The sequence below is a fragment of the Magnolia sinica genome, chromosome 4, assembly GCF_029962835.1.
Source record: "Magnolia sinica isolate HGM2019 chromosome 4, MsV1, whole genome shotgun sequence".
NCBI lineage: Eukaryota > Viridiplantae > Streptophyta > Magnoliopsida > Magnoliales > Magnoliaceae > Magnolia > Magnolia sinica.
This window is the reverse complement of record NC_080576.1, coordinates 114,562,659-114,634,747: the sequence shown is the minus strand read 5'-3', so window position 1 is coordinate 114,634,747 and position 72,089 is coordinate 114,562,659. Positions and strand designations below refer to the sequence as shown.

General features: G+C 38.7%; 5 protein-coding genes across 5 annotated transcripts; 3 read left to right on the top strand and 2 right to left on the bottom strand.

Moving 5' to 3' along the window:
* The first annotated feature begins 11,834 nt into the window (after positions 1 to 11,834).
* Positions 11,835 to 12,827, top strand: LOC131244657 (WUSCHEL-related homeobox 5-like). Its single transcript, XM_058244155.1, has 2 exons — positions 11,835 to 12,209; positions 12,288 to 12,827. Exons 1-2 carry the CDS (start codon positions 11,921 to 11,923, stop codon positions 12,470 to 12,472), a joined length of 474 nt encoding a protein of 157 aa, XP_058100138.1. The 5' UTR covers positions 11,835 to 11,920; the 3' UTR covers positions 12,473 to 12,827.
* A 12,251-nt stretch (positions 12,828 to 25,078) lies between these two features.
* On the top strand, positions 25,079 to 25,762 carry LOC131244656 (uncharacterized). The gene has a single exon (XM_058244154.1). It carries the CDS (start codon positions 25,226 to 25,228, stop codon positions 25,589 to 25,591), a length of 366 nt encoding a protein of 121 aa, XP_058100137.1. The 5' UTR covers positions 25,079 to 25,225; the 3' UTR covers positions 25,592 to 25,762.
* Positions 25,763 to 28,124: 2,362 nt separating this feature from the next.
* On the bottom strand, positions 28,125 to 34,364 carry LOC131243965 (uncharacterized). Its single transcript, XM_058243627.1, has 5 exons — positions 34,225 to 34,364; positions 32,208 to 32,293; positions 31,616 to 31,921; positions 30,463 to 30,545; positions 28,125 to 28,613 (listed from the first exon to the last, which is right to left on the bottom strand). The coding sequence occupies exons 2-5, from the start codon at positions 32,260 to 32,262 to the stop codon at positions 28,404 to 28,406; spliced, it is 654 nt and encodes a 217-aa protein (XP_058099610.1). The 5' UTR covers positions 32,263 to 32,293; positions 34,225 to 34,364; the 3' UTR covers positions 28,125 to 28,403.
* A 1,289-nt stretch (positions 34,365 to 35,653) lies between these two features.
* On the top strand, positions 35,654 to 47,338 carry LOC131243964 (26S proteasome non-ATPase regulatory subunit 7 homolog A). Its single transcript, XM_058243626.1, has 10 exons — positions 35,654 to 35,904; positions 41,411 to 41,503; positions 41,608 to 41,689; positions 42,470 to 42,566; positions 43,521 to 43,596; positions 43,819 to 43,877; positions 44,018 to 44,140; positions 46,645 to 46,702; positions 46,781 to 46,866; positions 47,024 to 47,338. Exons 1-10 carry the CDS (start codon positions 35,718 to 35,720, stop codon positions 47,093 to 47,095), a joined length of 933 nt encoding a protein of 310 aa, XP_058099609.1. The 5' UTR covers positions 35,654 to 35,717; the 3' UTR covers positions 47,096 to 47,338.
* A 5,049-nt stretch (positions 47,339 to 52,387) lies between these two features.
* LOC131244655 (josephin-like protein) lies at positions 52,388 to 53,663 on the bottom strand. The gene has a single exon (XM_058244153.1). The coding sequence runs from the start codon at positions 53,582 to 53,584 to the stop codon at positions 53,204 to 53,206; it is 381 nt and encodes a 126-aa protein (XP_058100136.1). The 5' UTR covers positions 53,585 to 53,663; the 3' UTR covers positions 52,388 to 53,203.
* Positions 53,664 to 72,089: the final 18,426 nt, after the last annotated feature.

Here is a 72,089-nt window from a genome sequence, read left to right as displayed (position 1 = left end):
GACTCCAAATCAACAAAACTCAACTGATACCTGCTATAGGAAAAAGGGCCCCGAAACCTTCTTAAACCTTGACCTAATTTTTACATGCCATCCAACCTGTTCATAAGATGATTCTCACGAGACATGGGGAGAACACAATTATCATCATGAACCAAATTTTGATGGGTCCAACAAATTTTAGTGGTGGACGTTTAACCCTAACATTTTCTTGTTACGTGGCATGTGAGTTTTATATTTATCTCATTATTTGACTTCATATTTTAATAATCCAAGGAAACTAATAAATGGAGTGAATGTATGCCTAACATAATAGGACAAAACTGATGCAAGGAGTGTACAGGCACTGCAGCAAGGGCAGCGGATTAGGTGAGACCCAGATCCACCTAGGTGGGTGGGACCGACGACTGTGGGGCTCATGGTGACTATGTGCCTTAAATTGACACTCTCCAGCCATGTCTAACCATTTTCATAGCTTATTTTAGGACATATATGATCTGAAAAATGAAGCATACCCAATCTTAAGTGGACCACACTGCAGAAAACAGCTGCTATTGAATCCCCACCCTTAAAAATTCCTCGAGTCCAACGGAGTATTTATTTGCCATCCAACCTGTTGATAAGACGTTAATGGGGACTTATCAGAAGAGACCACACAAATATCATCTTTTTTTTTCTTTCTTTCTTTCTTGTTTTTTTTTTTTTTTTTTTGTTAACACAGGCCGGCCTCCCCCCGAAAGGGAATCAAAAGAGAGCCACAATCACGGTGAGGCCCACCGATGAATAGCCCAGATCTCAACATATGTGACACAGTAATTTGTCGGCTGCTTGTGATTTGGGTCTGTGAAGTGCACGTGAAAATATCAAGCGTGCCACTCGGCTAGGCCGTTTATCCAGAAGGCCCAACCGTCCATAGACGACATTAGACCACGTGGCACAAACTTCATTAATCCAAGATCAGGGTCGTCCATGCAGAGGGGATTTTGAAACCGCGTTTATAAACCGTTGAGTGTAACCATATTTAAATGTCGAGCTGAGATTTCAAACTGGCAAGAGCCAATCTACGGTGGATCATATGGATGAACGGTGTAGATTATAACCACGTGGTGAGTCAGCCCTGGAAGCATCCGAGTCAGGCTTCCTGATGGGGTACGTGCGCAAGAATCGAGATGGAAAGAGGTGGGATGACGACAAGAGAGAAAGACAGAAAGCTGAGTCGCCTTGAATTCACGCGTGCCATTTTTCTATCCAAAGAAAAGGCCCGCAAAAACTCAGTCTCCGCGATTCTCACTGAAAAACATTTCACTCCCTTTGAATTTCGTTCCACGCCCCGAAATCCTTCCTTTTTATATCGCGCCCAAAAGAAGCTGTTATTAGTACAGAGGTTTGAAAGGTGCAACAGAATACATCTGATCATAGCCGTTAAATTTGGGTTTATTCCAATGATCCAAACCGTATATGTCATAGAGAAACTATTGGATGACGTATTACGATATAAAAATCTTGAAAATACAAACATAAAGATGACCGTCCGTATTTAAGAAATGTTTTAACTTATCAAATGGTTGAAATGATCCAATTTAAAGCTCTTATTAGCTGTAAGTCCACCGTACGAAGTGAGACTCATTGTATAAACAGTTCGGATTGTTGGAATATGATCGTACTGAAAGGCTAATGTCTGACGTATCTTATTGCAATGTGTGAGGATGTATTGTAGCAAACCTCTTTCGGACAATGCAGAGCTTTGTTTAGCCCATGCGCGTATTCAGGCCCGCTCAAGTACTGGCTACCACAAGTGCCTGTGTGGCACCTGGGTGAAAAATCCATGCCATCCATTAGTTGATCTGACCGTGTGAATGTTAGACACAGATAGGTGGGCTTGAGATTTTTGGCCAAGATTTTTACAGTTTTTTTTTTTAATTATTTTTTATATGGTTTGTCCAACCGGACCAGTGGACCGATGTGATTCTCCTGACTGGTCATCTATATAATGATACCACTACGATGGATGGATTGGATCTTACATCCATGTGAGATGCTGTCACATGTATTGCATGGAGATCAGCAGCCTTAGTTGCGACTATGGGCTCCCCAAAGCGCTTGAAAGTGTACTCGCGCTCCCGTGAGATGGACGGGAGCTATGAAACACATGTAGCACATGTGTGAGATCCATGCGATCCATCAGGTTGGGCCAATGTGAAGTGGCCCTGACAAAGAAAACAGATTACTCCGGTAATTCACTGTTCATGCATGCATGAGAGAAAAAAAATGGTTAGCAGAAATGATCAACCGTTCATATTCAACATACATGGGTTGCTTACCTAACTAGCGGACAGACTTGATTTTAGGGTTTCTGTATATTTACAGTACACCCTACTTGTTTAATGGACCCGATTTGGAACACGTGTGCGGCAAGCATGCACGTCCATCACACGTATAGCAATTTTCCAACCGAAATTCCAAGATAGTACCAGGCGAGCCAACACGTCACAAGCGTGAGAGATCCAAGCCATTCATCAGCTGTACGCAACGGTGAACATTCCATAGCCCAAAATCAGGCCGACCAACATCATCAGGTGGGCCACAAGTTTAAAAGGGAAATAGAACATAAAAGAAAAGGAAAGGAAAAAAAAAACAAATATCTATGTTCAATGGTACTTGTGTATTCCACCTGATGAGTGGACCTTGATTTCCGGGCCAGTGCATGTTCACTGTCTGGTGGGCCCCACCTCATCCTTAACACAGGATCCATGTCGGTACGTGTGAAGTCAATAGTAATCTGTCCAGTCAGCATTTCTCAATTACCAAACAATGAAAAGGACATAAGAGCCGACAGCATACGCTTTAACCGATTGCACTATTGCACTCTTATCTACCTCTAGTCTTTTATTGTCTTTTATATGCCTCTTTAATAATTTCAGCTTGTTACGATTACATTTATCTAAGCCTTTTTCGTCCTATTCTCTGTCCTCATTGCCATCCTTCTCTATATTAATATATGAAGAGAATGCTTTGCCAGTTCAGTGGTTGACATTGCCTAACTCCAATTTCCCCTCAATGGTTATTTATTTGGGCTACATTTGTAGTTGAATGGGGCCCATTTGATTACATGGTACATGTTTCGATCCATCATTCTAGTGGGTCCTATTCATGGTGAAAATAGTTACGTAATGTTTTGCTCCCACAAATGGAAATTCATCCGTTGATGCATGTGGCACATTTTCTCATGCATTTATCAACTATTCATTTGAATGCAAGTCATTGGATGGTTAATGGTCCCAAATGCCCGAATTTTGGATTCTAACCCATTTACTCTGGTTCCAAAAATCTGCTTCTCTACCTAAGGATTTGTTTGTTTGCAAAAGTGAATTAGATAATGGGCATTCGATTTAATAAAAAAGAAGTAACCCTTAAATTGCAAGTACGCTTCTTTCTTGTCTAACTTCAGTTATTACGTGATTGGAGATTATCATGGTAATTAATGAAAAAGTGTCATCCTTATAATTTTACTCTTGTGAAACCAATCATGCAGGGTAATTGTTAATTAAATGCAGATATTTTCAAGATATAGGTAAAAAAATTTATACTTTTTTATTTTTCTATATATTTCTTTTAAATTTCTTAAAAATTTTAAATTCTTTTAGTAGATTCGTTGTCAGATACTCATACTAATGGAGGCCTACTCACGAAGTAGATATGTAAATTATCGATATGTACTTACGGTGAATGTCTGATGGATACAAATTGTTCATGCCTTCCTACAGTAGATGCCTGAATGGTACATAATTGGGTTGACGGATATCTAATCCAAGCAAGTGGATGATCATCCCACTTGACATGTATCTCATGATATCTCAACATTCATTTTTATACTTGTATACATACCATTTTATTTTTATTGTACTACCTTATATTGTACTATGTATGAACCATGCTGAGTTCATTCACTCGCCTAGCTAGCTTCCATTATGGAATGACAACTTCACAGATACAAACGAGATAGGGAAACTGCATCAAGTGTCGGAGAATAAGGTAGGATTAGCAGATGAAACTCAGGACCAATGATTGTATCTGACGAAAGATGAACTTGCTATGCTGGATGGATGATCTGTTTATGCAACTCATTTATAAAAGATTTAGTTTCCATTCATTGTAGTTACTGATGATTTAATTAAATCTAAATTATTTATGACTATGCTTTATTGAATGGTATTTGATATGTTAGTTGAATAAAGTCCCAAATGGATGGGCGTAGTTAAATTTCAGAATTAGTGATATGATTTGAGAATAAAATGGTTGTGATAATGAAAATATGTGATTTCGTATAACTTAAGTGAATGTTTGAACGTTAAATGTCGGTGAAAACTTGGAATAAATTAAATTATGCATCTTATCAACTATATGATAAGTGAAATTATGAACACCTGGTGTATAAGTCATAGACTATAACTCAAGTCTAAGGGGTTATTTGACACCATGGATTTCAGGAGATTGGAGGGGATTTCAAATCCCCTGGTTGTTTGGAGCATAAAGTAACTAGGGGTTTCAAATCCAGGGCATTTTAAATCCCCTTAAAGAGCGGGTTTGAAATCCATGATGAGAGCTTGGATTACAACCTAAAATCCTTTCAATAGTTGAATGTATAGCATGTGTGTCACCATACTATTATTCTATTGGATACATGGCCCATTAATGAAATTAAAAAATAATTAGATTATCAATTGCATCACTATAATTACTTTAATATGATGATCAGCACCGTCCAAACATTGTCTATGTAAATCAATGGCTAAAAATGGTTGGTTAGTCACTCAAACATGATCTTGTGCTTGTGGCCCATCAGAGACTTGGAATTTCATCATTTTCGGGCAAAGCATATATTTTAGTGGGCTTATTACAACCATTGTGTCAAACATTACATATGTCACTAATTAGAGATATTAATATTGACGTAGTAATTAATTTCAAACACCCACAAATATACCATGCATAGCTACTTTTGGATTAAAGTCGATTCCCAATCCAAGGTGCCAAACACAATTGGAGGATTTCAAATCCAGGGGGTTCCAAATCCATGCTCCCAAACAGGCCCTAAGGGTACATACTCTGTATTGAATTTTCAGGGCATGACAATTGTGGTAATCCCGAGTTCAAATAGTACCCCAGAGGGAATCCAATTGCAATATGAACGCTATGTCATGTTTGGGTCATTGCTGCTGTATGTATGGATGGTATAAAAATAAAATAAAATAAAATTTAAAAAAATAATAATAAATTCTTTTTTAAAAAATAATAAAAGAAAAGAAAAGAAAAAAGAAGCTGAATATGCTTCTGAAATCCATGTGATAAGTGGTTGTTGATTACCCTGCAAGTGGCTCTAGTACTAAAAGAAATTTGAGAGGTCACAGACATGATTATCAACAAGTGGGTCGAGTAGGATCTATTGGAACTCTTTCGCCCTATGGGCTGAAAATAGATATTGAGAAATACCTCAAGACTAGAAAAACACAATCAATTTATTAACTATCTAAAAATTTTCATATTTCATTTATTTATTGAGGTTTTCCTTATTACCTCAATAAAGCTCCAAGCTAAACCTAACTCTACTGCTAGCTAATTTCCAACTCGGTGTCTAGCTTATTTAACAACTAGCAGACAGAGCATGTATTAAATATACATGATGATGGTCACACAGTTCATTCTTGGCCCTCTCTCTCTCTCTCTCTCTCTCTCTCTCTCTCTCTCTCTCTCTCTCTCTCTCTCTCTCTCTCTCTCTCTCTCTCTCTCTCTCTCTCTCTCTCTCTCTCTCTGAAGACATAAGTACATAGATGTGTACATATGCCCATGTATTATATATGGAGTTTGGACAGTGCTTGGGCAAACACACTTCTCTCTCTCTCAACGCAAAAGTACTACATACATATGTATATGTACAAAATATTATATTTGAGTATGGACATTGCATGGACAAAGCAAAAGTATATATGCCTTGGGAATTGTAGAAGCACGCAAAACGGATTTTCCGTGCGTGGAATTAAATTAATTGGACCGACCAACATGACTATGTTAATACCTTTTAATAATTTATTAACATATCCTTGTATAATATCTCTCTTGACTAAGACTAACTTAAAAAGGCATCGTCCTACCATTAAACAATTATCAACTCGTTGAAAGAAGAAAAGGATAGCTTTTGCCAAAGCAAGAAACAAATGCAACTTGCTCTCTTTCTAAAATTCCTAATCAAACTGCACATGGCTTCAAAGCTAAGGGTTTTAAATGATCCTTCACTCTCCTTACTAATAGTTTGTTGGGTCCCACTGTGGATGCGGCATGGCCCATAACTCTCCCGGATTGGATGATCCTACCACAGATATACATCGTCAATGAATATGGACCATTGGTGTCTTTTCTTCCTGCTAAAAGTCTATATATAGTCATATCAAAGGTTAGGATTATCCCGTCAAGGAGAATTTTGAGACATGGTTCATTTACAGTGGGACCCAACATGTAGATGGTCAAGATAACTATATGTTTAAGGTCAGATCAAACTAGTAGCCTAAATGTGCAATACCATCTATGGGTGTAGGTTTTTCTAACATCCCTACTTTCACAGAGACCTTACAACGTCCTCAAAGCTTTTAATTTTTATGGGGGATGCCAATCATCAATCTGTACTGTTCTTAATTTCGATAACACCATTGAGAGCAAATTAACAACCATGGTGTAAGATCTAGAATCAAACCTCTCCGATCATACTAACCCCTATGAATGATGCCTCTCTATTTTTATTTTTATTTATAAGCTATAGATCATAGAGAATGCAAAGCGGGATCCATCGGATAAACGGTTCAAGATGGTTATTGGACCTAGTTTGTTTCTTCATGCAATCTTGATTGTCCATTTTCTATGCTATTGATCGTTTGCTTATGATAATCCAATTTGCATGACTTTTCTATCATGGCTTGTCCCCAGTTGTATGAATAAGAGACTTGTCTGTTATGATGATTGGACATCACACGTGTCCCTTAAAAGCTTTGGGGACGTTTGTAGATGTTATTTGAGATTTGAGCCATTCATCAGGCTTGTTGTGTCACTGCCTAAAAGGCAGGCTGGTCCAAGTATCACATTCAACATTGTTACATTTTATGTAGACCATCGACATTTCTTTTCCAAACAACCATTTATACCCACCTGATGAATGGACCAACTGAATTTTGGGCTACGGCCGAACATACACGGTGGGCCCTATTTGATTGTGTTGCCCTGGGATGGCACCGCATGTGGATTCTATTTCAACCATGTATTTCCATTTGCAATGTAACAGGCATGAGTATTATGTTAATAAATGGTACTGAGATTAGCATTAAAAAACAAACCTTCATAAAATAGGAAAACGCTGGTAGTTTGTGATGGATGGTGTGCCCGCAGAGATTACTTAAAAATTGCATCTTCATCATCTAAGCATTATCCAAACTAATTAAAATCAGTTATATGAAACTTTTTCCTCTAGTCCATCCGATCAAAGGCTACAACTTCAATTAGACCATGTATCATCAAGGGTCATACCTTCAACCATGTACTTTTAGGCCTTAGCCTAGCCTTGCTTTTAACTTGTACTAACTCACTCGTAATTAATGCAGTTCTTTCTTTCACGTGACTTAATCATTTAAATTATTTGATTGTATTCATTTTTAATTCTATATTTCCTTGTCATGCTTCTCATTAATCTCAACATTTGTATTTCAATTGCACCCATCTAATGAGCACGCTATTCCTTAACTGCCTAACATAATGTCCTATAAAGTGGCCTTGTAGTCATCTTATATAATTTTTCTTACAAATTTAGTAGTACACAATGATTACATAAAACTCTAGAGGCACATCTCCATTTCTTCCACATGACTTGAATTATATGGGCATCCTTCTCAATCTCTCAGATATGATGAATTATCAACTCAAGATATTGAAAGTAATCATTTTATCAAACTTCTCCTTTAATCTTGACTAATTCCTCACTCCTACTCCTATTGTTATTCAAATTTCACGCCTTATATTTCACTTTAGTGGGACTAATATTAAATTCTTTAGATTCAACCTTTTCATAAATCTACCATTGTATTTATATCTTCCTTCTTTTTCTTTTTCTTTTTCTTTTTCCTTTTTATCAATTAAACTATGTTTTCTACAAATAACATATATCATAGAATCTTTTCCTACAAATGCATCATTAACTCATTCATAACCAATGCGAAGATGTATAAGCATAATGTCGACCCTTAGTGCAAGTCTATAATAATTAGGAACTTGTTATTTTCTCCACTAATGCTCTTCAAATTTCTTATTGTTCCCTTCTATATTTTCTTTAAATATATCAATATATCCTCTTAAAATTCATTCTTTTTCAATACTCACCAATTAACGATCTAAAAACTCATCATAAACTTGATCTAAGTAAATTGAAACCATGTATGTAAGGCAAGCAAATTAAAATGCCCAAATCATGTATATTGTCTAGAGAAGTTGTGAACCAAAAATTAAGGTTATTTGATTTTCTTTCCATAGGATTGTTGACATTTATTGGACACATAAAAAGGAGAAATTGCCCTATTTTATCAAATCAATGAATCAAAGATTATGATTGCTCAACCAATCTGATTTTGGGACGGTGGCTTGGCAGCAGTTGTCCACTTTTGCCGGTTTAATTTCAGTTAAATATGTAGCATGTACCTGTGTATCAAGCTTTGTATCTGCCAGAATAACTCACTATATTTACAACCACCCATTGATACATACGCTCTCTCTTTCTAAACTTTTCAACAGCATGGTACAGAGCCATGATATTGTATTACCAAAAGCGACAAAAAAACAGACCTATCCATAAAAAAGGCAGGTGTACATATCATCTCTCCATCAGTCACACGGAGTTCAATTTACATGTGAGTAATGCACTGTTGGATGGGACCCACATACATCCATGAAGGGAGGATCACAACCATCCTTCTTCTGGGTGCTAACATGAATGTAACAAGGAACGGAAATCATACCAACTGGATAATCATAACCATCCATTAGTGGCGTTCAAAAGGGCAGTTGGAATGGAGAAGCATATCAACGGCCCAGATTCATTGTAAATTATCAATTGTCGTAACCGACCGGTCAGCATGATTCACGCAACATGGTCCGTTTACAGTATGACCCAGCAAATGAACGGTCCATTTCGATGCATGCAGAACGAGCTCTGATTACGAGCAAAACCCTAAAGAGAAAAAGGAAGAAAGGAAAGCTGCCTACTGTGATTGAGATCGTAATTTTCTCTGCCCCAAACTCCTACAAATCGCGATTTGGGAATATTCATTTCGGTCTTTTAAGCGTTTGGCAGCCACATATTAAAATATATACCAATGTATGTCTCGCCGTCCAAAACGTTGAACAGTGGCAGCTTTTGCTCATGTCTCCTCTCTGTCTGCACAAAAAACCAAGCCTCACCAAGAAAAACACAATCGGATCCGTTCATCACCTTCCACTAAAATCAAGGCAGTACAAATAAACAATTCAGATCTAAAACAACAACGATTCTGTTCTTTCAATAAACAAAAACAAAATAGGACAAGAGGTTTGCTACCGTACATCTCAATGTAATGTAACCGTTGCATCTGCAGTCATCTTCTAATCATCCAAACCGTTCATTTGACGAACCTTGCAATTGGTAAAGATACCCAAAAAGAAAATCTCTCAGATTGGAATATTTCATCACTTTGAACACTTAACTCTTTTCCTTTGAATATGGATCTTATTTTTAGTCATTGATATAAAGATTAGGATCTCCCACTCTTGAATATTTTTAGTCAGCTACCATCAGCTGTACATCACACCAGATCAGCTGTATATCTCACCAGATCAACGGCATGGATAACGAAACATGACCCCAGATCCAACGGCTATGGTCCTGATGTATCATACAACAATACGTCTGCTGCAAACCTGAAAGAACAAAACAAACATTTCATCTCCTCATTATCGCTTGTACCAGCATGTGCTTCGATCACCTTTCTTAAACTTTGGTGATCCATCCAACATACATGTACATCAAATCCAAACCGTCCAAAATCAGGACCGTGAGGCTAGATCCACTCAGACTCATCGTAGTACTGATCTCACCGATTGCCTAAAAACCATAGATCAAATGATGATCCTGGACACAGATGTCACTTGCGTGACCGTTCATCAAAATAGTGGGCCCCATCGTAGATGGAGCATCGCCCGAAAAACAAACTCATCACAGCGTTAGGATTATACAATGCCTAGCAAAACTGGGGACCACCATTTACACGGTCTACATTAACCTACACGCATGCCAAGTATAACTCGCATTGGCATCGAGGTTTGCTAATTCCACGCGCGTTTGAAAACTTCACACATCCACACTCGGAACCATGTGTAACATTGTGATAAGTGTACAAGATCTGACCCTTCTATCAGGTGGAATGCATAGTTTATATCTTCAGACACAAAAATCATCTGATTACACAGCTCTGGTGGGCCACGACATATCAAACCAGATGAATGGCTATAAACAAAATTTAAATCCTCAATTTATTATGCAAGTTGTGACCCACTCTGATGGGCCACGACATGTCAAACCATATGAATGGCTAGAAACAAACTTTTAACCCTCAATTACTTTGCAAGTTGTGGCCCACCTGACATTGAATTTGTCTGATTGTTGGGTATAATATTAAGATCTAAGCATTATTTCCAACATTATTAAAAGCCTACACCCAGATGCTTGGCTCAAGTGGTAGACTGAGTAAAAGATATCCGTGAAAGATATCCGTTTCAATACCTGAGGTCTTGGCATCGATTCCCTAGTAGAGTGGCTAACGGTGAAGTGTGATCTGACAGTGGGTGTAATAGCAAGCTAAAAAAAAAAAAAAACCCCTTATTAAAAGCCCAGACCTCACACGAGTATAATTCTTGCACGTACGGCCGCGTGTATATGTTTAAGGCTCTACACGCGTTTTGAATTACCGGACCTCCTAATCACCACCAGTTAAGAAGCCGAGAGAGAAGGCCCCGTAGTAATCTAGCCACCTTATTACCGGGAGCTCCGACTGACACCCACTTGATTGATTCACATCACACCCACTTCCCATTTTCGGGAACAAAAAGCAGAACAAAATTGTAGCTATTTTTATTCCAAAAGTTCAAATGGTGTGCATAAAAATCATGGAGAGTGGGTGTGCATATCAATTCCACCGAATTATATGAGCCCCGATAGGGTAACTCGCCCTGGGTACCTTTTGTGGTTACTTTCGCAAACCGACAGCCATCCTCGTAAAACTTACATGAGATCTACGCCGTCCATAAGGTACTATGCCTCGTTTAAACCATTAAACATAAAAATGAAGATCATCAAAAACATATATAGCCCACAGAAGAGGAAGAAATTGGGTTAGAATACTGACCACTAAATTTTGTAGAACTCACCATGGCCTTTAACTGAAATCCAGTCCACTCATCTGACATCCCTCATCAGAATGAAATAATTGTACCAAAACTACAGTATTATCACATTCAGATGGCTATAAGACGTGACTTTATGGTTTTTGGAATAATAATTTGGAGTAGCCCATCTTAATTTTGAATCATCATGAATATTACATCACTATAAAAATAGGATGATATACGTGATGGACGGTGTGGATCTTTATTATTTTAAGCTGTTTCTCCCACAGTAGTGAAACTAACCCCGGTTGTACCTAGCGCGACGTACCAAAGTGTTTCCTTTTTATATATATGCATAGATACCCGGATCTTCCTGTTCAGAGCTGCTTTCAGAAAGGAGAAAAACAGAAGATCCGATCATAAAAACAGAGAGAGAGAGAGAGAGAGAGAGAGAGAGAGAGAGAGAGGCGTAGAAATGGACGAAGGAATGTCAGGTGTGTGCATCAAAGGTGGGAAATGCGGTGGTGGTGGGGGCCGCTGGAATCCAACGGCAGAACAGGTTAAAATTCTGACGGATCTATTCAGATCCGGCCTTCGAACTCCCACGACGGATCAGATTCAGTGCATCTCGACTCACCTCAGCACTTACGGCCAGATCGAGAGCAAGAACGTCTTCTACTGGTTCCAGAACCACAAAGCTAGAGACCGTCAGAAGCGCCGCAGGATCTCAGCCGTCCAAACGCAAGATCATCTCTCTACTAAACGTACGTACGTTAAAAACCGAAACAAATAATTAGATAAAGAGAGATTTTTAATTTTTTTCCTTTTTCTTCTTTTGGCAGATTGTACGGATGCGCGCGCGGAGAGAGGGATTGAGACGCTGCAGCTGTTTCCATTGCGGTCGTACGAGGGGTCGGATGGAGGGGATAAGGTGAGATTGGTGAGGAACGAACGGATGGAGATAGCGTTGTTGGCTGATGTTGGGAAGGATTATCCACCGTTGGATCTGCGGCTGAGTTATTTGTGAGCGGTTACGATTCCAATCTGAGTAGTAGTTAGATTAAAGGGTGAGATTTGGAGAGACTGTAGGATGCTGTTTTGGTGGTCAGTAGTGTTCACAGAATGAAAGAAATTCCAATACGATTTTTTTTTTGAGCTCTAGTTTGATTTCTGACAAGCAGGCCCGAGGATCACGTAATCCATACCATTGGTTCTGTTGCCCCTACAGTTGATGGACGATGTCCCAAAACACTCCTGGATTGGAAGATCTGAACCATCCATGTTGGGAATTTTTTTTCTTTAAGTTGAATGTCGACTGCTGCTGTACTTCTCTTCATAACCGTTGAAATATATATGCCACAAAACGAACTGTTAGGATTGTATTTTCCTGGAGACTCTCCAGGCATGGTTCATTTACCGTGGGATGCGACAAGCCAATGGCCTACAAACGATGGGGCCCACCCTTGTGTACGGTGCAAAGACTCAGGTCAAGGATCCTATAGTTCCTCTTTAAATTCTGAAACAATCTGCCCCCCTCTCTCTCTCTCTCTCTCTCAATTATTTGCTAAAATGGTACATGTGGAGCCCACTGTTATTCATGTGGTGGGCCCCACAGCAGATGAGTAGCCCATCCATTGTATGATATCTGGGAAGGGGAGATATGGAAGGCTAGACCATAAAATGACAGGACCCACCAGACGGCCTAGTTTGGTGGGCCCACCTGAATCACTAGCCGCTATACTTTTCTCAATCAGAAAAACTTTGATACTCTGGAAGAGTGTGATGCATGATACGCAGAAACTTAAAATTACTTAGAAATAGAACAGGTAGCATGCAAGTAATCAAAATAAACTATCCAATTTATAGCTACTAATTGTAGAATTCAAATTAAGCTTATTCGATTATCTGACAATCAGATGTGGACATTTATTGGACGGTTGAAAATGAAAAATATCCAAAGGTCCTATTTCTACAAACAAGTGTACACGAATCACGAATCAGAGGTTAGGATCCTGGAACCATGCACAATCTTTTGTTGGGATTGTGACGTTGAGATTGAGAGCTGCGTTGAGTTAAGATATAACACGTGTACAATTACAGAAGGCCTGCACATGAAGTGTCGTACGGAGCCTGAGCATTATATAACTCCACCATCTCGTATGTACCTCCGCATTGAATACACATGCAGAAATCAAAACGGTGGAACTCGACTGTCCTTTTCCGTTTCTGTTCTTTCAGAGAACTGATCAGATTCTCGCGGTACCGTACTATTTCCCCGCTAGCATGCTACCAGTATAGGACATCAGAGCCGTTAAATCAGTAGGCGCTGCCGTGGAGATCACGTGAAAAAAAAAGGTCATTCTACTGATCAGGTGCGAAGTACCGTTGGAATGAATGTACAAGCAATATGACTCAACACACAGGTGTGGCCAACCTACTAATCAGATTATCCTGGTTTTCAAGAAGAGTTAGTGGAGTCGACCGTTAATGCTAATGAGATATCCACATTTTCCATCCGTTTTTCCGGATCATCTTACGACATGCCCCCAAAATATAAGAGATCTCAAAAATTCCAATGGGAGGACAAATTTTTATTTTTATTATTCTTTTAATAAAACGCACGCACACACCACATGGTGGGATTTCACCACCTATGGGTACTCGAACCCTCAACCAGGTGTTGAAACTCCTGAGAGTCTACCACTGTAGTAAGAGTAAGGGCCCTCCAATGGGAGGACATGGATATTAAATTCTTTCTTTGAATAAAACATAATATTAAGTGAAATCCGCATGTGGTGTACCATGGAATTAATTCCATGAACGGAGGGTATGGGTAAAATACATGCATCAATGTGGCCCACAGATTTGGTAAATTTTGAAATCCGCTAGAAATCCTGTGGCCAATGACATGATACTTGAGTTAATCTAGTCAGTTTCATTGTTTGCAAAATCCATATGAAATTTGCATGGGACCAAATGTAATTACATCCCACCTAACCGCACTTTCCAAACGAGAATGTGAATCAAGGATGAGTACAAAGTTCTGACCACAAGCTTATAATTTTATGTGGAAATTAATGCTTGGAGTGAATTATTATAGCCCGTAAAAATCAAGGGTGGAAGTCTCTCCTAACTTTTTATTTCAATGGCAATAGATTAGAAGAATTCTTCTTTTACCCAATATGCCATGGAAGATCTAATGGCTGAGTGGATCTTACACAAGTATTATGGAGGGCCCTGTTAAAAATAAAAAGGTCCATCATATTTTGTATGCAAAATTCACTCTGACAATTAAATGTGTAATCTCATTTTAGGGACCATGTCAAAACAATAATTAATATTATTATGATAAGGAGACTTATTGTAACACCCATGAAATTTTAAATTTAATAATAAAATAATAATAATAATAATAAAGATTTTTATCTTATCTTATCTTATTTAATTTTTATCTTTATTTTATTTATATCTTATAGTCTTATCTCTATCTTATCTTATCATTATCTTACCCATATCTCTAACTATTATCCCTTATATATACCCTTAACCATTCTCATATCTCTCAACTCTCAATCCCTCAAATAAGTTTTCTTTTTCCTGAGTGTGTAAGAGTAATTTCACTTCAACAGAGAAATGAAGAAAGAGAATAAGCAAGTATGTATATCGTCATTCTTTTAGTATTTTTATACATTTAACGTACTTTGATTTGATGTATGCAATGAACGGTATGGATCAACCACATGTTCATTGCATTGAATTATGGGTAGATACGATATAAAGGTGATGAAAGTCTAAGGGCGTGTATGGCCGGGCGCATTAGAGTGAAGTAAATGGGATGGGATATCGTTTAAGGTAATCGATAGGTTGTCAGTGGTTGTCCATTGATACCATAGTTTTGCAATAGTTCAAGATGGACATGGCTATGTGTTTAGCCAGGAGGTGGGCTTCAGTGTAGTCCCAGTATTAGATATCATGACGTGTTTGAAATAGACGAAGTACTGGAACTCTCATGCGGGTAGCATGTTTGCTGCAACAGTAGTCTGATCATGTGAGTGCAAACGGTTGTTGTGGGCGGCACAGTGATGTTTTGATGACATCCATTCCGATCATCATGAAATGATTTTCTATTTTGACCGTTTAAAAAAATTAGAGCAATAAACGACTTAGGTCACACTAGTGAGAAAAGTTGGGAAGGGATAATCACTGTTGATTCTCTCTGGGCCCTACCCAAGTCTCAAAATAGAATAATTTCTTACTTGTGGAATAATCTGTCGTAAATGTTTCATATCATTGGATTTGATGAGATATAAACAACATGGTGGGTCCTCTTTGAGAATCAAGGGCAAGCATCCATTCTCACCTTTCTTTTTTTGGTGTGGCCCATTTAATTCATGGATTGATCTAATTTTTTAGTTATTAGCTAAAAGAGGAAGGATTTGACTGATGGACGAAGTAAATTTTATCCAAAAATGACATTGGGTCCCAAAAAAACCATTTGCACCACGCCCCAATGTGGTGAAAACATTTGCATGGGATAATTTTCCAAGAAAGAAATACATCAATGACTCTCACTCGAGGGATGAACGATATCTCCAGGTAGGATTGCTCGAATCCATCAACCCACCAGCTCCATTTACGAGGGTGCCTAGGATGATGTGGATAGTTGGTCGTAACCCTCCTATTGCCACCTAATCCCATCCACTACGTCGGGTCAAACAAACCCTAAATTTCTGTAATTATGATTGGTGTACATATGGTCGAATTAGATTAGATCTGTACGGATCATATGATCCTTAAGGTAAAAATATACAATGACCCTAATTTTCAGATCAATCTGACAATCGGATGAGCCACATTAGTAAGATATAGAAGTGTTTAATAAGAGAATCTAAGATTTTTGCGCAAGTGTTGGTATCACTTGGCGTAGAAGGTTGAGATGAGTCATCGATGTATGTGTGGTTAAATCCACACCATCCATTTAATGTGTAGAGGTAAAACATGATAATACCTTAAGAATGTAAATGATCTAATCATCTAATGGGCCACCTTAATCAAGCAATTTTCATTTAATTTTATCTTAAAAAGGAAATAAAAGATAAAAATCTAAATAGAAAATTTAATTTTTTGATCATTTATGATTTGCCCACCTTGGATGTTAATCAAAGGTGGGCCCCACCATATAATAAAACTAGATGAATAATAATATCGTTGATATAATTAATAGGACCTTGGAATTCAAACCAACCTAATTACCTTGCGGAGTTTATACTATCAGACTCAAGTGAGTAACCCAACATGCCTCACGATTCATTAAAATTAAAATAAATTGTTTGTGATGGTTTGATTAATTAATATACCGACTTGATTATTTTGTTACGATAATAGTACGTTAAATTCATATGTGAATATTCTAATGAAGACAACTATGCTAAATATGAAAATGATACATTCATATATCATTCATCTTTCATTACATTTATATAACGCATAGTCGATCCTAGGGGCCCTACCTATAAGAAATATTAATCTTGGTAGAGCGTTACCAGATGCAGGCTATGCCCAATTCTACCAAAAGGTGGAAGCTTACCCAATGGGTGGATGCGGGTTGACAACCTCCAACCCAAGTAGATGGACGATCATCCCATTTGATGCATTCATACATCATTTGCATCCATATCAATGTTCATATATTTTTTATATTATTTTGATTACTATGATTATGAATCATGCTGGGTTATTTTACTAAGCCTGACCAACTTACATTTTTATTAATAAAAAAATCATACAAATGAGCCATTAACAGATGATGTAGCGCAAGAACCGAAAGGATCTACCGCACCTGAACACGACCCATGTAAAATGTGGCCATACTTATCCGAAGATGATGTGGCGCAAGAACCGGAAAGATCTACCACACATGAACACGACCCATATAAAACGTGACCATACTTATCTAAATATGAAGTGACAGCATTAGATCATTTCTGATTATGTGATTTATTTGCTAGAATAGTTTGATTAGCGTATAATGTATATTGGTATTGATTTTGAGATTTTAAGAAATTGTTTAGATATATCTTACTGAAACAATGTTAGTCTGAAATAAACATATTTATAGTATGATGATATAATAAATGAATGATTTTTAAGATTTATATTATTTTAAAAGTCGTCAAGATTTATATATGCTTGGTTGATTAGTGCTAAGTGCTATGTATGTGTAATTGGAATTGGGGTGGAACTTATATTGAATGTAATTATCACCTCTGATTAAACTAATTAAGGAATTGAGATAATACACTTTGTATACAAGTTACAACTCGAAACTCGGATCTAAGGGTACACACTCTGTACTCGAATTTCGGGGCGTGACACTTATAACTCAGGTGGAACACACAAAAGAAAACACTTGCAAGAGAAATATCCACCATTGGATTTTTAACGAGCCAACTTTGATGATCATGTGAAATCCATACCCAATACTAGATGTCACACTAAAATTTATAGGGCTGGAGATTAGAAATCAAGGTCGTTTGTGATGCTAGTGTTGCACTGAGGAAAATAGTCCAAATGATAAAAGTTGCCCTGTATACTATTTCCAATCATATAGTCCACCTTAATCTAGACCTGAGTGCTCTTGGGACCTTAGCATAACATGTTGCCTTGTATACTATTTCCAATCATATAGTCCACCTTAATCCAGACCTGGGTGCTCTTGGGACCTTAGCATAACATGTGGGGACGCACCTAATCGTCGGGATGGATTTTTTCATAAATGGATTACATCCTGGCACCACCTAGATGATAATTCATCTAGGCGGGGCTCTATGAGTCCCACCATAATATATGGGTTTTATCTATGTTGTGCATCCATTTTTCGAGATCATTTTAGTATATAAATCCAAAAATGGCTCAAGTGGACTACACAATGGTGATTGAACTTCATCGTTGAAAACTTATTGTAAGCGGCAGAAGTTTTGGATCAATATGATATTTGTGTTTTCCCTTAATCCATGACTACATGACCTTATGAATAGGTTGGATGGAAAACAAACATCACGGTTGCCCCATGGAAGGTCTCCGCTGCTTCCTGTGGTGTATCCTTTTTGATTTTTTTTTGGGTTTTAAGGATTTTAAAAAATTTGGGGAAAGGGTTAAAACCCGGGTTCCTTAACCCAAACAAATTAAAAGGGCCCCTTTTTTAAACCTCAAAACAGCCTAAAACTAGGGCCTCGCTTATATTCTTTTCAAAGAACCCCTAAACTTTAATCCCCGTCTTATCCGGCCTCGGAATCGTTCCAGACATTAAGGTACCTGATCCCTGGGGAATACCCTTACCCTAAAACCCGTAGATTAGGGCCAGCCCTCACCATAATTGGCCGGTTTTAATTTCTGGTGTGGCCGCATTTAATTGGTCCGGACTTACACTAGGGATAAGGTCATCAGTATTACCATTACCAACGTTTTGGCCTTATATGAAACGTTTTTATTTGCATAATCAGGGTTTGATTGTTTCTTGAAAGAAAAAGGGGCCTTTTAACGAAAATGGCACCTCTTTGGTTGAAAGGGAGGGGAATGGAATAGGATTATGAAGGTCCGGAATTTGAAAAGGATTAACATTTTGACTCCAGGGATATTGTATCATGGAATGTGAATTAGTTAGCATGGACTCTAGACGGTAAAAAATTAAAGCCAAGTGCTCCTTAATTGGTACAATCATTTACCATTGAAATTATTATTTTGATATACATGGGTCAATTGGATTAAAAAAATCCATTCTTTAAAAGGGCCCCGGGTTAGATAAACATTCCAATGGGAATTACCAGGATCCCCATGGGGTTTTGTAACAACCCAGGAAGCAATTTAATTTTCCTAGGAATAATTTTCCATTTATTAAATCCCCGTTTTTGTGCCAGATTGGACTTAAATGGCCACAATTGGTAGAAGCCTTTGCCAATCGTTTGGACAAAAAATTGACAATCATCGGTCCAAATCAGGAAGCGTTTGTGGATAAGGTTCATGCCAAAGGTTGGTTGATAATCTCCGGTTTAAGTAAAGGTCCAAGTATTTATCGAAGATTTTGTTTTATAAATGGGCCCTTAGTGGCCCGATTGGAAGTAAACATTCTTAATCTACTGGGAAACACTCTGGTGACCCCAAATTTAATTGGTTTCCTTTCATTTTTCCGGTTATTAATTTCGTTGGTTCGATCAGGTTTTTTTGGTTAAAAACCTTGAAAAAATTTGGGGATATCACCATGTGGGGGTCAAAACCTTGATTCCAAGGTTTCAAAATAGGCCGTGGTGGTAGGATTTTCTTTGGCCCACCTCGGATAAGGGGCCGGACCCCCGTTAGACTCTTCAAGCCAAAACCACGGTTCCTCAAAATTTCTCCCTTCAAATTTCGAGCCTTTAATTTCTTACTATCTTTTCAAACCCGGCCATTGCGATCCTTCAAGGTTGGCGCCCCCTACGGTTGAATCTTCAATTTCAAAGTTCCATTCGCTTCCTTTTTGGTGTCCGTTTATCCTTGTCTAATCTTCAATCAGCTTGGGTTTCTTTAATTCTTGTTTTTTATTCGTTGTCGTGATTGAATGCTTGAACCAATTTTGAATTCAAAGGGTTTTAATATGTGTTTTTGCCTTTTAATATGAGTAATAGCTTTAATTTCCAGCCCAAAATTGGCTCCTTAAGTGGACCAATTGGAATATCTTCTCAATTTGCAGCCCAAATGGGCCTGGACTGGAACGTCAAAATTTCTGGGGCCCTTTTGTTTACCTGCCTGTCATCCTCAATGTTAATTTTGGTTGGTAAACTGTTATATTTTTCAAGATGGTTGTTTGTTATCATGGAATGGTGCTTCCTTGCTCAATTATAATGCTCTTGAACTGAATGCTCATCTAATATCTGGTTTGGCCTTTCCTAATAGTTGATCTAAAAGCCTCTTAATAATAAACTTTCAGCTTAAAGGTTTTAAATTCAGGTTAAGTGAATACTTTCTTTAGGTTAAATCTTTGAAAATTAATGATTAAGTGAATCACTACAGGTGAAATTTTAGTAAGAATTTCATTTAAACCTTAAATGATTAAAATTTAGGATTCAATCGAACTTCTTTACCTGATGATTAGAAATCAATATTTTAACAGGTTACTGTATTCATGTTTGGAAACTAAAATGTTATACTTGAACTTTAAATTAAAAAAATGAAAATTATTTACAATATGCTCCATAAAAATTATTTAAAAAAAACATTATAACAATATTTATTACTATGAATTTGAACTTTTAAAAATATTTAAAATTGGGTTTTTTGATTTCACACGCCTGCTTCTTCTCATAAAACAGTAGTTGGCATTTTAGATCGAAATAGGCTACTAGGTTGCTCAACCAATCATATCCCAGATCCCGCTGCATTCCAGGCATTATTATATCTTTTATATCGTAATTTCCATTAAGCGGATTCGAGCAAAGGATAAGCAATGGCTGGGGTAAACGGTTCTTTAAGATTATCTTACTTGAGGAGAAGACATTTGCGGATTCGGATATGTTGATGTTGAAGAGTAGCAAGAGCGCCATCAGAGTGGGAATCCATGAGTTTCGCAGCATCATCTTCTTCTTCTTCTTCTTCTTCTTCTTCTTCTTCCTTGAAAGAAAAAGAAGAGGCGAGCTACTTAAATATATGTGCGCAGCATCTTCTTCTTCTTCTTCCTTGAAAGAAAAAGAAGAAGCGAGCTACTTAAATATATGGGTGTGTATGTGCACGAGGGAAGGTTTAGGGAGGGCTGCTACCCCTTAAATATATGGTGAAAGGGATTAGGGTTTATGGAGGGCCGCTACCCTCGGCGGAGGGAAAGGGTCCAAACTAGAAGAAGCTATTCCCCGAGAGGCAGGTCACCCAGGAGAATAGGCAATCTTCATCGAGCATTCTCGCAAGCTCCACGACAGGGCTTCAGCCTATTTATAGGCAACATACCTTTCGATTGCTCCTCTGTAGATCTGTGGACGAAAATGCTTACCAATGCGGGGCCTTCAACAGGAGGCGGATGCATATGGTGCACTATAGGCCCACTATGATGTATTTGTTTAATCCACTCTGTCGATCTAATTGGAAAAATCATTTTACCATATAAGCCAAAAAATATGGCAGATCTAAATCTCAGGTGGACCACACTGAATAAAATATTAGTAACGCACACCATTAAAACTTTCTCGTGGGAGAAAAAAGTTTTTATTTTCTTTTTCCCTTCATCTACAGGTTGGATGGAAAGCAAATATTACAGTGGGCATTACTGTATGGTCCAGTTGAGTTTTGGATCTGCTTAATTTTCATACATACATCAAGGTGGGCCCCACGGTGTTAGGTTGCACTTATTCCGGAAACCAGGACTTCATGTAGTCGGAAGTTGTGTGGGGCCATAGAGATTTTCGTAGCAAATCCACTTCGTTTATCAGTCTTGTAAGACAAGAAAAGGCCATGAAGTAGTCATGCCAGGCTCTCGCATGAAAAAAAATAAATTTGTAGAAGACAAAATCACCCCCAGTTGAAGATTGGAATACATTTGATATCACTTTGGAACATATAGTTTATAAATTCTTCTATGATTAATCGTGTGGGTAAAATAGTCCAAAATCTACTGATGTTACCCACAACAGAGATTAATCGCGGCCTCATGAATGACAGCACAAGTTACAGTTTACCACCATTGTCAACTTGTGGTGTCTGACCACTTGCAAGCAGTCATGGTAAGCTGATAGGTCGAATTCCGACTGATTGAGTAATCCTGACCGTCTATTTTTGTTTGTTCATTTTGTGGGACGTGGGGTCGATGGATCATTGTGATCAACGGTCCATGTTCCACCCAATATGGGCCCTGTGATTTGGACATACTAGATTGATGTGCCTCTATGCTTGGATGCGACACCACAGCTTAAGAAATATTGACCAACTATCACCTGTCTCTGTCCGGTGTGAAGGTTGAAACAGTAGGGAAGGAAATGAGAAGAAAGACAACTTCCATGGGATTAAAGAAACGTAAACATGCTAATCTGATCCCTCGCCTGTAAAACATGTTAAGAGATTCGGTGAATCGGACGGACTCAATCGGTCCTGAGTTGAGTTGGGTGCTACCGAGTCCGAGTCGACTCACCCATGCTATCAAGGCACTGCTTGTTCATGTCTACTGATCCCTTATCATGTATAGGGGTGTTAATGGGCCAGGCTCAGGACAGACAAAATTTAAAATTTCGATAGGCCTGGACTGATCAGTTCAAAATCAAAACCAAAGCCAACACCCGGCCTGGCCCTCCGCTGACAACATTAACCATTAGGGGTGTCAATGGGCCGGGCTCAGGCCTGAAAAATCAGAATTTTGAATAGGGCCAGCCTGACCTGAAACACTTCAAAATCCGAGACCTACCTTAGGCCCAGCCCATTGACAGCCCTACTAACCATGTACCCATCCTGGTACATACATGATGATCTCAAGGCATTCTTGGGGCGTCATTGATTGGTCACTAATAAAAAATTTATTTATGATTTATGTCCTTTAATGTCATTTATATACTGATGATTAAAGAGAGATCCACTGGGTGGTCCACCTAATGAACCATCCAGATCTCACACATGACAATCGGCATGTACGGTCATAAATGAATGGTTAAAGAGGGGTCAAACATCTATATACAAGCTATATGTATGACCACCTGATGACTCAATCAGCCTTCTTTTTTATTTTTTTCACGAAAGATTCTTGAAGTGGCTTACTGTTGGATATAGCTAGGCCCGTGGGCTCACTTGTAGGCAACCACTTGTGGGTGAGTCCCACACAAGTTTCCCTCCTTTGATCCTTTCTGAGCTCTCCTCAGTTTAAAAGGTTTAATTTCAAACTTCAATGTCTCCTTACGGGTTCTCTTGATAATCACATCAAAAAGCCGTCAATAATCAAAGAGAAGAAAAATGGGAGATGATGAATGCCATTGGTTGTAATCCAAGGCTATTTTAAACATAGAATCAGAGGAATAATCACACACACAACCAACACATGCAAATTAGTTGGACATGTAACATCGCCGGGATAAGTAGGTTTTAACGTTTTTTTAGAATCACTTCAACTCTTCAAGGTTAATAAAATTTAGATAATTTATTCTTATTTTTGTTTTATCTATATGAAATAAGTAGTAGACAAGCCTTGCACCATGTTTAAAAAGGCATCAAATAATTATGACAAAGCTACAATGACGCAATGACTCACCAAAGTGATTTTTGAGCCATGGGAGATGCATGCAATGACCCCCCTGATGGATGGCTTGGATCTCAAGCACATGTTCTTTTTTGGGTGGAGAGTAGCATTGATAGTGATCCCTATTGATGTAGAGCAAGCTGCATATGCATTCGGCTGATGGCATGGCGAGAGAGGGCAGCGAGGGGCAGAAGACGATGATCTTTGATCAAATTAAGGATCTCCCGCATTGTGTTCAAGGTCTACTGTTTCTAAACAAAGTGGGGTTAGGTGCCGTTACAATGCACTGTGTGAAGTTGTAAAGCTTTTGAGTTTTGTTCTTGGTGGTCGCCTATGACCGCCTTTATGATAGGTGCCCCTGTTTTTTGCCCCAAGGGCACCCGAAATCCCTATCTATAGGTCGTTCTTAATGAAAGTTCCTCTTTAATTAAAATAAAAAATAAAAAATAAAAACAAAAAGGGCTGCATATGCATTCTTGGTACAACTGTACAAAAGGAAGCCCAAATGTAAGTGGAAGTATGTAGCCTGTCAAATCCAGGCTTAGTCCTACTTAGGGCATGATATAACTGGGCCCAAGTGTGTTTAAATCGAAGAAATTTATTTCAAATGTGGGAGAAATTGACTTTCAAAGTTTGGACGGTAAATTAGTTGTAACTTTTTATCCGAGCATCGTCACAAAATGCACTATATATCGATCTTTATATAGCGGGCCATCTAGGGTCAACTGATCTCCATAGTAAGTAGCATCCTTCTGTTTCACAAGAAAGCGCACCATTCCATTATTTAAAATTGTGATTTTTAAAAAAAATGGTTTTAGTCATTTTTATTTTTTTCATATCATCTTAGAGTTTTAGAATTTACGTCTTGTATAATATATTTATAATTATGCTAAGAATTCTTTGATAAGGTTAATCTAAACTTTTTATTTTTGGCAAATTAGACTTAAGAGTTTTGCTATATTTTGCTATATTATTGGATAATTTTGAATTAGGAATTGAGTTATTAGTATTATTATTATTATTATTAGCAGTGTAATTGAATATTTTGGATAATTTCGAAATAGAGTATGGATTTTTTTTATTTTTTTAATTTATTTTTAATTAATGGCGGATTCAAGGAAGAGGGTGATCTTCTTGGATGCCCTTCCAGCGTCACGCGTGGATTGATCAACCACGATAATATTGACAGTGGTAGTTTGCCCGCGCATGACAAAAGCGAGCCTGTGGACATCTTTTTAACTTCAAAACGTATATAGATGGACCTGCCAGAAACCATCGCTCCTAAATCTGCCACGTGTCATATCCACGTCCAAAACCAGAAGATGAGGCCCCTCATCCACGAACCCAAGAAAACGTAAGAACTCTCTCTTGGACCTTGCATATACCAGGAAAAAAAAAAAGCTCCCTTAGGATAAGCCACTTGGGGAGAACTCGTGCTTCAAACGTTCCCACGCTTATAGGTGGGGCCCACCTACATATGGACCATCCGATGAACCCCATACCTCAATCTCATCCTCCATCCAACGGCTCTCATTCGCTTGCATGAATGTGAGTTATATATCACCGCACCCATGTACATTGCTCTCTGAGTTACAACCACTAAAAAAAAAAAAGGACAGAGGAGAAGTAGAGATTGAAATGGCTTCTTTCACTTTAGCTTTCGGGCCAGCAGCTGCTACCTGGAGAGTGTTTGCTGCCACAGCTGCAAAGGGCGGCAGCAGCGAAGAGAAGAGTCTTCTTGATTTTATTCTCGGAGGATTGCAGAAGGAAGATCAGTTGCTGGAGACGGACCCAATCCTCAAGAAGGTCGAGGAGAAGAACGGTGGAGGTGGGACAGGGAAGAACTCCGTCACCGTGCCACCCAAGAATAAGTCAGGCGGCTTTGGGGGACTCTTCGCCAAGAAATGACCAGCATGTGGGTCAGTTTCCGGCGAGTCATTGTGGTCGTCTTTCTCTCTTAATTTCTACATTGTCTGATTAAAGCTATGTTTTCTGTCTTTGCCATCTTCTCATCTGAATTCTTAGCTCATGTGGAACTTTAAATTGAAATTTAAAGAGATCTACCATTGTTTTAGCAAATTTGCTGAAACCACGCTCAAAGATCTGAAATTACAAAGAGAACCTCCTTGACGACATTCCAAGGGCATTATATATGGTCATTTTGTTGGGGTCAATATCCTTGTATCAGGGACTACTCCTGATGTCGTCTCCAATTCACAAGTGAGGCCCACCAGACCATCGGACTGGATCACCGAACCATGGCCTACCTGAAGAGATGCAATAGGAAACTTTATACCGCGCTGCATCAGGACCATGGTCGGTGTATCAGGTATCGTATCGCCCATGTGTCGCCCGCTGTCGGGCCGGACCGTGCATGGACGATACCGTTACGTATCTGACGATATATAACGGTCTCAGACGATACTTTAAACCTTGAACAGGACACAATGCTTCCTTTTCTTCAGTATAAGGCCATCAGAACGTTAATTTGCTGAACGCTACCATGCATGTGAAATATCCCGAAGGTAGGACGGTAGAGATTATTCTAGCCGGCCAATGAGAGGAGTGACTTCTAGTTAGGCTGCTTTGCGTAATAATTCTCTAACTGTCATCAACCAATGGCTAGGATGATACGATTGCAATTTCCAGTGCAGTGTGAATGGACCAGTCTGATCTTTCACATGCATAAAACGTGTACAGAAGTGAATACATGCGTGGATTAAAAAATTCAGCGACTTCGACAGACTCCTCTGGTGTTGAGTCGCGTAGGAACTCAGCCGAGTCAGGGATGACTCGGCCGAGTTGGGCCACGTTGGGCATATTTATATTCATGGCTTTTGAGTCGATGTTTAGCTGGGTCAGGTTGATTTGAAGACTTGACTTGAATTGACTCAATATTAAAAATTATAATACTGAAATAAATTGGTTTGTAATTTTTATTTAAGTATTTAAAATAAATAAATAAATAAATTCAATGTAAGGTAATTTCATGCACTTGCTTCTCTACCCTATAGGTTCTGGGTTCAAAACCTGTTAATCCCTCTCACAAAATGAGTGACTCGGATCGAGCGGTGTTGAGTCGACTGAGTCCGAAACAAGTCCATTGCAGGACTGACTTTCCTGATGACTTGGCTTGAAATCTCGTCAAATCGAGTCGACTCAGCCAAGTTTCAAGTAGATAAACCAAGTTTTAGAACTATGGTTGTAAGCTTTACATGATCCACAGACTCATAATAATAATAATAATAATAATAATAAAATAAAATAAAATTGTGAATCAGTAGAGATCCTATTTCAGACAAATGGTGGCATTTTGCATTTGGGGGTGTTAAATCTAAAAGCCCTTAATGTCATTATTTCGATTGCTTTTTTTTTTTTTCGTGCATTTGCATTTGTGGGCGTCATAGACATATGACGATACATTTTGTTTACCTGGGAACCATTTGGGCAGTCTGCTGAATCATCAGGACTTCTCTGTTTTTTGTTCTACCTTTTCCATTGGTAATTGGCAAATTCTAGTGTTGGGATCGCAGGCCTTTTCTCGTTTGGAAACCAAAAAGGACATTTCTTGTCATCAGGCAATAGCTATCGTTGCCATGGTGATTTGGGCGGCACATGTCGCTCCACCCACTCCGCCCAAACGGGCCCTCAAATCCTAATAAGGAAAAAGAAAGATAACCCATGATTTCTTTACCGCCACCAAAAAAAAGATAAATTATATTAAATTAAAGAAGACCATCATTGAGTTTACTACATTTCATTCATCAAGATAAATTTCAAATCGGGACTTCACGGAATGATTGTCCTGTGGATCTGCATTTCCAGGTCCTGCAAATGAAAGCTGTAATCCCTTCTCCACCAGATACATGTCATCATTAATGCTAGCATAGAAATCCAAAACTCGTGGTGGTGCACATCAGAAACTGAAACAACACGAAGAAAAGATTTTTAATTTTTAAATTTTTTTTTTTAAATATATATATATTTTTTAATATTTTTATTTTTATTATTATTATTATTTTTTTTAAGCGGAAAAGAAGAAGAGTGATCACCTACAACCAGTTGCATGTGAACTTCATATGAAACCCAGATCATATGCCAACATGTCACCTCTGTAGGACATTAGAGACATGCGAGTCAACCCATTAGGGGTGCCACCTTGTATGAAACAATAGGCAGTTTAAATGAGATTTGCTAACAGTCAGATTCAATTCACACACATGGCATGCTGATGAGTGGATTGGCCAGATTTTTCTGCTAGCAGATTTTCATGGCGGGGTCCATGCATCTTGTGCACAGCTCAGATGTCCTACACATGTGACACCATGAACATGAGATGGGTAGCATGTCTGATTTAGGTGATCATTCCTCATCAAAGAATAGCTTCCCGCACTAAAAATAGGATGATTGTAACATTCTTTTTTCCACATGGGCCATGCACTTTGAATTAATAGTTCACCAGCGCATCACATTAAATTTGAATTAGTTGGTAACTACATAACAATCACCTGAGGTTAATTTGAGGAAAGAAATGACCACACAGATGGCCAAGATCAATCTATTCACAAGCATCAGTCCTTGTATCTGAATTCGACCAAGGCATGCTAATCCCTACCAAGAAGTCTAACAAGATTTCAAATACTGTGTCAATCTCTACCAACCATGGAGCCATGAGTAGCCAGAAGAAAACAAGCTAAAACCAAGCTGGAAGGTGACCATTTCACAAGAAAGCTGCATCTCCATCATATTCCTCCTTCAGCCTCAGCTCAAAAAAATAGTCTGGAAACGGCCAAACATCATTCTCTTCTTGAAAGAATGGATCTTGAATATCTTCATTACCTGAACTTGAGAGTGAAGTGTTCATGAGAGGAAGAAGCACTTCTGGTTCTGGCTCCAGCTTTGTAAATTCCTCAAATTCTTTTCCAATATCCTGAAACAGAAGAATCAGGTACAGTTGAATATGAAAAGTTCATTTCTATACCAAACAAGAAACAATATGATGATGACAAGCATCAGCCGGAGAAAAAAAAAATTCCTTTTTTTTTTTTCTACTGATTCTTCTTCTTTCTTTTGGTGTGTTACAAATTTAATACCTTTGATGATGAAGAATGGGATTTATGGGTGCAGGGACAAAAGCAAATGAACAAACTTAACATGTCAAATATGACAACATGAAAAAAGCTCGATGTGTTGAGACATCCATATGTATAAATAGCATATCTCGATATCTAGAAATGATAAATTTCATGAATAATTCTTTTTCAAGAACCATGTGGGTGAAAGTCTAACATCACACATTTCCAACATTTATGCCAAACAACATCAATCTGTCAAAAATGTGGTGTCTTTTTTGGATAGAATAAGACATAAAGCAGAAAGCACAACTTAAAATCATAGACTAGTATAGAGAGGAGCCTTGGATATAAGGGCAATAATGTGGCGGAGCCAGTAGAACCAGAATATTATAGATCCCTATCCTTAGTGAAAATGACAATGGAACATATCAATCAGCACCACCCATCTAGTAGCATGTATCATGGAAGTGTCATCATTCAAAAATACACCTATCAGGTAGTCCGAGTCATCTCTGCCCAGCAATTCTCTCTGGTAATTCCCAGCCATTAAACGATTTTGAAGGATACTAATTGGATGGCTAGGATCATCCAGTCGTTATGTTTATTTTAAACATCTACCATCCACAGTCGGTGCCACCAAATGGGTGGTACCAACTGATCATGCCACATGTATGGTGGATTGGGGCTCTAGTTCGCTACCATATTCCAGTTCCACTGGCTCTACTGTATCATTTCTCCTGAAAACATATTGATGCAACTAAAAGCACAGATAGAAAAACTGAAGTAACTCAATAAGTCGGATGCATTGAAGAACAATAACCTCCAACAGTTGGAAGTAAAGAAGCCCAGAACCCAAGGTTGGGAAATGGAGCAGTGCCATGGTCTGACCACCAAACCTGAGTAAGTCAATGGCAACATGAGGTACCAAGTGATAATTTGCAGGTCATATTACAGTTTTTAAATAAGCATATTTCATGGCAAAGTTTGAAAGCTCGACGCCGGAACAAGTCATATGTCTAGGTAAATTCATTTTGGTGACGGATTGACCACCAACTCCTAGATGGTATTGACCTTTAAAGAAAAATTGATTTTGTCTGGAATAGATAAACTGAATGGCTTCCGGCTTTTCTCGTTTTGCTATCAGAAGATCCCAACAAAATAAGTTTATTGATTATTAGTTTTCTCCTTCCTTTCTTCCTAAACCAAAAATAGATCGGCCCACATGTACTCTTCTATTCTCCTCTTTCCTTATCCTTTGTGTTAGTCCTCTTCCATCATCTAAAAATGGAACCTCAATACCCTAATCCTTAGGACTTCAACAAACTGAGACCAAACCCTAACTTACCAACCCACTCGTTGTCATTAAATTCAAGTTATCATATTAAGTAAATCCACCTATTCAATAAATTGAAGCTACAGAGTTCTCAACATTTCTCCAATCATTCTATTATTTCTACACATTCATACTTCTATTCATTGCTCCCATTTATTACTCCAAGTTCAAGCTTTCTAAAAATTGGCTTGCAAAATGCATAAACCTTTCATTCTTCCAAAAAAGAAAATTAATAATAATAATAATAAACATAAAAATAAAAAATAAACCTTTCCACACAAGGAGATAGGATACAGATCACATACTGCTGCCTATAGCATTGCTTTTCTAACGAATCAAAGAGGCAACAATACCACAATTTAGATATACACCTTTGTTGGCCTTTCGAAACCATAGGAAATTTGAGTCCATTCCCTCAATGCAGACATTACTTTATCAACTTTCTTCTTCACACCTAAAAAAATAAATAAATAAAATTTTAAAAAAAAGGGAAAAAAAAGGAAAAAAAGAAGAAGAAGAAGAAGAAATAAAGCATTAGGACATGACGACAAGAAATTATAAAAGAAAACACATGAAAATTCAAAGTACAAACCATGATTGAAAGTTCACTAGGGTGGCATGAAAATACATGACTTGACCAGGTTAAATCAACTACTCATGCAAGTCATAATTGTTTTTACTTGGAAAATTTAAAAATATTGAAAAGCAAATGAAAAATTAAGCAAAAAAAAAATTGTACAAAAACTAGAGAAAACAAAAAAGAAAGACTAAAGATCATAATCCACTTTCCTGTAGAATGAGTATATACAAGGAACCTGCTCAAAAGATTTACATATTAAAGAATAATAGAGAGCAAAAAAAATTTCATGCGGTATTTTATTGTGTTGATCTTTTCCCCGAGGAATTATCATATTTTATTTTTGATTAAGTTAATTCATGAAGAGAGGTTTCTAGTATTATAAATTTCGAATATGTAGATAAGAAAAATATTTAACTGGATAATGGAAGTATTTTCTTCAAAATGAACTGATAGCAAATTCCACCATGTGGGTACCACACATTGAGAAATTGTAACAATGTTAGCAGGTCCAGAGGGTGTTAATGTATGTTGATGACAATGCTGATGATGATGATCAAAGAAAAAGAAGATGATGATGATGATGATGATGATCAAAGAAGTTCACAATTTGGTTTTGGAGAGTGCCGGTGTTTGTTTTCCTTTCTTTCTTTCTTTTTTTCTTTTCTTGAAGAAAGAAAAATACATTTAATGGGCCAAGTAACCCTCCAATCGACTGATAAATCTAAATAATTGCATGGATTGAACCATTCAAGGAAAATTTATTGTTAACATCCAATTTAAGGCCAAGTTATAGCTATTTATAACTATTGTTTTGGGCATTGAAGTTAACTCAAGTGGTTCCCAAGATAACAAAGTGATTCCAAAACATTTTTTTATATATAAATGAAGTTGAAACGTAAGAAACGAAACAAGTGAACAGAATTCAGGATGGACTAGCAACTTACGTTCCTCTGCAATATCTTTCTCAACGGCATGGGCATCGTTTCCTGAAAAATGCACATGCTCTCTCCCTTCCTTCGCCCATTCATTGCATCTCTTTATTTCCTCTTCAGTCAATCCATAGCTTTGTGGGATGCTCTCGGGTTTCCCATTGCCGCGTACTGCAGATTTCCCCTTTACAGAACATACCTTTGTGGCACCGGGTAGTGAAGCATTTCCAACCTTTGAAATGTCTGCTAATGCTTTTCGGACCTTCTGACCTTTCTGCTCAGATTTGGGCACATCCGCCTTTGCCCCAACAGCACCTTTTCCTGAACTTAACAATTAAGGCTTGTCAAGATATCATAAAGCTTCTGACCTGTTCAAACACTCATAATCGACTCAGAAATTGGTCTTTCGGATTCTTGGTATGACTTGACCAAGTCAAAGAAAGATCACTGATTAATTATACAACCATTATCTGGACTCAACACTCAAAGGTCAGCCAAATAGAGTCAACCTTGTTGATTTCTGAGTTGAACTGCCAATTTTTAATCTCACAATCAATTTCAGTGGTCCAACACTTATATCCTAGGTACAAAAGTGAAACAAAACTACCTGTATGGATGCGTGAATTTTCATTCTGAACTGCAGCAGTTGTCAAAGAGGTCATTTAAAGTTTCTCAGACAATCCAATGTCCCAAACTGTAGAAACATTGCCATATAACACAGATCAGACAGGGCATAAATGTAAAATCAGTATAAAAGAAGGTCGTGCCACATAACCGATTACCTAAACATAGGTTATCCATGCCTAAAACATAACAAAGAATGCATAATAATTTAACCAAGAAGCAGAAATATAGTTGAGAATTTCACATTTTCATTTCTACAGGAAGCACTTACATTTACAGTTATATTCCTGAACTAGTATCAGGGCTTGGCTCCGTTCATTCAAATGTTTTGGAGTTACATAAGCTAACAGAATAGCAAGGGAGGTATAGGGAGAAAGATCGAAAAATACACCCAGCAATGTGTAATGGTCAGCATTTCATATCATGGTTTTAAACATTGTCTGATTCAACTCAGTAAAACCAATTCGTATTGGTTTGGGTGGGAACTGAGATGTGTTGGGCTTTTGATACATGCATTAGACCCATCTCAGCCTAACTCAGTCCAACAAGGGGCAAGTTGTGATGAGTCTAGGTCATTTGTGTCATTTTGGAAAGGTTTAAAAAAAGTGTAGTCCTTTGATACTCTGGAATAGTGTGATGTATGATAGGCATGCACTAAAAATTCCACACGTAGCACATATTTACTCAAATTAGACCATTCAAATCATGGGATCCACTGGCCACTGTGGAGTGTGGATTGGTCATCACACTAAAATCAGATCAAATTGAGTGATGTTAAACTCTGATTAATTGACATCATTTTATTAAATGTGAACCATTTGCTATTCTCATTTCAACTATCTTGTTAATGTCCACCAATTGGGCAGTTAGAATTTGGATCAATGACCTTTGGTCTATCATCAATTTAATTTAAATCTCACAATTTATCCAGTTTATTGAATTAGATATACACCACATGTACAATTTCTTTGAGTCTGTGCATCAACAATCACACTTTGCCGGTGACTGGCATTATCAAAACTTTTCTCTTTGGGTAGGTAAAGGAATAAGGTTTGATAATCCCACACTTTGCAATAAGCAGCACCAGGTACCTTTCTTTCTATTGTCATATCCACATGCGTTTGAGCATAAATTGATTTACCATGCATTCAAGCTGTGGGGCCCACCTGAGGTGTGTACGTGGTATGATTTCAATGGCCTGATTTTTGGTAAGTCCCTTCATCCTAGTGGTTTGCTACTGACGAATGGTTTGGTTGGTATATCCAAAACATGGCAGACACCATATTCCATCTTGAAGTTTTTACAGTAGGGGTTGCCCTCCTCAATGTCCTCCCTAGTTGCCTTTGGTGTGACTGTGACTTAAGTTATGGGTAAGGCTGGATTTTGGAATCAGGCTTCATTATGGAGGACATTGAGGAGGGCGACCCCTACCATAAAAACTTCAAGATGGAATATGGTGTCCATGTTTTGTATATGCCAGCCAACACATTCGGTACGCATGAACCACTATAACGAAGGGACACACCAAAAATCAGGCCACTGGTACATGGAAGCTATGGCCTTATAGTCATGCTTCATTGATCAGCCTGACATTTGAATCTTGAATTTGAATACCAGCCATTAAATATTCTTCTTCATATACAATCACTCGTTCTTACTGCGGCTCGGGTAACATTGAATCCAGACCATGAACGGTTCAGATCTTCATTCAAGATGCACCCTGGGTTGGAAACTAGCCCCTTACCCGATCAAAACCCCTTGCCATAAGATTAGTTGTGATCTCAGCCGGGCTCACACCGAGTGAATTAGGTAGCAGTCGTGATTTTATATTGTTCTCGTTGTGTGGCCCAGCTGATTTACGGAGTGAATGTCAGACATTCATCACGGTAGGCCTCGTATAGCTCAGGGTTTTGCAGGCGCTTCCTGTCAGTTATCCAAACAGCTTGAAAGAGGAACCGTCTTTCTTTTCCTTAAGATCAGAGAGAGAAAGGGGGGCGAACCTGTTTAAGGCCTCTGCTGCAATGGCCACCGCGTCGTGTCTGTTGGTCCAGTTGGAGAGAGAGAGAGAGAGAGAGAGAGAGAGAGAGGTGAGGAGGAATGAAGCAGTTGCAGGAGGGAAATAAGGATTTTTCTTCGAGCGCTGGTCCAGACGGGCCAGCCCGGCCCATTAACTGCCCTACGGGATACTCTGGCAGAGTGTGATTGATGATACGCAGGCACTTAGGAAATACTTAGAAATTGCATAATTGGAATACAATCAATTAAAATTAAACTGTCCAGGTTGTGGATCCCACTTTAGATGTATCATGACCCAAACGTTAAGCTTATTTGATTATGATCGATGGACGATTATAAGACGGTTCAAATTTGAAAAAAGAAAATCCAAAGGTGCTCTTTAAACAGAAAGTGTCCACCAATCAGGGTTTAAGATAATCGAAACAATCCGATTTTGGGAAAGTGACTTATCCACAGTGATTTTTGCAAATTGGTCGGTTTAATTTTAGTTAAAATACGCCAGGTATACCATTTATTAGTTCATGCGTATCAACCTTCACAAGGTGCCCCAGTATGAAATAACTCTCCAGTGAAGTGAATCGCTAGGGTCCCTCGCGATAGGTTACTTTTGCTAACAGACCCACCTCGATGGAACTTCCGAAAGATCCGTCCCGTCCATTGGATACGCTGACTCATGTTCACCATTTCGTATAAAAATCCTTGTGATCCCAAACTCAGGTGGGCCATACCATAGGAAAGCGTTGAGATGAGACTACCACCATTGGTTCTGAACAGGCCCGTTTGTACGCCATCCAATCCATTTGTCCGGCAGCATAAAAGAATTACCCAAAAAGAAAATCACAGTATACCAAAACTCAGTAGGCGATATGATGTGATTTTATAGGTTTTAGGCATAATTTTATGGTCTGGCCCACTTTAGTGTTGAATCATCCTGATTTTTAGAATAAAGGCCATGTAAATTGTGATTTGCTTGATGGACGGAATGGATTTCACGTATATGAAGTCCTTTACCCACGTTAGAGGGGTGCGGTCTTGGATCTAAGAAAAATTTTGGATAAAGCTTATATTCATGTGGTCGTACATCAGGTCAACGTGTTACATGCTGGGTGGTAAACAGACATTCATGTGGCCCCAAGAAGCTTTTAATGGTTGGTATTTAATCATCACTTTTTCCTGTGGTGTGGTCCATATGATATTATTTATCACTTAATTTTTGGTATATTGCACTAAAATGAGCTTTAAAAAGGGATGGACGGCGTGGATGTAAGAAAAATGCATTAAGGTGGGCCCCACAGTCAGCGATCCACCCACCTCGGTGGGTCCGTGGATCCACCGAAGCCGCTTTAGGTACCTTGCCTCCGCAAGCGTTTTCCTTGTAAAATACCACCGCGGGGTTTCGTGTCGAGGAGTTTTTCTTTAGGCCTCTCCAAAACCCCTTATCGAGAGAGAGAGAGAGAGCCGTTGATCTCACCTCGGAATGGACGTCATCAAGACGCAGCAGATCTCATCGAGGCCCATCGAGAAGGTTATCGTGCACCCCCTGGTGCTGCTTAGCATCGTCGACAACTACAACCGAGTTGCGAGGGATACTCGGAAGCGAGTCATCGGCGTCCTCCTCGGCAGCTCCTTCAAAGGGACCGTCGACGTCACCAACAGCTACGCCGGTTAGAACCTTCTAAAACTCTCTTCAAAACAGCTCACAGAAGATTTCGAGCTGCTTCTTTCAATTTCTCTCTCTTCCTTTTCAGTTTTAATCCCGGCGATTAGATCTGAATTCTTCGTTGTAGCATCACCGATTAGGGTTTTGAATCTTCAATTTTCTTGTATTTTTATATAATTGGGATTGTTCTGAATGATTGCCGTGTTTCGAAACATATGTATGTCAATTAGGGCTAGGGTTTTTACATTATGGTTTGGGGCTTATATTGCTGGTTAAGTAGTGACAGTTGGATGAATGCTGCTTACAGAAACGCATCTGCAAGTGCCAAACATGGGCATGGCACACATGTGAAAGTTCCGGACCATTAATCTGGTACTCAGTTTTTTCAAATTTTCCCTAGCCCAAAATTAGGACGGTCCACTCTCTAGGTGCGCCACATGGTGGAATGTGATCAGTTCTGCATATTTGACTGCCCAATCGCTTCTTTCGTGTGTGGTACTCTTGAATTTTGGGCTGGTGCTAATCCGCTGTGGGGGCACACCTGATAAACTGCTCTTGTATCTGTTGCCCATGCAATGCTTGTATTTTGGTTTGCAGAGAGGTGTTCGGTATCAAGCTTTGTCTATTCTAAATCAGAGATATGCTAGCTTGTTTGCCAGTCATGCAATGGACTGCTCCTTGAACTGAAATTTCTATGCTAATGCCATCACCTTTTGAAGCCTCCTCTCCAACAAAACTCTTAGGGATTGTCTGGATGCCTAATAACATTTTAAGTTGGAATTTGTAAACAAGTTCCACCTGAAATTGAGTTTCAGGTGTAAGTTGTTTATAGGTAAGTGAAGTCACTTCTCTTTCTCAGGATTTCAAATGCATTTGAAAATTGTAAGTGACTTACAGCTCGTAACTCACATACAGGTGAAATTTCCACCTGTAAGTGAGTTACATGCAAACCCTTTACAACTAATAAAACTTACAGGCATCCAGATGACTCCTTACTTGCAGTGTTTAGGGTATCAATATCTTTACATGTATGACTTGGGATAAAATATCATTGTTTGGGGGAACACTAGGAAAATGCTGAAATTTTTCATTGAATCTTTAGAAGATGCTAAAAGGCATGATTACATACTTGGAACTTAAATATTACCAAAAAAAAAAAACAATTATACATAATAGGTTTCCACTGTATAAGGTCCCAACTTATATGTTAATGAACTACTTTTAAAAAAATGCGATTATTCAGCACATATAATGCACTAATTTAAACCCATGGGAAAGATCCGTAAAAGAACTTTTAAAAATAAAATTGAGTGTTTCTTATTTTTTGTATTTTTTATTATCTAGAATTTTGCAGGTTTTAATGCCAGTATCGTTGATAATATCAATGATCTCCATGATATCAATGATACGGTATATTTTTTCAAGGGGGTTGTTGCCGATATCTCACTTTGGCACATGTGATAATACCAATGATGTTATCAACATTATCAAAGATATCTTGCAAATTTTGTTTTACCGTTTGCATGTATCTCTGGCTTTGTGATACCAAAAATATTGCGATATTAGGAACACCACTTGATAATTTGTATGTGATTTGCACCCCATTATTGCCACAATAAAAGTTGGAGACAATTCATCTTCAAGGGAGAAAAACCTTGATGTAGATACCACAGGCCCCATTTGATCCTCTTCTCACTTTATATACACTGCCATTAACATCTATGCCGTATCCCAACTAATTGGGGTCAGCTATTCATGAGAAAAGCTGTGGCCAAAATCTGACACTAGCTGCCAATCTGATGCAACCCTCCCTTGTACAAGTTTGGGACCAGCAATAAGAACACAAAACACCCATTGGTAGAGTTGTTTCACATACAACAAAGCACGGAAGTTATTGGTGGGGATGGCGTTTTTGACATTACTAGTATGCAATAACTACTCTTTCTTCCACTGTATCGGCTACAATGTCATGTTGAACTGTTTTAGGAGTATCTTAGAATTTAATAACAGATTCTTAAGGAATTTTAACATATGTTGCTCTCTGTCATTTGGTATTTTTGTTTTTTGTTTTTTTTTTTTTGAAAGATTATTCCATTGGGATTTCATTCATAAGCTAACCAAAGTCCAAACATACATACATACAAGATTGAAACCCACACAGACTGATTTAACAGTTTTTAAGCTTTAACCCTTAACCATGCTACTCGTTTGTAACATGATTTGCTTCTTGTGTGTGTGTGTACTCACGCATGCACATACACGTGTGAAATTTCTTGGCATTCAAGTGATGAGAGCTCTCTCTTCATGCAATGAATCATTATTAAGGACTCATCCTCATTTGTCAATCCAAATGGAGTAATGATGAGCTCGAGAAAAGCAATTAACCCATTCAAGTGTGATACATAGGCCTAATTATGCATTCAAGAATTTGCACACCTGATCAGAGTGTAACACTTACCATAGTCCACTCCCCTTAAATGCTTCTGCTGCTTTCATCAAACTTTACTTCAAATAAAATATTAGATTTTCCTTATTGATTTTTTTTTTTTTTTTTTAAATTTTTAAGCAAAGGGATTGCTTCAATATTTTGGAAAGGGGTTGCTTCTATGAAATCATGCTTTTAGTAAAGAGGTTGGATTTGCACTAGGGGATTGGGAGAAGATAAGGTTTTGGAAAGATGTGTGAATTGGTGAAGAGCTTGCATATTTTATTCGCTGGAATTGCTCATGTATCTACGGCTGAAAATGTTCGATTGGCTCAATGCTTCTTCTCTCAGTGGTGATTCTATGGTGGTCCCCCACCTCAAAAAAAACATCATGTCATCTATTCGTTTCGGATGACGAGGTGCTAGAATTGGAATCTCTCCTTAATCACATCCATGTATGCTGCTTGGTTATCGGAGAGAAGGACAAGATTGTTTAGTGTACGGATAAATCTGGTTGTTTCTTGGTGCATTCTTTTTATAAGATGATGCAGCAACAAAGTCTAAGAGGGGAATCTATACATACGGAGCATGTTTGGCACTATGGTGTTCCTCTTAAGGTAGTTGCCTTTGCCTGGCTTGTTGGTAGAGGAAGGGTGTTGACTCTGGACAATCTCCAGAAACAAGGTATGATATTGCCAAATGTCTATCTAGTTTGCATGGCTAGCTCAGAATCAATCAACCATCTGTTCATCAATTGCTCGTTTGCTTCTTCTGTTTGGAACAGTATATTCTCCAAGTTCCGTATCTCTTGGGTTTCATCGAACTCTGTTGGGCAGTTCCTTATGGGGTGGCATGGTGTGGTGGTTCGAAAGAAATTCTCGGTACTTGGCATCTCTGCTTGCTGGCTGGTGTATGGGCATCATGGGAACATAGAAATGGAAGATGCTTTCAAAATTCGAGCCGCAATCTGAGCTAGGTTGCGTTGATGGTTGTGGGTCTTGTTAGCGAATGGCTCTCAAGCTTGGGGGGATGTAGATTGTAATTTTCTGCTGTAAATTTTGTGGTGTTTGTTTTTTTTTCTTTCCTTTGTATAGTTTTTGTGCTGCCTATCTTTCAAAAAAAAAGAAAAGAAAGATCAAATGATTAGATTTCACCATTTTGGAAAACATTCCAAAAGACAAGGACAAATATGCACGACCATGTCAACCCAACACTAGCAAAGCAAGGCCAAACGCGCTCTCTCTACCAACTCCTTTTCATGTATTTGTCTCCAAGTAAATCAGCCAGTTACTTGCCAAGTCACTAAAAGAAGCCCTATCCATCTTTTATTAGGAAAAAAATGGTGAGAACCATAACTATTTGGCAAGTAAAGAGGTTGTTTCAAGACGTCAAGAGAGGGCGGGCGAGGGCTAGTGTGATTCTTCCAGAGTAGAGATTAGGTCGGGGGCCAGAGAGATTCTAAGAATTGACAAGCAGGTCATGGAGATCAAGGTATTTAATAATGGTAACTGTGGCCATAATTACCATTACAATACGGACCGTAACGGCCTTTACAGCCAATTAAAAAAGAAAGCAAAAGAAAGTAAAAAAATGTATCCCTGTACAGGCCATTTTTTTCAGTGGCTGTTATGACCCCATAACACGTAACAGTCCCACCAATGGTGGCCGTAACAGCCACTGTAATTACCATTACGATTGTTATGGCCAATTAAAAAAATGCATCAGCCCTGTTACGGGCCATTTTTTTATGACACCGCCGATTGCTCATAACGCGTAACAGTTCCTACTGTTACCATTGCATAACCATTTCTAAATACCTTGGTGGAGATTGAAGGAGAATCCATTAATATAATTCATTATGCTAGGCCTATGGAACCGTATCATTGGCAGGTGGAAAATTGGATGGAGGAAATCAGGCAGCTCTGTTGGGGTCAGTCTGTTCCTCACACCCTGAGGTGGATCCCTTGGCCAGGGATGGTTTTTTTCTTTTCTTTTTAAAAAATAAAAAATAAAATTATATCTCATCTCCAATGTGTGAAGTATCACTTTTTGTTGAGCTTGTTTCTTAGTAAACTCTTTTTATCAATAAAAAAATTCACCCCCCAATACTCCTTACTAATTCACATTGTCTACAAAAACATGCCAATAAGACCAAATGAAGTCCAGACCTATCTTCTAGCAAGTTTTCCCTTGTGCCTGTGTCACCAACCTCCTACATTCTGCCAATGAACCCTATTCTTCTCTTCAATCCTGTTCTATAAGAAGTCCTGATGAATCTTCTTAGTTCTGTCAACTCGACAGAATTCCTGCTGAAATTGTAATTTGAAGATTAGAATTGCAGTTTTTTTTTTTGTCTGGTTGCATTTCTAGCATTGCAGATTATTCATGCATATTCCTCCATGCTGGCAGTATTGCATATTGAGTTCTAAGTTATAAATTGCATTTTCTTCTTTCCAATTTCATTTGTGATCTATCCTCTTCTTCTTCTTTCTTTTTTCTTTTTTCATTTGTAGTCCATCTTAAACTTTAGATGATTAAGCAGTTGATGTGAATTCATCATTAAGGTTTGTCAATGTGCTGCATGCTAAGGTACCTTGTCTTGTGCTTCCCTGAGTTATTTCTCTGCCTTGTCCCTGCAATTGCATAATACCTTTGTTTAAGTTAGAGTGCATTTGTGACATAAGATGTAACGTACATTCTTATATGAGGATTAGGTGTGTGTACTTCAAAAGAACTGGAAACATGAAACTCCAAGAGTGTAAATAATGAAATATATTCAGTTACAGAGCAGTTCTATTTGTTTTTTAGTTTTTTAGTTTTTTTTTATTTATTTAATTTTTTTTTTAATTTTTTTGGCCAACTATGGTAGGTTGTTTGAAGAAGAGAATAATAGTACGTTATTTAATATTTTGACCTATTAATTTACTGATCTGCTTGTTTTGTTGAGTATTGCCATCTGATTGTGTTTACTTACTGGCTTATTCTCTTTACTAAACCATAATCTGGGTCCTGGAAGTCGCTAATGTACAAGATGAGGTCAATCAATCAGCATTGCTGATATATTTCTTAATGTCAAAATTTACAGTTCCTTTTGAAGAAGATGACAAAGATCCTAGTATCTGGTTTCTTGACCACAACTACCATGAATCAATGTTTGCCATGTTCAAGAGAATAAATGGTATTATTTGTTTTGTTCTATGTTTTCTATTGCTCTCGATACCTCCAGCGTTGACATCTGCCATCTCTCCTTTTTTTCCATGACATTTGATATTTGTGTTTCAGCCAAGGAACATGTCGTGGGTTGGTACAGCACAGGCCCAAAGCTGCGGGAGAATGACCTAGATGTTCATGGGTTATTTCATGAGTAAGATTGCAACTTAATGTTACTTTAAAAAAGAAAACCAGGGCACTGTTAAAAACCTTCATCATGCGTTGCCTCATGCCTTTTACTGTTTTGTGCAGCTTTCTCACATTCTTAGTCCATTTATAATAGTCGTCTCCATTTACATCTGCTTTGTGCATCCTTCATGGTGGTCTGCATCTGTTGAACATAAATGTGAAACTTGTTTGCATGGTACAACTGCACACATTCTAAAGTGCAGGCTGTGCAGCTGATTCGGTGGCAATGTTTGATCACATTGGAGTCTGCAGAAAATGGGATTTAATGACTATTCTTCTGTTTGTGGCCTGCATACTCTTTAATTTTGTGTTAAGGGAGGTTGGCATCTTATAGCCGGTGCCATTGTTGGTGCTCGTCTTCAGTTGTTTTTGTCACTGGATCCTGTCTTTTATTGTGTTTCTACTAACAACCATTTTCTAGTCATTACGAAAAATAAATAAAATTAACTTCTTCAATTTTTTCAAATCACGTATCATTCTACAAACCCGATGCATGTCTAATTTCAAGTTTCCTGCCTATTTTCTAAGTGATTTTTGCACTAGTGCTTATTGTTATTCTGTGAATGAGTGCTTTTTTGTATCATTACCATGTATTATAAACAAACCTACTCTGGTATTTGGTTTTGATGCCCCCATGTTGAGGGCTTCTGTTTTTAATTGGCAATTATTGTATTTACTTTATTCCCCCAAAAAACTATGGACTTAACTTTCAATAGTAATTTTGACTTAAATGTGGGGATTGCAGTTATGTTCCTAATCCTGTGCTTGTCATTATTGATGTCCAACCTAAAGAGCTGGGAATACCTACCAAAGCCTACTATGCTGTTGAAGAGGTCAAAGAGGTACGAAAATCTTGTCATCTCCATTGCTGTGTTGCGCAGTGTACGTAGCTTTTCTAAGGAAAATATGTTACATAGAGACTTGAATATAAATATCACGGTGTCATGTCTCCTATAGTTCTAGTAATGTCAAGAAAAAAATTTGTAATTGGTTAACTGTATACTCACCTTGGACTGGGCAAGCCGGCAAGGACCCCAATCTCAGTCAACTTGAAGCTTGGTTGAATAATTGGTCATGTTTTCAAATTCTGAGAGGTTTTGTAATATTCTGATTTATTTTTTTATTTTTTTTAATTTCTGACACCCAATGAGCTTTTTGAGTCTTTTGATTACTCTACCAAGTTCTTTCTGTAGATTGCTGTGATGCCCAATATACTTAGCTTTTCTAAGGAAGATGTGTTACACGGAGACTTGAATAACATGTCATGATGCTGTAATGTCTACAATGCTTACTAGTAATGTGAGGAAAAGAAAAAGTTTGTAAAGTCGATACTCAACCTGGTCTGGATGAGGGCCCAAATCGGAGTCGACTTGAAGCTTGGTTGAATGCTTGGCATGTTTTGAAGTTCATAATACTTTTGCAATAAGATATTTATTTATTTATTTATTTTTATTTTTTTAATTTCCAACGCCCAATGGTCCTTTTTGCCTTTTGATTACATAACCAAGTCCCTGTACTGGGTTGAGTTTTTACTATTATTAGTATTAAATAAAGGCCAAGGTTGCTCCATTAAATCAGCTTGCACCTTGATCTAGTTGATTCAATATGGTGATCTTTTCTTTCTTAGGCATTTAACGATATGTCCATATACTCTGGCCCTAAAGCATGTTACCTAGGCCAATCCTAGTCTAAAAGTGGAAATATTCTCCTCATTTGAACTATATCTATGTTCTTCTTTGTTTAGGTCATATATGTATACTAGACCCACTTTAGCTAACATTGGCTTATTGTGGCAGAATGCTACTCAGAAAAGCCAGAAGGTGTTCGTGCATGTACCTTCAGAAATTGCTGCTCATGAAGTCGAGGAAATTGGTATGCCTGTTCTTTGCATGAAAACTAGAATTTCTGGACAGGCCTGCTTTGCAATTTTCATTGAGTCTAGGTTCTGAACAAAAATCTGATTTGGCATGTATGATTCATTCGATTTTGTTATGAACCCTCCATTCCCAATCTGTATAGATGTACAGTTATGCAACCCAGTATATGAATGACATATTGCCACGTATTATAATAGATTGCTTTGTTTTCCCGTAGGAGTGGAACACTTGCTGAGAGATGTGAAGGACACAACAATTAGCACACTCGCCACAGAGGTTTATCCACAGATCTGGTCATCAAATTGCAGTCTATTTGATCTTTTGATTCCATTTCGTTTCCAAAGAAGTAATGCATATAATTAACTTGACCTTTTGGGAAAAAAACTAACATCTTGTTAAATTGGCATTTTGTACAGGTCACTGGGAAGTTGGCAGCCTTGAAGGGGCTTGATGCACGTCTAAGAGAGATACGTGGTTATCTGGATCTTGTAGTTGATGGGAAGCTCCCATTAAATCATGAGATTCTTTACCATTTGCAGGTAACTTCTGATGTAGAATACAACTTTAAATTATTCTTCATTATCATCATTATCTAAGCCTTATCCCAACTAATTGGGGTCAGCTACAGCCTACATGAATCAATTTCTGCCATTCTACTCTATCTGGAATGTCATGTTCTTTGGATTGATGTTGGATGTTATGGGATGAGTTTGATGCCAGCTGCCAACCTAACGCAACCCGCCTCCTTTTTCCAGGCTGGGGACCAGCAATGAAAGCATAAAACTCCCACTGGCGTAATTTAGTAGACTGTTACATAAATTACAATCAAGCAGGATCTAATAATCTATTACATAGGTTGATTACAATCAACAAGTTTATAACTCTACATTATACTTGTGTTAAATCACTTGTGTTATCATCAGTAAAAGAAGAGCCCCTTGTTATGGTTTATTCATCAAGCCTTCTATATTTTTTCAACCGAATTTTGCTGCCATGGGTGTTATATTGAATTATTAATCAACTCACTTTTCCTGTGATTCGGGGGAAGGAGGATGCTTTCCCAGAGTTCCTTCTGTAAAGTTGGCTCAAATGCATGAAAAGCAATTAGTCTCATTTGTTGAAAATCCCTCTGTGATGGTTGGACAATCCCAGGTTAAGTGAGCAGCCTCTTTTTTGACAGTACCCAGTTTGTTGTTGGTCAGTGGAAACGTGGTCCAGTTTTGGAAGGATGTGCAGGTAGACAGGATTCCTTTTGCTAGCTCTTTCCCCTCTATTCTCCTTAGCGATTAGACAAGATTCTATGGTAGAAGAGTGTTAGGAGATCATTAAAGCTCCATTGTGTGGAACATGGTTCTTCAACAGAATATAAATGATGAAGAAATGGAGGCATTTGCTTTGTTGATGGACAAACTCCATGGGGTTAAGATTGATACCTTGGTTGAAGACATTTTTGGAAGTGGACAGCAAGTCGATGTTTCTGTGCTAAGTTTGTGCCACACCAAATTAATTCTCACAGCCAACAATCTTAAGAGGATTTTTTTATTTTTTATTTTATTTTATTTTATTTTTTTTGCAAGATAAGAATATTATTAAAAGCCCAAAAATGGCAAAACTCCTATGGATATTCGTCATCAACATTCTAGGTGTGTTTGGGATCCAACCTGTGGCTCAGTGGCAGTCAAAGTGCGTTTTGACACTGAAGTCATGGGTTTGAGCAAATGGATCGCCTAATGGTTATTTTTGGGATTCAAGAGGATAAAGTAAGGGGAACCACTTTCACCCCTCTTATTTGTAGTAGTGGCCAAGGCACTGTTTTTTGGTTGTCGGTGTGTAGGCTTGTTTCAGTTTTTCTTTCTTCGCTGTTGGTTCGTGGTTGGGTCATTGTGGAGTTACAATATGGTCAACTTCTCAAAAAGTCTCTTTTCTTTTACAAGGTCGTACAACTAAAACAACTTTATCTAGGACATTTAATGAGGTCCTTATTCTGAGGCTACCTGATGCTACATAAAAATAAAAATAATAATAAATAAAATCACTTTTTATCTAAAAGTAAAAGACATTATGAGATACTTTTTGTAGCCCCCAAAATATGATATCTTTTTTTGTTTTTTAATGGAGAACCAAATTTGCTAAAGCAAAGGGGGAAAAAACAGACGAAAAAGCCTATTGAGTTCCTCATTTAATTGATTCAGATTTGGGGTGCCAGATTGCTTTTTTAACCCCTTTCTTGGTTTTGAAAATCTTATAAAACCTTTTTTGGACTGACACCTTTAATGGTCCGTGTCTTGATCAATCCAAGTGGCATTATTCAAGTTTTCGAATGTTGTTCCTCAAGACAATCACTTGCTTTTATGGCAGGACATCAATGTTGTCAAATCGCATAAAATTGCATAAGCCATCAGCCTGGGCCGATCGCTTATGCCATCACATAATTGCATAAGCAATCACTCAAGCTGATGGCTTTTAAAAAAAAAAAAAAAAAGTTAAAAGAAAAAATTGTAAAAAATAGAAAAAATCTTAAAAAATTCTAAAATATTAATAGGAACTATGTCTAATTACAACAAGTCATTAGATTCGGTTTATTTACCTATTTCATTGTAGTTTGACTATTAGGCCATCTATATGTTGAGTTATATTATATTACATTATATATAACGATACAATTTTAAATAATTAACAGGTTACACTAAGAAAGAATTAATTATTGAAAACTACAAACATAAAAATTGTATTCATAACTTGAATCTTGATGAGTTGATGCATACGATACAAGTTACAACTTATTACAATCTACAAGAAACTGATCGTTGGCCATTATGCCATGGCATGCTAGAGTATGTCATGATTATGCGATTATGCCATCCCATAACCATGGCATACTTCCTGCATGGCATATGCGATCTGAGCCAGTATATGTGATTATGCAGGGCATCTCCTTTGAAATAGATGCACCCACAAATGCTTCTCAGTCACTTCCGTATTTTCTCCATTTCAAATTTCTAGTGTCACTATCATTGGATTCTTACAAAACCATTCCCTGCAGGATGTATTCAATCTACTTCCGAATCTCAATGTGGCTGAACTTATCAAGGCTTTTGCTGGTAACACTATTAATGTCACACAACTTATTTTAGCTGGCATGCTTTTAATTGTCAGAACTAACCTTTACCCCTTTGCAGTGAAAACAAACGATATGATGCTGGTCATCTATCTTTCTTCCCTTATTCGGAGTGTAATTGCACTACACAACCTTATAAACAACAAGGTAAGGTGTATTTTCTCTAGAATTGTTGCCTTGTTTAAGGACACGTATAGCTCAAAATATCATCCTTTACATGGTATATCATTGGACGTGTAGTGAACTTTGGAGGTATTTATGCAATAAGAATATCCAAGTTTGAATTGTGTAATTTTGACTTCAGATGCTGAACAAAGAACATGAGAAGGCTGAAGATGCGAAGCCAACAACTATTCCATCTGCAGCTGGAAGTTAGGAGGATGCCTTCACCCACCGTGTCAGCATTTCAGCCGTAAGGGGTAAGAGCTCGAGGCACTGACCTAGCTAATGTTCCATGGGCTCCCATCTGAGAATTTTCATGGTGTTGATTAAAGTTTGCAGGGTTTGACATGAGAAACCCCTGTGCTTTTGTAAAGTGTTTTCTTTTGATATTTATAATTGTTGTTTTTCATCTTGTTTCGCAAGATATTCTCCCATGCTAATTGAGACATTTAGACTATGTTTGGATCCACTAATTAATTGAATTGAATTGAGATTTTATTAGTTTGATAAAGTTGAAATGACTAAATAGTAGTTACCTCCCTCTGTTTGATATTGAGGATCATGTTCCAAATGGCAGTCAGTTTACTTTCATGTTACAAGTCAAGGCTCAGAAGGAACAGAACTGCCATTTGAAGGCCAGTTCCACACCAAGTAATAGGAAATTCCCTTATAATTTGGTCATTTCCCTTTATTGAACTGAATGTTTACAATTCAATTCAGCTTTGCATCCAAATGCACTATTCATTCAGTTTGTAGTTAATATTTAGCTGAAAATCAATGTAGGGACTAGGGAGAGAGTAGAGGGGAGGAATTGCTCGATAGGAGATACAACACAACTACACACAAGCTGTGTTGACATGAAACCCTAAAATGTTGTAACAGTCACTAGTTTCTTCAGCTAACTTGCATTACTACAAAATACTATTACTGAAAGTTATGTAAGAGTATGTGAGAATGAAGAAACTGAAGAAACATGAACTTCAAATCATTTGTTGGCTTGGCCCTGAATGGGTGATTAGATTTTATCCATGTATGCCACATGTGCAGCAATGACATGGAGGTAAGAGGCACTGGATGCACTAACATGTTCCGGAATTTAACTAAGGTATTACCTTGTTCCTCTTGGCAAGATAAGTATCTGAGAGGGTGGATCCTTACTCTTGCCTCGGTGGTAGACTCTTAGGAGTTTCAACTCCTGATCAAGGGTTCGAGCATCCATAGGTGCTGAAATCCCACTATGGCGTAAGTGTGTGGGGGTGTGTGTGTGTGTGTGCGCGCGTGCATGCAGTGGATCCTTACTCTTGCTTCGGTGGTAGACTCTTAGGAGTTTCAACACCCGGTCAAGGGGTCGAGCATCCATAGGTGGTGAAATCCCACTATGGCATTAGCGTGTGGGTGTGTGTGTGTGTGCGCGTTATAAAATAAAAAAATAAAATTTTAAAAAAAAAGTATCTGAGAGGGTCTGTTGCAACCTTGTTATCCAAGGTACGTGCATGAAGCATCCAACATCTGTAGACACATTACATGTACAACTTCAGGACCTTATCTTTTGGGCCCTATGATGGACTCAAGTATACTTCAAAACTTTCACCATTTGAATGATCTGGGCCACTGATCGGAGGAACTCTTAAGGTTCCATGGATCAGGACCACCTAACTATGAGCTTGGGTGGCCCATGAAAATGTTGGCCATCCCTTTCCTCCCTGAATTGCAACCACCAACTCCTTTTTTAATTAGTTTCTTAATCATTTTCCATCCATTTCATGGCAACAAATCTTAGTACAAACATCTTTTTTATGACTTTCAGATCATGGGTTATCCACAGTATAAAAACACGAAAGCTCAACTAGACTCGGAAGTCAAGCAGCGCCCAGCTGAGTTGAGTTGAGCTGGGTTCTGCTCGGTTTTCTCAAGTCGAATCAAGGTTTTTTATTTGACCCATGTTATAACTAGCTCGAGTTTTTCTTGGTGTGATCAGGTTGAGTCGAGTCAGCTTGGTAGGATTCAGTTTTGAGTGTGTTTTTTTTTTTTTTTTTGGAACTCTGTGACTATCTAGGAAGATTCTGTGAGGTATATAGTTCCTATCCACCGTTTTTACCCAGCCATTTCAGTATTTAAGCCTGGTCCAGATAGCATAACCTCAATAACATGTATATAAAATATAAACAAGTCATCCAATGGGACCCATCACAGGTGGCACTTTGGCAAAATCACCTCCATCGGATTACTAGAGCCTAAAGTCAGCATATGTTTCTTGTTGTAATTTTTATTCGTGTTGGTTCCGTCTCATTTTCATTAAAAGGGTCAAGGTGGGTAGCGCAGTTGATAGAAAACACATGCTGTTTCCAGGGAGGAATTAAATTATACATGACCCTCATGTTTGAACGATGCATATGCTTTATCAGTCATCATAACTGGGGGCCATGGTTCCAGTGATCCAGACCATTGGCCTGTTTGAGTCCTACCATGGATTGAGAATTCCCCTCAAGCCTACCGTCATTAGGACCTCTAATTAAATATTGACTGCTGTTGTGTTTCTTAACTGTCTATCTGTTGGTCACATGTCGAAAGGTTAAGATTGTCCTACACATCTTCTGTGGGACAGCACACCAAAGGTACTTGATTTTCTTTTCACAAACCCAGACTCTCACTGGAAGCTGCAAATGGGTGTGGGTGGGTTTGTAGTCATACCTAAAATTTTAAACTCGAATGATGTTTGCATGTAGAGTCCATGCATGCATATTTCCCACCGTTGAATATACAACTTATTCCAAAATTGAATTTTGAAAATCCCATTCTGAAACACTCGGGATTCCGGATCATCTGATTGTATGATGTGGAATGCATCCATCCACGAAAGGGTGCAGTATATAAACCATGGTTCACCAAGCCCGCAGGTTGATTCAGTACTGGGTGGGGTAACTGGGTGCAGTTGCATCCAGTTTGCATTAACTTGGAATTGACTCACTCCATTCCCATTATAGCCTCTCTATCCATTACGAGTTGTTGGGACTTTGGGACTCAGAAAGGGGAGAAAAGTAAGCTGTGAACTGTCCAACCAAGGCCAGACATCCTTGTCTTAGGATATGCCTCAGGTTTTTCAGTTTATAAATCCACAACCGTTCCCCAAGGAACGGATGATCCTAGCCATTAACCTTACCATTGGATGGGAGGAATAAATGACATTTGAAGTATGTTTGGATGGGAGTAAATGCATGGAAATGAAATGAACTGAAATCGGAGTAAATGACTTGCAAATGAATTCCTCTCTAGAGGATTTGGTAGTAAGTGGGGGTAAAAATGCATTTTTGAGCTCCTTAAGAGTTGCGCAAGGAAACAAAAGTGCCGCTGAGTACATGCCTGCCATACATGTGGCATGCTAATGATACTCCAAAACAATTTAATTATTGGCTACATCACTAAAATCACACCAACAAAATTATCCAAACCGTTCAAAAGTTGACCATTTAATAGATGGTTAAAAAAACGTTGGCAAGTTGCTTGTTTGTGATCCTTACAATTGTGGCCCACCCAATGCTCAAATTTTATTCTGTTTTGGCTAAAGTATATATTTCAATGGGCTTATTATAATCATTCTATTGAATATTACATATGTACATTGATTTGATATATTAATGCTGATTGAGGATATCATATACGTTCTTGTGAATGTATTGAAAAATTCCAATATATTCCAGTTCGGGACCTCTAATTCCATTTCCCATATTTACCTCCATCTACAAGTATGTTTTCTCAGCCGAATGTGGAACATTTGCTATATTTGCACCCGCATCTCAATTTGCTGGCCCCAGATGAAATTTGGGGATTGTCTTTTGTGTTACTGATCCTATCCATCTGATCTATGGACAGTTAAAACTATAGAATGCCTTACGATTTACAGTCCAATCCATTTCAAAACAATAGTTGGGGTTATATTTAGAATAAAAGGTGGATAGTCCGTGGTCTATCCATGGTGGGCCCCAAATCCTGAAGTGAAGAAATAAATACCCAATTTTAATTATGTTTGTAGCCTGTTTGGATGCACTTGTAGAAAAGAGAGTTTCCAGAGAAGGGAATTTCAAGCCGGCTTTTTTTTTTTTTCCATCGAGTCAGCATTTTTGCAGCTACTTTTGTCGATGGGGATGGAGAAAAGGGGTTTGCAAAGTGCATCTAAATACACCTCAAAAACCTTGGTTTGGTTTAAAAGGGGTTTTACACCTCGAACGCCCTTTTGGAGGCTGCGTGCAAAGGGGCCCTTAGGAATGTTAACAAATGTGTCAGACCGGAACCAAGCCCAAGCCCCAACCGGTAATGCAATGCTCGAACGTGAATCCTTCAATTTCTACTTACTAATCAGAGCGAACTTTTAGACCCGACTCGACGGGCAAGGGCAGATCTTCTCTCGTGGGCCCTGCCTGAATAATTCGAAATCTAGACTGAAGCTGACCCCAGGCACGTGTTGTTGGCAGCCATAAATATAGTGAGATTTCTTCTATGGGCTCAAGTTGCCCCATCTCTAATCAATACATGTTATTGGATAAGTGTAATCACAGAGATTTCACAGGACCCAATATTAGTTTGATTAGATAATCACAGCTAGATGACTAAGGACATTGCAAATGGACAGTACGAGAGTAAAAAAAATGATCCCAGTTAATGGAAGTGATTGTCCATTCAAGGTGCAGTTGAACCCCCTCCCATGCAATGGTTTGGGTTTGCCATGATCATAAGCAGCCCCACATGTGGGTCCCAACATACAAATTTGCACCTAACAAGATAGAAAGATCTGGCAGTGACGATCATAGCACTTGCATTTTATTCATGCGTGTAGGAATGCTATTCTAGGCTATATAGCTTTGTAGGTTAAGCTTAACCTATAACGTGATATGGGGTCCACTGTAATGTGTGCATGACATCCAATCCGTTCATCGTGTGTACCCCGTCATGTTCTCCTCATATTCCAAAAATCAGGCCCATCCAAAACAAAGGTGGGCTACACCATGTGAAACCCACCTCAGTTTTGGAATGGTCTGATTTTTGGGGCCTCCATTAATCCCGGTGGGTTACATCTGAGTAGATTGGACGACATAAGAAAAACTCTGTGGCTCATACACAATCTGGAAGATTTTTAGTGGTGTGTCCCCATCCCAACTCTTCCTGTGCGGTGACCCTCTTGAATGGCTTGAACCTTGCACGTGTGCACCACGTTCGCACGTCGGTAGCTAAGCGCCTCGTATGAATGGAGCCTAGGTGAAAGCATCCTTACTTAAATGATAGGCCAGCCCAGTCTTCCTGAGGGCTTCTCATGAATGTTGAATGTGGATCATTGGTTATCCATTTTCAGTGTGACCCACCTGATGAGTGGTCCGACCCAAATGTTGGGCCAGGCTACACTCAGCACATGCAAACCTGATGGCAAGGATGCTTCACATGTGATACATTGGCACGTGTGATACGTTTGATTTCTGTGTGTGCATTTGGTGGTAACACTCCAACTTACTCTCAATTAAAATAAAATTAGAATGATCATTCACATAAGGTACATCACTAAATTAAATAAATAAATAAAAGCTACACCACTAAATACATCTTTTTGGAGTAGACCATATTTCTTTCTCCTGCTCTTTAAACCGTAGGCGTGGCATATCTTCCTGACGATTTGAACAGTTCACCTATCGAGACAACCACCAATAGATCATATGGTGGATAAAAGTTCATTGGAATCCAGTTTGCTATTTTGTACGACATTTTTCACGTGACCTGACCACTGTATTTTTTCTGTATGGTCCATTATGGATCCTTGTGACAATTGAACGGACAAGATCATCGTACGCCTATACCACGTGGAAAGCGCAAACATTAACGGACACAATCTATGTCCACCGCGGCGGACTGGATTCCTGCCGTATGTTTTAGGCTTTTCCATCGAATCTAATACCATGAAGTGTTCGTTTCGCCTCCGTCGCGACCTAGAGTCCAGCGTATGTCAATGAGCAGTGGCACCCACATGCTGACATGCTGATTAACAAGATCATCAGAACCGTCCATGTTGTGGTCTCTATTCTAGAAGGGCTACTATAAGAAATTTATACTGATTGGATGATTTTGACCGTTACTATCTGCAGATGAATTTATAACCATGAAAAGAAAAAATTTCAATGGATCCCATTCAACTTCAGAAATCAAAGGTGAGGATTATCAATGAAGTGTGGTCATGGATAAATAGCATATCTATGGTAGCGTAGAGAACATGGACGGTCCAAATCATCGGAGAATCTTAGCATGTGGGCCCGGGTGGGTGGCGACAGAGGCAAAGCGATACCTACCATGAACTCGCCGAAACTGAATTCGACCGCTCTAGCGAAAACGAGGAGTTAATGAACTCGATGCAGTCTTCAATGTCCTCCGACCGATGCGAATCATGCGGAGAAACGGACGGCCGAGATCTCGAGCTGGGGCAAGCCTTGGGCGACACCCTCCGCACCGAGAAGAAACGCACGGTTCTTACAACACTCGTGCCGAGTCGCCGGAGAAACTTCGCAGGTGAGAATCCTGTGCTCCTGGGCAGCCGGAAACCGAATTTCGCAGCGACCCTTTTCCGGTTTCCGGCAGCTCTCGTACCGGTGTCGGGTTTGAGCGAGAGTTTCGGCTTTTCGGTGATATCGGGGCTGAAGCTGACTCGTTTGCTTGTTTTCCGGGACATGTTTGGGAAATGTATCGGGTCGAGAGAGAGAGAGAGAGAGAGGAATTTGAAATGGAGTCAACGTGAAGTTGGGTGGGTGTATATGAGAGAAAGAGAGGAATCTGAAATGGAGTGAATTATTTTTTTTGGGGTTTGTCAGAAATTTTGATTTTAAATTCCCTGATACATGCATTGCTTTTCATTTGAAAGTTCATTGAATTATTTTTCCAATGAGTATACTTTGTTTTTCAGAGAAATGGAAAATACCTTGGAAATTGTAAAATTTGGATTTGCTTTGATAATTATTGATTTACCCTTGATATTGGTTTAGTGAATACCATTTGGCCCATTGATTTTATTTAAAATTAGACCTTAATATCCCTTTATCCCCATTATTGGCATTAATTAGGAAAAAGGTCCAGTTACCAGGAAACCTGCCATCTAACAATTTGACCAAGGCATGAACACCCCCATTGTAAGTTAATAAAACAAAGCAAATTATTGGTGGGATTTTTTAATTGCAAATTTTATTCACGCCAAATTCTGTTAACTGTTTGGAATTATTTTAACGTTTAGGAATTTAAATTTTTCTTCTTGGATTTTTTTTGTTTTTTTTTTTTTTTTGAAAATTATTCCATTTCATTCATAAGCTAACCAAAGTCCAAACATAATAACAAGATTGAAACCCACAGCGATTTAACAGTTTTTCTTAACCTTAACCTGTATGTTTGTAACATGTTTGTCTTGTTGTGTGTGAAGGCACATTTAAAATTTAACTTGGCATTCAAAGAGAGCTCTTCTTCATGCAATGAATCATATTAAGGACTCATCCCATTGTCAATAATGGAGATGATGGCTAAAAATTAACCATTAAGTGTGATAATAATAATTATGAACAAGATTTCAACCGAATGTCACTTCCTATTCTTGCTTCCCTTTTCATCAAACTTTTTCAAATGTAAATTTTGCTTTCCAGATTTTTTTTTTTAATTTTTAAAAGGTTTTAATTTTTAAAGGGTATATATACTCCTCTCCTCATCGATGTACGATGGGAAAATGTTTTGAAATGTGGGTTGGGATTGCATTTATTGAATGTGTTTGGAAAAGGTTGGAAATTTTGGATGGTCTATGACTTCCCTAGGAATTAAATTTCATCTTTGGAAAAAACCTCTTTCAATCCTGTATCTGTGGTCTTCAAAAAAAAATTTCCATTATGTGTCTTTCTTTTATAAGTTAAATTGGGTTTCCTTTAATCTTTTACTAGTGTTCAAAAGTAGATTTGCCTTGCTTGTTTGGGGTTCTAAATTTCTCAAAAGTTAAGGATTTAAGATGTTTCTTGATGCCTAGGTTTTTTCAAATCTTGTTAGGAGATTGCCTTGTTCTCTTTGGAAGGTTTCTTTTCAATGTCATTTTTGCTAGTGGATTTGGTTTCAAATCTGGGTTCTTGGGGTGGAGGTTTGGCAAATTCTGGTATGATTGCTTTTTAGGTTTGGAATGTTGTGGAAACTTTAAATTGCACTTGGCTCTGGGTTGTGGTTGTGATCTTGGCTGTAAATTTGTGAAATTTTTTTTTTTTTTTTTGTTATTTCAAAAATAATTATTCTTTGAAAAAAAAAAGTGTTAAATTCAATTTGTCTAAGCCAACTTTTTTGTCAAAAATAGATTGCTTGGCCAAAAAGCTAACATCTATTGTAAAATTTGGTAAGAAATCTTTCCTTTTTTAAGTCCCAAGAAAGCAGGGCATACAATAGAGACATTTTTTGGAAAATGGTGGCCAAAGGAGAGTTGTTAAGCGGCAAGAGGACAGGAGTGATTTCCTGAATGGAAAGGTTTGAATTGCCAAAAACATGAAATGAGTTGTGAGCAAAGATATGTAAAATCATGTACCTTTTTTTTTTTAAATTAAAAAAAACAGAAAAAATGTTCCTTAAGCCATTTTTGGGTTTCCATAACCGTTTAATCATTCAATTCCACCATTGGGTATGGCCATTAAAACAACGGTTTTCCATTTATTCCCTTACCGTTGTCCATTTTTGACCTTGCATAGATTTAAGGGAATCTTTAAAAATTCATAATTTTAGCTGGAGGAATTCATTTGGTTAGGGGCTTTTGGAATGGGAACGATCTTGGGGGTGAGTTTTTCATTCTGCTTAAGGTGTTTGAGGATTTTTTTTTTTTTTTTTTTTAATAAAATTATTTTCTTTCTTCCTATAGTTTTTTGACCAAAATCCCTTTTCTTTCAAAAAAAACCAAGCTGATTCTTCCTCCAAGCTCCCTGACATCAATACAAATCACGATGGAGGTGACCTATGTCACCCCACACCCTTCAACATGGACAACGACCCACCAAAGGCTCATTAATGACAGACAAGTCCTTTACTGAGTCCTTTCCAACAAGTTCACATGAGGAGGGCCCAAGGCTCTAAGGCTCGTTATAATCAAATGTGCAAAGGACGAGCTGAACGGAAAATCATGAGATGACTGCCTGAGTCTTTGCAAATTTTAACATATCCGAGGGAACTCTCCTGAGATCTTCTTAAATAGTGGTTTGAGAAAACCAACGGCTATGCGGCCATATGATCTCTGCCCTTAGGTAAATGAACATTTCAGCCTCATAAGAGCTTAAATTAATTATTTTACCACTTATCTAAATGAATCTATGGTGTTAATTATCCAGCCGTTCAAATTATGCAATGCGACGATGTTTTCCTTCCAAATTATCAGAATTTACTAAAATATTGAGCCAATTATCTGTAAATAGAGGCTCACCCTCTCGTTTTAACAAGAACTTTTTATTTTATTTTACTTTAAAAAAATAAAAAAAAATAAAAAAAAAAGCGCCAACAAGTGGGTTTTGAGAGAGAGAACTTGGTGCTTAAAACCACAAGTAATTTTTCCTACTCGAGGATAGAGTGAGAATAAGTGTAGCAAAAGTGTAGAGAGAGAAAACTCTAAGAGTCCATCTAAGCCACCAATCCAAACCTACTTCATCCAAACCATTCAACCTAGTCTATACAATCATTCAAGCAATCTCAAACGTCCAACATTAGTGTAGTACGGTCGGGATCTGAGATATACGGCTATCTCATTTGTATGAGTGCCTTATCTCTCCTTTCCTCCTCCAACATCTCCAAGAGCATCAATGGCACTGCGGCCATTCATCTTATAGTTTTGCATATTCTCCCTCTTACACCCCCTTACTTGCAATCAAGTAAATCTTGGTCACATGCTCTGTACATTACTAGGCTCTTCCAATCTTTTTTTGCATTAGAAGCAAAGTACGCTTAAACTACTTTATTTTTTACCATTTGAATATTAAAATTATCTAGTAGTTACCAACTCCTTGAGTTCACCCTAAGTCGAGACATCTCGATCTCCAAAATTAATAACTTGAGTGGAGTACAATTATATAGCTAGTTCTTTCTATTGTTGCATTTTCATACGTTACATTTTAAATTACTATCTCTTTCTTTATTGCTACTATCTTTTCCAAATATAGCTCTGGTTCACATAATGTGGTCTCATTGGTAGTATTTTGAGAGAGTGGCCTGCTAGCTGGTTTTTGACATTTCAATAATCAAGCTAGCCCTTCAACATAAGGCCTTCTCATAACCTCAAAATTTTCTAACAAAAAAAAAAAAAAAAAAAAAAACCTATACCTGATAAATCAGAGACTATGCATAGGTGTGAGTGGTTGACAGAGCCTATTGCAATGCAATTTTATGAGTCTAGCCAACTATAGATTCAATGCCTTTTTCAACTAATAGTAATCCAAGCTCCTTTCAACTATTGAGAAAAGTGGTCCACATAAATTTCTCTTTCTTGCTTTTATTTCTTTCTTTATATAGACATACAATTAGCAAGAGAATTGTAAAGAAAGTGAAAAAATTAGAGTGCAGATTGCTTGTCTTGAAGTCAGGAAATTCTAGGGCAAATGCTGGCAAATGCTTCTCATTGATACCCATCATGATGCATGTGTTAGATCCACACTGTCCATCCATTTTTCTGCATCCTTTTAGGGTATGAGACCAAAAATGAGAAAGATCCCAGACTAAAGTGGGCCACATTACAGGAAATGATGTGAATTAAATGCCTACCATTGAAAAAATTGAACTCCCAAAAGGCTATGATTAAGCTAATTAATATTTATATTTTCCCTTTATCTAGGTCCTTGTCACTAGGGATGTACACCGAGTCAAACCAAGTCGAGCTGGCCTCAACTCGACTCAACTTGACTCGGCCACTAATTGACCTTGGCTCGAACTCGGCTCGGCTCGGCTTGGTCCTCGAGCTTGACTGGCCAGCTCAGCTGATCAGTTCGGTCAGCAGCTCAGGCGAGTTCGAGCCAAGTTCATCCATGCAACAATTTCACAAACACATGGGCTGCGCCTCAAAATCTCATTGTATCTTACCACCAGCCACACTTCGTTGAGTCATTTCATCAAACATTTGGTAAGCAACATCAATATCAAAGTAACCGAGTCACTGAATTAGTTCGATTCAAGTTTGGTTCGATCCGAGTGAAGTCGAGCTGGGGCAGCTCGAACTCATTTTCAAGCTCAAAAAATCAGCTTGACTTGGCTCAAACTCAGCTTCGTACCGAGAGCAAGCTAACCGAGCTAGCTCGGTTCACATACACCCCTACTTGTCACCCTACAAAGAGGTTAGATGGCAATTAAACCTTACCGTGGACCCTAAGAAGGTTTCAACATTAGTCATCCAATCCTAGCTGCTCTTTATGGTATAGTCCATTCAAGCTTTCAACGTGCCTCAAATTTTTAGGCTAATTCTGTAAAATGAATTGGAAAAATTAATGGACGGCGTGGATCTAACACATAAATCATTTGGGGCTTAGAGAAGTTCCAGGCGTTAGAAATTATGTTGTAGTATGCAATCTAGTGGTGAGAGAGAAAATCGGCGCATTTTGCATAGCTGAAAATGCATTGCATGGCTTTTAACGTAATTCTTCCTACAATTTTCATGGCTGAAATGCATCGTATGGCTTTTACCGTACTCCCATCGTGCGGGTGATCTGATTTCATTCCACAATGCTACAGTTAAAACGGACCCAAAAAGCATTTTTTGGATATGCTATGGTAACCGTTTGGATCTTTGCAAAATATTGCTACTCTCATGCAAGTGGCACTTTCATGCTCGAGCCAAACCACAACGTGCCAATGTATTACATGTGCACAAGGTCTGAGCCATCAATCCTTGTCTCTCATATTCATGTAGGACAGGTGATATTCATCGGGGGCACGATCGTTGCTGGGGACGCCTGATGAACGGCCTGGATCAAACCACCTCTTAATATTAATCCATGTTGCCCAGACCAGATTACTTTAGCGTATCGAATTTCAACGGTAATTGAACCTTTTTTCTGATCATTCATATGCCATCATCAGAAGTCCTCCAAATGGGTAGCTCTGATTAGTCGTGATTTTTGTAATAGGGGCCATCTGCAGTACTACTCAGCAAATGAACGATCGGGATCTTGCAGATGTGTGCCACGTGTAGGGAGATATGAGATTGACAACTAACTAAGCTACAAGGAAAATGATGCGGTGCAACTCGTTTTATCAACTTATGGTGCAGCTCTGTGGATTGACCATTCACTTGAGGACACTCCTCATGGACCACCGTTCTGGAATCATGCCGACCGGATGATCCTAATGGTCCAAATAATGGCACTAAAGACACATGGTCCAGATCAGTTGTAAAAAAAAAAAAGATCCAATCATCATTCTAACGTGTCAGGCTGGCGGAACACCCTTGATCGTCGTAGATTGATTAACAGACAATATGATCGTCCTATCATTTTAATTTTGGTAAGGGAATCCTAAACAATGAACAGGACCAGATGTATGGATCAGATTGACGATTGGGCTGTCAAAAACATCCAGTTTATGGAAGTCGCACCATAATATAGAGCGAATGAGTTCTACCAGAGAAAATTACAGGATCTCAAGGATATGCACGGTATACTCGGGTTTTCAGTGTAGGCAAGTGGGTCCATGTTTATTGATCCGAACCATTAATCTGTTGGGCCCCACACTGTTCATGGACCACGCTCTGAGGATCTCCCAAATTTGATGTTTCAGATCACCCATCTTGGGGCTTCTTTCAGATGAATATGGACCATTGCTGCATTTCTCTTCTGAAACGTCTATTTTTAGGCCTAAAACTGAAAGGTTACGTTTGCCCTATCACGAAGGTTTTTGGGGCACAATCCCTTGCGATGCACCCAACAAACAAGTTCTGGAATGAATCACTGAAAAGATGGCCCCACTTACCCAAACTGTAGACTCTGGTTTCCAATACTTACATGTGGGGTCCATAATTCAATCCAAACCATTAGTTTGTTGCAGTTGGATCCAATCCGTCAATCCAACGTATCTAAATAAAGGATGGTCCAGCCGATGATGCTTTCACATGACGGTCCATCCACAGTCGGACACAATACACCATCGGTCTGGATTACGAGCCATGGGACAGCGTGTCGTATCCGAAAACCCGAGTATACCAGGCTGGCCTAGGATCTGATCAGGGAGGCCAAAAAAAAAAAAAGAAAGAAAGAAAGAACAGTTACAGTTGCTACGTACGTTGACTGTCTCTCTAGAGGGGAATGATCACTCTGTGGGGCCCACCTAATGTGTGAGTGACAATCAATCCTTGCATTATACGTTAACCTCTATGTCAGCCCTAGAACCGAAAATTTATCCTTATTCATAAATCAGGTGGGCCACACCAAAGGGAACAATGGGGGGACTAACACCGTTGAAACGTCCAGATGGATATGGGTATCCATTGCGTTGTATGTATAGCATCCGACCCATTCATCAGGTGAGCCCCACATCATAAAGGGACGACCCAAAACTCAAACGATTTCAAAACTCTGTTGGCCACACCACGTGGATATATAGGCCTTAGGAGCGATTCTAAATTTCTCCCTGTGGTGTTTCCTATGTGAGTCTTGGATTAGGATCATTGTTGAGGGTCAAATATTGCATATCAGACCCAGTTATTGCCTGGATTTACGAACATGGTACTATTTAACGGCCCGATTTAATCGTGTTTATGATGCAGGGTGTATTTACGAGCTTGGACTGAAACAAGGTGTTAAAAGCTGAGATTTAACCCTCAAAATTCACCAAAGCATGGAACGGACCCCAGGAGACCAAGATTGATGAATTTACATGCCAGAGACCCGAGAAAATCGAGAAACTGAAGCTCAAGTGGCCCGAAATTGGTCCAGAATGCTAGATCATAGGGTTTCCACCATCCGTTCAGCTCGAAACTTCATGCATGGCCTGATGACTACAAATTAACCGTACACGTCCAATTTCAGCCCTCAGATCCTTGTGGAAAGGCCCAATAGTCAGATCAGCCCGTAAATCGTTAAAGTGGGGCCCGCCTGATATCTGGATATGCTTCAATGTTGGGTCCAACCCCTTAAATTGGGTGACACAGTGATTGGACGGCACGGATTTTAAATACACATCATCATGGACCCCACGTGAGGGTACATGTGCATGGTGCATAAGTGCACTGGCTGTGCACCAAATGAGCTAGATTAGTCAACAGGCTATTGACCGATCCCTTCTTCATCTCCCTTGTCCGCGAAAGCTCAAACAGAGCTTGCGGTAGATCTTTGTGGGTCACCACCGGCTATTAATAGCCTGATCCATACCGTCCATTGGAATCCTACGGGGTTGCTCATCGAAGGCTAGGTATCAGGCTACCAGAAGACAGCGGAGATGGGTTTTCAACGGTTCAAACAGAAGATGAACGATGTAATGAAAGACTCTATGGTCCACACTTAATCTGAGTTGAACCACGCCATCCTCGACTGGTTTTTCGAGAAGCATCTAATGGACGGCGTGGATTTCTCGAAAGAAAGACTAAATGGGCCCCACCAAGCATCAACGTAGCTTCTATGTGTAAAGTTACGCACGTCCAAGAATTTCGAAAGTTTCGGGAGGTGGTGGTCCACCAATGATGATTAGATAGATGATCTGGACCGTCTATCATGAAGATGAGCTTGAGCAGATCGAACTCTAATTGACCATTTCTGATCACAAAAGCAAACGTGCCCGTTACAACAATCAACAGATGACCGTCAGCTGCCGTTACAATAGGATTGCTTCCCTGGGTAGCATCTACGGACAACCAAAACTTTTCATCTCTGGTCAAAATTCTGAGGAGAAGACAATAGATGGACTGGATTTTCGTGCCATTACTGATTATGGGCCCACCAATCATCATAGATGCATAAAGAGCTTTCTGCTGCGTAAACAGAGTCACCGACCTGCGAAAGGAGTGCGTTCACGCACTCCACCGACTCCATCAAGGTCGGTTTTCCACCGACAACTTTCCACCGCATCCATTGCCTATAAAAGAAAGAGAAAAAGAGAGAGCAAGGGAGCTAGCATCCCTTGGAACGTGCAGCCGTAGAGGTAATCCAAGCCAGGACGTGGAGCAGTTTCCATAACAGAGTTTTTCTTTTGCTTTTGCTTTATGTTTTCTTTTAGTTAATCATGTCTATGGGTTGCTAAACCTCTTAACTAAGGCTAAGAAGTGAAGCTTGTAGCGTGGTAAGAGAACTATTTGCTTGTGCCTTTTATTTAGATTGAACTGATGTTGATTTTAGTTTAATTAAGGGAATGCTTTTAGTCTTTAATGGTCTGTTGTGACTAAAATTACAATGGGTCTGCGATAACTTTGAGCATGTTCCTTTCCTTTTTATGTTTATGACGTCAGGCAGCTCCGTTGTTCACCATCGTCTCCTGGGCATGGTCAGATGACGGTACCCTTCCTAACCTTCATACATTATTGATTAGTTAGTAATTAGTTTAATTCTATTGTTTACTTTGTCTCCTGAGCATGGTTTGGTGATGGAATCCATTCTAATTCATATACCTTTCATCTCTTGAAAACTTGATCAAAGGAAGTTCTGTTTTGATTTCCATGGTTACACCCTTCACTGGATGAAGATAGGATTCGAAGTTCAATTAAATTCTTAAAACAAGCATAAAATCTCACTGATCTCTACAAATGGATCCTCTGAATCCCTAGTTTCCTTCCTCCGAATTTCTTAAATTTTAGATTAATATTTCACCATTATTCCTCAAATTACAATTGGTTTAGATTTCATCTTAGTCTAATTCTAGTTCTACCTAGTTTCAAATAACGTACAGGTATTGGTCCCTTGGGATTCGACCTTAGTCTCACCGAGTTTATTACTACATCACAACCCTATACTTAGGGAGTGAACAAGTTTTTGGCACCGTTGCCGGGGACTGACGGCTACGATTGTCTGAAATTAATTGGTTTTAGAATTAATTTAAGATTAGGATTTTACTAACTTTAGTTTTAGAATTTTCTTTTTATTTGATTTTTAGAACTAACTTTCCTGTTTTGTTGGGTCGTTGATAGATCGTCTAAATTGGTAACTTCGTCCTAATTTCTTTACTTGCTCTATTCTTTTAGGTCTTATCTCGTAGTTACTAACTTGGTTTGTTTTGTTTTGTAGGCTTTAACTTAGGAATCTTTAACCTGGTAACTTCTTTCTAACTTCTCTCCCTCTTACTTTCCATACTGCTGCAGGATCCTTTCTTTTATTTTTCTTAGGATTAGATTCAGAATTAGGGTCTCACCATGTATATGCACGAGTGGGAACGTCAGTATACTGAGAAGAATAATCTATATTGGGATGATGACTATGGTGGAAATCAACATATGTCTCAAAATTTTTCTAAAACTATCATCGGGAACCAACCAGAATATAATGATCCACCGGTTAAGAAGTCCTTACGCGATCATATGCGGGAGAATAATTACACCCCACGGATTAATAAAATAGTACGTGAGTGTTGGGGTTATCATAATTATGGGTGGAAGGACTATTATCACCCTCAGATAAGAAGAAAATAATGCGTGATTATATTATGAGTGATAATATGTATTACCAACCATCAGATTCTCTCACCTATGATCCGTATGACTATAATCAGTGGAAACATCAAAATTGGGGAAATGAACTAACAACATGTTATAATGATTATTCTCTTGGATCTCCTACCTTTGAGATCCAACAGGATTCAATTCAGCATAGCATAGCCTGTCTCGCGGAAATTAGAAAATCGTTGGAAGCACTTAATTTGCGCCTTGATAAGGTAAAGAAGACTCGGTCATCTCAGCCACAATTCATTCCAGAAATACAATGCGAGAAAAGTGATCCTAATTCACTTTTAAAGAATTCTGGAATTTGGAATGAAGAGTTGAATTGTGTTAATAAGCATATGATTCAATTCCCTAATGAGTCGATCTCGATGACGGTCCAAAGGAATGGTAAAGAGACATAGGTGTCTTTTAAATACAATGATGATAACACACTTTACTCACTTGACACACTCGAGTTAAATGATGAGGAAGAGGTCAGTTTATTTGAACCTCAACCCAATTTAGGAATAAAATGTGAGGAAAGCAATCCCATCCCAAGTGTGAACTACACTGAATTAGAAGCTGATAAGTATTGGGATGAGATTCATGAGAGCACAGCCCAAATTTCACTGGATTTAACTTCAATTATGGTCTAAGAAGGTGATCACAAGGCACAGGAAGTTCTACTCTACCTATCTGACATGACTAATTTAAATATGGAGGATGAACCACTTTTACATAAACCTTCCAACCTTTGCGAGGCATGTTTAGATCACTCCCCTGAATTGGATGATGATATGATTCGGGAGATGAATGAGCCACCTGATATGACTTTGGAAGTTGAAACCACCCAGTTAAGGCCACCATCTGAGTTATACACTTTCAACGATTCCATGCCTCTTCTGAGTGGTATCAATGAAAAGAATCCTCACATCAATACTTCGTCTCCTGACCCTCAATTTGTTTGCGCAGGGTTGAAGCAAGAGAGCATACCTCTATCTACATTTAAAGTCGAGGGAATACTTAAATAGATCATCACAAACTCCAATGTGAAAAATAAGTCACGCTCAGCTGAACTTCCTAACTCTTTGGATGATTGCTTGGTATACTTTGCAAATTCAAATGATCCCATGTCAAAAGATAAAGCGGATGCCTTGCAAGACAACATCTCCGTAGTCATCACTGACCGCGAGAACTCTTATTTTGAAGCCCCTTCTTCCCATGATCCTAAATGTCTACCATTAAAGGAAGATGAGCTGAAAATTGAAGCGAAATTTGAAACTTCAGAATATGTTGAGACTACATCCTTTCTTAAGAAGTTTTCTAAACTTTATTTACTTGTAGTCTCTGATTCACGAAGGGATACTAACATTGAAACTTCTTATGTTACAGGTAAATCATATATACTCTGGATACCTCAAGCAATTCAACGAAAAATTTCTTATGAGGTACATAAGTTTCTCTGGAAAGTTATGCTCCGGGGCGTCCAAGCCTATTGCAAAAAGGGTTTTTGGATGATCCTGCTGAGGAACTTACTAAGAAACTTATCAAGATATTGACTGGAAGAGAAACCTTACGGCGTGATCGAGTAGTTTTTCCCTGCTTTCATAGGACTAGGATAGTTTGCTTAATGTCGTTCTAGGATAGATGGTTTTATGCCATTAGATTAGTTTGTTTCCTGCATTGTTTTAAGATAGTTTGCTTTCATGTTTTCACTCTCATGCTGACCTGCTCTCACACTGCGATCTTTTGAAAAATCTCTCTCGATTCCTTCATTCAGGTACTATTTTCCCATCACTTCTCATTTACTTTCGTTGTACCATGTGCATTGCATGCTCATCTATCTTTTACATTGATGATAATGTAGATTTTAGGTTGGGGGTGGGAGATTAGGTTACCTAATCAATGTTTTCTTCGTCTTGAGCAAAAACTGTGAAAATTTTTAAATTTTTCTAGACTTTCTGGTGAATTCGAAATGATTTGACAGTCATCTTTGATTTTGAATTACAAGATAAGTGATGTTGGTAATTTATGACTCTTGGATTCAGTTATTTGTTAGATTTCACAGTTAAGTTTAAATTGTTAATCTATGATTAGAGTTTTAAACATTGATTGAGTCATGATTTCACAAGACACATTTCACTTACACATTAAAGTTTTAGTTCGATATTGAATTGTAACTTGGTGATCATTAAGCATGGAAGGAACCAACCTGGGGAATTTGTCCATCATGTTTAATAAGAAGAATATAGAAAAAGAAAATACCTAGACCAAAAAAAAAAACCTTTGGAAAGGGGTGGGCAAATAATCTTCACCATAGGTTTGCTCCCTATAGGTGAGGATTTGATTCCCCTTTTTGGCGTTACTTTTAATGAAAAAATCAAAAGCTAGAAGAATGAAAAGAAGATCTGTGAGGGAAGTTTTGGTTTAAGTTTTGGTTATCATGAATTCTCTTGTTGGTTACCAATGATATCTTGAAATAGAGAAGTGAATTTTAATAATAGTAAGCCGAGATTACACTATACACCCATGAAACTCAATATTTAGAATTTTTTTTAATTAATGGGTTAATACATTGAACATAATTATGAAGTTTACCATGCGCTTGAGTTCCGGAGAAAGTAATACCCAACATTCATGAACCTTAGAATTTTGGGATCTGGATAATTTTTCAAAAATCACTCGAGAAATTCTCCTGTAAGTCTCAACTTATTTTTCGCATACTTTGCTCGGGACTAGCAAGATGCTGGTTAGGGGTTGTGTTGAGGGTCAAATATTGCATATCAAACCCCAGTTATTGCCTGGATTTACGAACATGGTACTGTTTAACGGCCCGATTTAATCGTGTTTATGATGCATGGTGTATTTACGAGCTTGGACTGAAACAAGGTGCTAAAAGCTGAGATTTTTCACCAAAGGACTCCAAGAGACTAAGATCGATGAATTTACACGCCAGAGACCCGAGAAAATAGAGAAACTGAAGCTCAAGTGGCCCGAAATTGGTCCAGAATGCAAGATCACAGGGTTTCCACCATCCGTTCAGCTCGAAACTTCATGCATGGCCTGAGGACCATAAATTAACCGTACACATCCAATTTCATCCCTCAGATCCTTGTGGAAAGGCCAGATGTCAGATCAGCCCACAAATCGTTAAAGTGGAGCCCGCTTGATATCTAGATATGCTTCAATGTTGGGTCCAACCCCTTAAATTGGGTGACACAGTGATTAGACGGCACGGATTTTAAATACACATCATCATGGATCCCACGTGAGGGTTCGTGTACACGGTGCATAAGTGCCTGGCTATGCACTAAATGAGCTAGATCGGTCAACAGGCTGTTGACCGATCCCTTCTTCATCTCCCTCGTCTGCGAAAGCTCGAACAGAGCTTGCAGTAGATCTTTGTGGGTCACCACTGGCTATTAATAACCTGATCCATACCGTCCATTGGAATCCTACGGGGCTTCTCATCGAAGCTTAGGTGTCAAGCTACCAGAAGACAATGGAGATGGGTTTTCAACAGTTCAAACAGAAGATGAATGGTGTAATGAAAGACTCTGTGGTCCACACTGAATCTGAGTTGAACCACGCCATCCTTAACTGGTTTTTCGAGAAGCATTTAATGGACGGCGTGGATTTCTCGAAATAAAGACTAAGTGGGTCCCACCAAGCATCAGCGCAGCTTCTGTGCGTAAAGTTACGCACGTCTAAGAATTTCGAAAGTTTCGAGAGGTGATGGCCCACCAATGATGATTAGATAGATGATCTGGACCATCTATCATGAAGATGATCTTGAGTAGGTCAAACTCTAGTTGACCATTTGTGATCACATAAGCAAACGTGCCCGCTACAACAATCAATAGATGACTGTCAACTGCCGTTACAACAGGATTGCTTCCCTGGGCAGCATCAACGGATGACCAAAACTTTCCATCTCTGGTCAAAATTTCAAGGAGAAGATAATAGATGGACTGGATTTTCGTGCCACTACTGATTATGGGTCCACCAATATCACAAATGCGTAAAGAGCTTTCTGCTGCGTAAACAGAGTCACCGACCTGCGAAAGGAGTGCGTTCACGCACTCCACCGACTCCATCAAGGTCGGTTTTCCACCGACAACTTTCCACCGCATCCATTGCCTATAAAAGAAAGAGAAAAAGAGAGAGCAAGGGAGCTAGCATCCCTTAGAACGTGCAGCCGTGGAGGCAATCCAAGCCAGGACGTGGAGCAGTTTTCATAACAGAGTTTTTCTTTTGCTTTTGCTTTATGTTTTCTTTTAGTTAATCATGTCTATAGGTTGCTAAACCTCTTAGCTAGGGCTAAGAGGTGAAGCTTGTAGCGTGGTGGGAGAACTATTTGCTTGTGCCTTTTATTTAGATTGAACTGATGTTGATTTTAGTTTAATTAAGGGAATGCTTTTAGTCTTTAATGGTCTTTTGTGACTAAAATTACAATGGGTCTGCGATAGCTTTGAGCATATTCTTTTCCTTTTTATGTTTATGACATCAGGCAGCTCCGTTGTTCACCATCGTCTCCTGGGCATGGTTGGATGACGGTACCCTTCCTAACCTTCATACATTGTTGATTGGTTGGTAATTAGTTTAATTTTATTGTTTATTTTGTCTCCTGGGTATTGTTTGGTGATGGAATCCATTCTAATTCATATACCTTTCATCTCTTGAAAACTTGATCAAAGGAAGTTCTGTTTTGATTTTCATGGTTACACCCTTCACTGGATGAAGATGGGATTCTAAGTTCAATTGAATTATTGAAACAAGCATAAGATCTCCCTGATCTCTACAAGTGGATCCTCTAAATCCCTAGTTTCCTTCCTCCGAATTTCTTAAATTTTAGATTAATATTTCACCATTATTCTTCAAATTACAATCGGTTTAGATTTCATCTTAGTCTAGTTCTAGTTCTACTTAGTTTCAGATAACGTACAGGTATCGGTCCCTTGGTATCGGTCCCTTGGGATTCGACCTTGGTCTCACCGAATTTATTACTACATCACAACCTTATACTTGGGTAGTGAACAATCATCCATGGTCTGTACGGTGAGAATCATGAGCCGCACCGGATCCATGGTTTGGATTCTACATATACATCACGGGTGGGCTCCACACAGCACGAATACATGTGATCACCATGCGTTCATATCTAATGCGACCGTTCCCCATGAGAGGGGAATGTGAGAAGAATCTCGTGCGTTAAAGCATGTAGGGCCCAGTATCAGTAAAAGGGGGAGAACCGAGAAGAAACAACATAGCAAGCGTCCATCAGCGTTGCTTTTGAGGCGCACTGAAACCTCCCGCTCTTTGCAAGTCGCCTTCATCATCCCAGCAGAATTCTACAAGGATTCCATCAGTGGGGTTCACAAAAGCCAACGGGCTGGATCGGTTGGGCCCTGCCATAATCTATCCGTACATCTACTAGGTCCTAAAAGTCAGATCCAGGCCAAGACCCATTTGATATTTGTTCTTGAAATACCGTAAATGGGCCTGGATCTAATGATGGGCTCAAATGGTAGAAAATTCAGCCAACTTGGGCTTAGGCCAAGATTGGGTCCATTTATTAAATGGCCCCAGCCCTTGGTGTAAGTCAGAAGGTTGGTGGCCCAACCATGCCTGGTAGAGGTGGAAGACAGGAGAATCTGAGCTGATGGGCCTGAATATAGTTGCTTTTGTAGGCAGGCATCTTTCTCTTTTTCCTTTTTCTTCCTTTGGATAAAGGGAATAGGTACTGCATATTTTGAGTAGACTACAAAGCTTTGTAGATTTAGGTCAACTTTTTTTTATTTCTTCTTAAAGAAGAGATGTGTGCCTATAATGTGATTTGTGGGGCCCATTGTGATGTCTGCATGAGATCCAATCCGTCCATCATGTGACCTGGCCTGGAATGAATCAAGTGTAAGTTGGGAAGGCCTTTGACCCAGCCTCCCTTGAGTGGTCAAGTATTAGGTAAAAATATTTAGGTCCTATCATGATTTTAACCATTTTTTTCTTCTTTTTTAAGTTGAACCCATCCAACCAATGGCATGACTCAAAACCCAAAACAAAATAATAAAAGATAAGTATACATGCATGGATATGATATGTCTTTGTATACACATCTCCTAATAATCGACTCGAAAGATAAAACGAATATAATAGAATTTATAGTAGAAGGTTTGAATCAAATCTCTAATTGGAAAACTAAAAAGAAAAATAATTAAAATATAATGAATAAAAAAGGAAATAAGCAAAGAAGGCAGTGGAGAGTAATGAATTGCCGAATATAACTCTTAAACTTGAGTTGGGTTGTACCAGGTTAGGCAGCGCTGAAGCTTGAAGAATTTTAAATGGATTGGTCAGGTGGATAAGATAATGAGACGATAGTGGTTCGTGGCAGATCTCCCATTTGTTAAACGGTTGATCCTGAGTGACCTCAATATGAATTTGATGCATGCATGAGAGGAGAAGACATGGGAGTCATTGACGCAACCATGAGTATATTAAGCATGGGTAGGATTGAGAGATTATCTAAAGATAGATTATGATTTCAAATTAGAAATTAGCTAGGATTTTGAGTAGGATTGAGAGATTATCTACTCTCTTAAATCTACAAATAGATGAATTCACTTTATATTTTGTGGCCTTTAGATGTTTCTCGGTTTCTTCCAATTTATGAGTTGAAGTAATCTAAATAGATCTTACTCTAAGTTATTCGCAGATTATCGTGTTGTTAGTCTTTTAAATTCTCATTGCTTGATGACGCAGGGATGAACGTGATGAGGATAACTACTCCGAATCCACGGAGCTTCTCTGGACTCCTCACAGAGACTTCTCGAATCCACGAGGAAAGAAAGCAGAAAATAGAAATAAATTCTAATAAATTCGAAATTGATTAATTGATGAATAAAAACGAGTTCACAACCCTTTAAATAGGGGTACCAAGCAATGGAAAAGAAATTAGAATCAAACTACAACTCAAACTCCTAGAATCCGCAACTTACTACTTACTATTTATAGACGGTCGTGATGTCTACTAGTGCGCAAGGTTTTCGGCCAAAAATAGTAAGTGTCCTATTTGGCTTCACCAAACCGTTCTCCTAATTACTCTAAGCTCTTTTCATGTTGGTCGCAACTCCTAAAGCCCGACGGATGAAGAGTTATAATCAAACTAAAACTTACTATTTATAGTAAAAACGAAATTAAAACAGGGAAACGACCGTCAATCCAGGGGTTTTTCGCAATTCCGGGCTGTGCAACCCGGCATGGCTGGGTTGGTTGGCTAAAGTAGCTCGTTCTACCCCAAAATCATATATTTTACGTCAGATAACTCATTCCGGATTGCAAGATATGCCCGATTTAAGGTTCGATGGTCTGGATCACTTCTGTCGTCGACCGGGCCTTTTCTGATCTATCTTGGCCATGTAACTGTCCGCGACCTGCTCTACATCACTTGAGATGGTCACGGAGTGTTTGAAAATTAATATTGCTCCGTTAGCACATTCATCTCTTAACTGCCGTCTTTAGCCATCGCTGCAATGACTCAAATGAGTTGCAACTGTCATTAGACTGTTTGGAAAATTGCAAGAGGGAACATGCAAAAATAAAAATTGGATACTCTGTCCGAGGATGACTTGAAGGCTCAGAAATTTCACAGAAATCACATGGTGTGGTGGGCCATGCTATATAAATCTGAGAGTTGAAGATCTCTGGTCAGTCCATCACGGCTTTTCAGTTTTGCATGTTAGATTTGTGTGCCCATCTTTTCAATATAAACTTGCATGTCCTCTCATTTTTTTGATCCCGTTCCATGAGAAAACAATTTCCTATATAAATTGCCTGCCTGAGTTTTACTACTCAGAACCACTAATCGGATGGTTTTATCATCCAATCAAATTAATGTGAGAGGAATGGGCATCAAAGGTGGACCCCACGTGATGCATGATCCACATCAATGCTTAGACATTTTTAATATAATGAATAAGGACCCTCCATTACCCAACCCACTAATCCGGTGATTAGACTAGTCAATCAAAGTGATTTGAGAGAAATGGGCAATCAAATGTGGAAGTTCGAGTCAAGCTTAAGCTTGATCTTTCGAGCCGAGTTCAAGCTCGAGCCCACTAACGGAATTTTTATTTATTTATTTATTTATTATTTCTTTTAACACACACCACAGCTTAGTGAAATTTCACCACCTATGGGTACTCAAAACCTTGACCAGGTGTTGAAACTCCTAAGAGTCTACCACTAAAGCAAGAGCAAGGACCCAACCTACTAGCAGAATTTGAGTTTAGGTTTTACACACACACACACACACACAAACCTACTAGCAGAATTTGAGTTTAGGTTTTACACACACACACACACACACACACACACACACCAAGTGAACTCAATCCGATTCGAATTGATTTGAACTGATTCAAGTTCAAATCAAGTTCTGAGTCAAGTTGAGTTGAATTCGATCTATCTCAAACTTGGCTCAAAATTTTTTAAATCTTAAAAAATTAGCTTGACTTGGTTTGAACCCAATTTCAAGTTGAGTCAAGTCGAGCTTTTTCGAATGTAGTTAAGCAAGTTAACCGAGCTA

Coding starts and splice junctions, on each gene's coding strand:
- LOC131244657 (XM_058244155.1), top strand. CDS start 11,921: ATGGACGAAGGAATGTCAGGTGTGTGCATCAAAGGTGGGAAATGCGGT. Junction 12,210..12,287: donor AGATCATCTCTCTACTAAAC/GTACGTACGTTA, acceptor TTCTTTTGGCAG/ATTGTACGGATGCGCGCGCG.
- LOC131244656 (XM_058244154.1), top strand. CDS start 25,226: ATGAATGTGAGTTATATATCACCGCACCCATGTACATTGCTCTCTGAG.
- LOC131243965 (XM_058243627.1), bottom strand. CDS start 32,262: ATGACCTCTTTGACAACTGCTGCAGTTCAGAATGAAAATTCACGCATC. Junction 31,922..32,207: donor AAATTCACGCATCCATACAG/GTAGTTTTGTTT, acceptor TGTTAAGTTCAG/GAAAAGGTGCTGTTGGGGCA. Junction 28,614..30,462: donor GTTTCGAAAGGCCAACAAAG/GTGTATATCTAA, acceptor CTTCTGTTTCAG/GATATTGGAAAAGAATTTGA.
- LOC131243964 (XM_058243626.1), top strand. CDS start 35,718: ATGGACGTCATCAAGACGCAGCAGATCTCATCGAGGCCCATCGAGAAG. Junction 35,905..41,410: donor CGTCACCAACAGCTACGCCG/GTTAGAACCTTC, acceptor CAAAATTTACAG/TTCCTTTTGAAGAAGATGAC. Junction 42,567..43,520: donor CTGTTGAAGAGGTCAAAGAG/GTACGAAAATCT, acceptor TTATTGTGGCAG/AATGCTACTCAGAAAAGCCA.
- LOC131244655 (XM_058244153.1), bottom strand. CDS start 53,584: ATGTCCCGGAAAACAAGCAAACGAGTCAGCTTCAGCCCCGATATCACC.